General features: G+C 39.7%; 2 protein-coding genes across 2 annotated transcripts; both read right to left on the bottom strand.

Moving 5' to 3' along the window:
* Positions 1-34,764: 34,764 nt before the first annotated feature.
* Positions 34,765-40,067, bottom strand: LOC141642879 (uncharacterized). The gene is made up of 4 exons (XM_074451855.1): positions 39,434-40,067; positions 37,638-37,702; positions 36,568-37,009; positions 34,765-35,367 (listed from the first exon to the last, which is right to left on the bottom strand). Exons 1-4 carry the CDS (start codon positions 39,638-39,640, stop codon positions 35,077-35,079), a joined length of 1,005 nt encoding a protein of 334 aa, XP_074307956.1. The 5' UTR covers positions 39,641-40,067; the 3' UTR covers positions 34,765-35,076.
* A 13,975-nt stretch (positions 40,068-54,042) lies between these two features.
* Positions 54,043-59,322, bottom strand: LOC141642878 (farnesylcysteine lyase). Its single transcript, XM_074451853.1, has 5 exons — positions 58,713-59,322; positions 56,612-56,785; positions 55,650-56,009; positions 55,349-55,524; positions 54,043-54,509 (listed from the first exon to the last, which is right to left on the bottom strand). Exons 1-5 carry the CDS (start codon positions 59,229-59,231, stop codon positions 54,224-54,226), a joined length of 1,515 nt encoding a protein of 504 aa, XP_074307954.1. The 5' UTR covers positions 59,232-59,322; the 3' UTR covers positions 54,043-54,223.
* Between the last annotated feature and the right edge of the window lie 12,767 nt (positions 59,323-72,089).

Raw genomic sequence — 72,089 nt, 5'->3', positions numbered from 1 at the left:
AACTTTGCATCTTGTTTGTTTGTATTTTATTTAACTTTGAATCATTGGTTAGTTGAGTCCTAGCAACATCAAAGGACTCACACCTCGGTTCCTTTGAGGTGTTCTTTATTGTTCCCATTTTTGAAAATCCAAAATGACAATCTAGTCTCATGCATAGCATAGCATGTGCATGAACTCCCCCATGTCTCGACATTAGCAATAGTGTCTTACTTGGTTTGGGGAAGTTGATGCATACGCAACGGGAGGTAATCTAAATTATCCTCTCCGTCATAACAAAACAACATGCATCATGTAGAATAGCTTAGTGTAGAATTGCATTTAGCATAGAAATCATGCATCACTCTTGCATAATTTCCATCATTTTGGCCATTGAGGACAATGCCCATATTAGTGTGGGGATGGGAATTCTAACACTTAACTTCTATTCAAAAACCCATAAAAATTGAAAAATTTCAAAAATCATAAAAATTTGAAAATTGAAAAATCCAAAAACAAGTTCATTCTCCTTTGTATATATTGTCTTGTATATATTATGTTTGTTTCATCCTTGTTCACTTTGATTGACTACGCCACATCCGAGACATGAGGATATTGAAGACCGCATGGTATGATCTTTCCAATCTCCTTTTTCCTCTTTATGTTAATGACTATGTGGCTTTATTTTGATTGATGCGGTAAAACAATGTGAACTTAGGACTTGCATTTAGTTTATATGTCATATTAGTTGGTAGAATCATTTGCATTAGGATGTTTATATGTTAGTTGCATCATGGCATGTAGTTTGCATGTTAGAAAAATTTTGCGAAACCGTCTACTTCGGAAGCTTGACAAGTGTATATAGGCCCTAGTAGATGCTTTTTATTCTTAAGACTTTGCTTGTTAGAATGCTTGTAAAACACCCTAGGATGTGTCATGCTAGTATCCTTTGACCCATGGTTTAAGGCCGAGTCAAGAGTACCTTGTGGTGTGATAACTCCTTGGCTACCGTTTATTCCAAGGTGACCCTTGAAACCATGCATACTTCTATCCATCATCCATGTTCTACCACATTTTTGTCATCAAAGGGAATGGGCACAAAAAGAAATTGATTTGAGTTCAAAGAAATGAAAAGTGAAAGAAAGTTTGCAAAAATGCATCAAATGAAAAGAGGAGCAAAAATAGAACTCCTAAAGCTTCAAATACAAGGCACCCTCGTTACTAATTGGGGTGACTTTGGAAATGTTCAAAAATGCAAAAAGTTGTCAAGTATTGAAATGTCAAAAATCAAAAAGAAATGGCAAAGAAAGTGTTCTCAAATGTCAAATGCCAAAGAAATTTGGGGGGAAAACAAAAACAAAAGCAAACTCCCAAAGTGAAACTCAAATACTATCGATCCCTTTATCCATCATATCCATTTTTGTGCATGGTAGAGAGGGGACGACCCTTCTTCTTGTCTAGGCAAGAGGGGGAATTCGGCGATCCTCCAGTGTTTCTAACACCATAGGGAGTCTACTCTTGACAAAAGCATTTAACGATTGAGGACAAAGGTACCCTAGCTTGACACCTTTTGGAGGTGATTTATTGGTATCCTTCTAGGCTTAGTAGTTTGAACAAATTGCATCTATGAAGGATTGTGTACCCTCGAATTGCTTCCCTTGTAGATAATTTCCGCCACTTAGATGAGGAAAGTGGCTATTCTTTTGTAGATGCATCCATTACTTGATTTTGTGTGCTTAATGTTTGGATGTGTCGCCATTTTGGCAAGACCCACCTTGCCTTGCAAGAAGGCATCCTACCTCATGGTTGTCTTGTTGTGAGTTGAAGGGGCGGAGTGAGACCCGCTAATTGTCTCATATCGGCTATTATTATTAGGTTAGGTTAGTTTTGGTCCTAGTCTTTGTCACCTCTTTACTCGGGACGAGCAAAGGTTCGGTTTGGGGATATTTGATGCGACCATAATTGGCGCATATTTAGCCCCCGAATTACCATTGTTTCTATGCTTTTTAGTGCCTATTTGGGTCATTTCTTATCTTTAGATCTTTGTTTTGCATATTCTTTGAGATTTTGATCCCTTGGTAGGAAAGGAGTAAGAATCTTGCATTTTCATGGCAAAACGAGGCTAAATGGATCGTATTCAATGACCAAGCATCAAGGAGAGACAAGACTAGAAGGCCTTTGTACATAGCTAAGTAGAAGATCAATGTTGAGAAAGGATCCTTGAGTCCCCAAGGAAATCCCCAAGGATTCTATGAAGAAAAGGAAAGAAAAGAAGAAGGAATGACGCTGTAGAAGAATCCGAACGGATCATCCATGATCCGTCCGTCCGCCCCTGACTCAATCCGAGCGTCCTTACCCAGGATCCGCTCGGATCCCCCAGGCCCAATCCGAGCGTCTTCTGCCTTGATCCGCTCGGATCGTCCATGCCCCATCCGTCCGTCTCGACCTCCATCCGCTCGGATCACAGTACAGCATGGTTTCGTCCTTCAAGTTACAAAATGGAGACGCCCTTCTCTCATTGAATACCGGAGTCTCCTTGCTCAACTTAAAAAGTGTAATTACTAGTTTAACCCTTAGTTAACCCTAATGCATCCTCCCTAATTTTCACTATAAATACCCCATTAGTCTAATTAGAGGGGCATGTTCTTCTAATCAATAATTAGTGTAGTTAATATCAATCAAATCTCTCTTCAATATTGTAATCAAATATTAATCAAGTTTTAATCCAAGTTTTAGTTCCTTAATCTCTCTCTTGTTCTTACTTTATTTTGGGTAATTGAAGATCATTTGGGTTATTATTGGGAGATTGACAACCTCTCAATCTAGGATTCAAGTACTTCTATTATTCTTGCTTTATTATTGGAATCATTAGTAGGTATAATCTCTTAATCCCTTTTTAATTATTGCTAATTACTTTCATTTATTCATCATGTTTCATTATGTTAGTATGATTGACAACCTTTCTAGCATGATCAATATGATAATGAGTGAGTAGTCTCTTAGCTAGGGTTTAATGGGTGATTAGGGGAAACCAACATGGGGAATGATTCATGCTTAAATCAATATGCTTTCATATCTTATTTGCTTGCTTGTTTTGATCTTAATACATGCACATGTTATGTTTGATGAAATGCTAAGCCTATGAATCCTTGCATTTATTATCATCTACTATCTCTTCAACTTGACTTGTAAGACATAACCCAACTCGAGTCTTGTTAGATCATGCATGTGTTAAGTAGGAAAGATTAAGTCGACTTGTAGGTGTTGTACAATCTATGTGATCGGCCTCAGGGACCCAAACTTTCCTAGGATTGTAAGATATAACCCAACTCAATCCATCACAACAATAATTGCTTGCTTATAAATTGAGAACATGTTTGTATGATCATATCCCATGAATCCCCTATGAACCCATGACACCCTAGTGCTTTTAATCAATTGTTTACACCCTTATTCCATTTACCTTGTTAGTTTATTTTCATTGCTATTTTAGTTTAGTAACCTTCTACATCAACCCAACTTGTGACACCCCTAGACACCACTAGTAGCAATAGAAATCTTCGTTTTCAATACCCGTCCCTTGGGATCCGACCTTTACTTGCCTCTTTACTAATTTGTAGAGTTGTTTGTGAAGTATAAATTGTGTTTTGTATCGACCATTGACCAACGACCACAATTACTTAATTTGTGAACTAAATGGCTCCGATCACAAATACAATAATGCAAGATACCATACAATATGCCAATTACCGACTCATCCAATCGTTTTGGCCAATATCATGTTATAATGCATTGACCATTAAAATAAGACTCACATGACCATTTAAACATATATTAAAACTGAGTAGGATTAACCTACCTTTTAGCATACTCCGTAAGCAATCCAGCTAATAATAATCATCCACAAAAACCGTCACCTAAATATAATAATTACAATTAAATATATTTAAGTACTAACTAATCTAATTAACTTAAATTCAATTAATTAAATAAAACTCGTCTTAAGCTATTTAAATCCCGTCTTAATACACTACCCAAACACCCGACATATACCTACCAACCACCACCAAAGTAGCCACCACTAGCCGCTGCCACCATAGGCCACCACCACCGGCCATGGTTGTCCACTGCCAGCACCCCACGACCACCAACAACACCCGACACCAACAACACTAACACCCGCAAAAACACACAACACACGCCCAACCCCCTCCCTTTAACACCACCATCACGCCAGCACCACCGTGGGCTCCTCTGACCATGGTGGGCCCTACCACCAGCCCACAACCACCGGCAGCCACCACAAGTAGCCGACCTCAACAACAACAAACACAACAAATACACCCAACCCGTGTAGCCCCCATTTGACACCCTTTTTCGACCACCTAACACCACCGATTCCACCACCCATTACCACCACTACAACCCTCTCTCAACCCACGATAAGGATCGCCCAAGATCCTCCCAAGTAAGCCACGAAATAGGGATCAAAAATCCGTCTTAAGACGGTCACACAACAACAACAATAAACCAATAAAAGGCTCGGTCAAACACGGTTTTTGGTGGTCAACGGTGGTCAACTGGGTGGTCAATGACGGTCAGAGGTGAGTCGGGGTCAAGGCGGGTCAATGGTATAAATTAAATAATATATAAACAAGTTTTAGACGGTTTTACCTTACGATCTCGAGACGGAGGGACAAAATCTCCATTTTCTCTTCCTTTTTCTCTCTTCCCTCTTCCCGCATTTGTGTGGTGGATTTTGTTAGGATAGGATGAGGATTGTGTTGGGATAAGGTGGGTGGATAGGGTAGGTTAGATTATATAAGGTAGTATTATTAATATCATTACAATTTATTATTATTATTATTATTATTATTATTATTATTATTATTATTATTATTATTATTTTATTATTCCGTCTCATATATAATTCGCATAAACAATATAAAATATATAATTATAAAATACAGGGTATTACAATAATAATCACCCAAAATCACCCCAATCAACACCCCCTTACACGGCCAAACCGACGGTGGTCAACCCGTCGGTCAACGGCCCCTCGGCAGGTCAACGGCGGTCAAGGCAATGGGTCAACAGGTGGTAGAGAGTCACGGTGGTCAACGGCATTAAAATATGAACAACTAATTATAAGACGGTTTTATGAAATTCTTGCCTTAAGATCTTAATATGAAATGATGGATGAATAACTTGTTGTCTAATCTCCCTCTCTCTCTCTCTCTCTCTCTCTCTCTCTCTCTCTCTCTCTCTCTCTCTCTCTCTCTCTCTCTCTCTCTCTCAGATTTATATGAGTTTTGTGAAGCAAATAGGAGTTATGTTAGGGTAGATGGGAGTTTATATAGTAATTGCAGTTGCAGGAAGTTTCTAGGAAACCTTTATTATTATTTATTATTTAGTATTATTATTATTTAAAGTATGCAGTATCCGCTAGCCAGGCAACCCCGGCGACTAGCCGCACCAAAACAGTGGCTCCTGCCCACCAGTGGCAGCTCTCCACCGCCCCTTGGCTGCCCGTCTGGCTACTCGCCATAACCAGTGGCGGCTCGCCACCCACTGCTTCCTTCCACCAACACGCTTTCCTTCTTTTAATTATTACTGTTATTATTATCTTTTCTTTCCGTCTTACATTTAATTCCCGTAAATATTAGTTAATAAAATACATTTTATCGTTGACTCTCACCTTTGACTTGTCTAAAAGGCGAGATATTACAGTATTCCCTCCTTAAAAATAACTTCGTCCAGAAGTTCACCACACTTTACCACCCAACTAACACTGTAACTTCTAAGTAACCAAATTAAATTATTTACTCTTAGGACCAAAATAAACGCAGTATTATACGGGCTGTTCTGCCATATGTCGAATCGGAAAATATTTATTTACTCCTTGTTGAAGAAATATGGCGTTACACACTGTAGAGGATTGGCAAACTAGTGGATAAGTGGAGGTTTCCAACAGAGAATTGAAACAAATCTTGGAGAAGGTAGTGAGCAAGAATAGAAAAGATTGGAGTCGGAAGCTTGATGATACTTTATGGGCTTACCGTACTGCAAACATGATAGTAAGAAGCGAGTCGTTGTTCACTCCATCAAACACATTTATATTCACAACAAACAACTAGTTAGTGGTTAAGTCGAGGTCGATCCACGGGACGGTGTGCTTTGGGTTCTAAGTTTATCTATCTCAATTTATGCTAGTGTCACAATTGATTTGGGTTTGTAGTTGTGTTCTAAACTAATGCAAGCGACAAAGTAAAACAAGCAATAAATCAAGTAAAGGTGTAGACAAATAATAAAGGATACTAGGATGTCACGGGATCATAGGGGATTCATGGGAGTTGATCATACAAGCATGTTCTCATTTATATAGCAAGCATTTATTATTGTAATGGGATCGAGTTGGTGTATAAGCTTATAATCCCTAGGAAGGTTTGGGTTCTGGAGCCGAATCGATTGGACTGTACAACACCTACAAGTCGACTTAATCCTTCCTATCCAACTATATGCATGGTCTAATGAGACTCGAGTTGGTTTATATGCTTACAAGCCTCATTGAAGAGGTAGGTGATGGGTAAAAATGTAAGGATTCATAGGCTCATATTTCATCAAACATAACATGTGCATAAATTGAAATCACAACAAGCAAGAAAATTAATTATGATGACATATTAGATTAAGCATGAATCAATCCCCGTGTTGGTTTCCCTTAATTCCCCACTAATCCTAGTCAAAGAACTACTCACTCATTATCATGGGAAACATGTCATTAATGTTGTAAATCATCACAACAAGTATAAACATGATAAGAGAATGAGGAAATAAACAATAAAGAGTAAAGATTAAAGAAATTATACCAAACTTGAGATGAATAAATGGAAAGGAAAGAATAATAGAAGAGAACTTGATTGATTGATCAAGAATTGTCAATTCTCAATAATAACCCAATAATCTTCAATTACCTAATAATAATAAACTTGAACAATAATTAAGGAAAAATTAATGTGGAATGGTTGAGATTCATCTATTCTAATCTACTCCTAATCTAATCTAAGAGGGTTTTCTAGTATGGGAACCTCCTCTCCTCCTTTGATTATTACAAATGGAGTAAACATATAGTAGTACATCATTAGGTTAAGCAAGGGTGGATGAGTAAATAACAATGCAAAGTTTTAAATAGGGAATTGCAAGTCTCGAGGGAGATTCGCATATCACGTAGCTACTCCCACCACGATCCGCTCGGATCAGCTTGGAGCACGGCCGGATTGTGAAGGGGTCCGCTCGTCTTTCTAGGGAGACGCTCGGATCAAGAGTCAATGATCCGCTCGTCTCAATGCTCGGGCCGCTCGGATCTGGGTGGGGCAATCCGCCCGTCTTGTGCTTAAGACGCACGGATCCTGCAACAGTTTTCCACCGTCTTGCTTTAGGGCCTATGATCTACGTGTACTCTTTATTCCTACTTCGTCGGTCATCGTTCTTGCCTCCTCTTCATACTAGCCCATCTAAGATCGTCAACTAGCTTCCCAATGTGCGCGAGAGACGGAAATTCCGCCTCATTATCTTCTTTCCTATAAGACATATAAAATGCACTAGGAAAGCAAAATAGAAAGTATTTGACAGATAAAATGGCCATGAAATGTTATAATAGTATGCAAAATAGGCTAAATTAGGGGACTAAATGGGCACAATTAAGAGTCACATCAAACATCCCCAAACCGATCCTTTACTCGTCCCGAGTAAAGAGGTTATAAAAACTAGGACCCTTATTTAAACTAATCTACTAATATAGCCGATGTGAGACAATTAGCGGGTCTCACTCCGCCCCTTCAACTCACAACAAGTCAACAATGAGGTAGGATGCCTTCTTGCAAGGCAAGATGGGGCTTGCCAAAATAGCCAATTTCCTCATCTAAGTGGCGGAAATTATCTACAAGGGAAGCAATCTAAGGGTACACACTTCATTATAGATACGGTTTCTTCAAACTACTAAGCCTAGAAGGATACCAATAAATCACCTCCAAGTTGCGTCAAGCTAGGGTACCTTTGTCCTCAATTGTTAAATGCTTTCGTCAAGAGTAGACTCCCTATGGTGTTAGAAACACTGGAGGATCACAGAATTCCCCTTCTTGCCTACAAGAAGAAGGGTCGTCCCCTCTCTACCATGCACAAAAGTGAATTCGATGGAAAAAGGGATCAATATATTTTGAGTTTCATATGGGAGTTTTCTTTTGTTGGTTTTATTCCCCCCAATTTGTTGTGGCATTTGACATTTGAGAACACTTTCTTTTTGCCATTTCTTTTAATGTTTGGCATTTCAATACTTGGCAACTTTCAACTTTTTGCATTTTCTTTTGGACATTTTAAAGCTACCCCATTTGTAATGAGGGTGCTTATATTTGAAGCATAGGAGTTTTTATTTTTGTTACTCCTCTTTTCTTTTGATACAATTGCAAACTTTTTGTTTTTCATTTCAATTTTTGAACTCAAATTTGAAAAAATTTTGTGCCCATTCCCTTTTGTTGACAAAATGTGGTAGAATGTGGAAGATGGTTGCATGGCTTCAAAGGTCGCCTTAGAATAAACGGTAGCCAAGGAGTTATCACACCACAAGGTACTCTTGACTAGGCCTTAATCCATGGGTTAAAGGATACTAGCATGATACATCCTAGGGTGTTTTACAAGCATTCTAATGAGCAAAGTCTCAAGAAGAAAAAGTATCTACAAGGGCCTTATATACACTTCTCAAGTTTCCCAAATAGGCATTTTCACAAAATTTTCTAACCATGCAACTACATGCCATGATGCAACTAACATATATAGAACTCTAATGCATATGCTTCTATAAACTATTATGCCATATAAACTAAATGCAACTGCTAACAACACATAGGTACACACACCGCAACAACAAAATACAACACATCCTCCTTGACATGTAAGCCCATCCTCCTTATATGAGTAATGAAAAGAAATGGAAGGTAAATAGGGATTAGAGCGATCATACCAAGCGGTCTTCATTTTCCTTTGCTAATGCCTCAAATGTAGTGTTGTATCTATGTGAGAAGAGAACAAAAACACAGGTATATACAATTCTATACTACTAAATTAAAGAACATGTTTTTGGTTTTTTAAATTTTCAAATTTTTATAGATTTTGTTTTTATGAAATTAAAAGAACATATTTTTGGGATTTTTCGAAAAATTTTAATTTTTTGTATTTTGGAATATAAATTCCCATCCCCAACGTTATTTTGGACATTGTCCTCAATGTACATGTAGGAGTAGGAATGGAAATGAAATACATGTTTTTGGATTTTCAAAGTTTTATGGAAAATGAAGTACAAATGCAATGATATGATATGAATGCATGCTCTAACTAAATGCACTTCTATATGACTTATATAACAAATGAATGCAATCTAAACTACACTAAATGATGCATGCTCTCTATGTAAATACTTGGGTCACTTATGATCAAACCTCCCCAAACCGATTTAAGCATTATTTCTAGTGTAGAAAGGAATAGGTTGTGTCATTAGTGACTATGCATGAATTCTAGTCTATGTGCAACTAACTACATGAATCATATGAGACATATTACAATGCAAACTATACTATATGAACTAACTAATGTGAATGCAATATGAAGTATTTCACAAATGCAAGCTAAATGTATATGTATATAACTAAATGCATGTGTAAATGTAATGCAAAGTCAAAGGATAGGATATCTTACAAATAATGGTTTGAGGGAGGACTCCACCAAACTCATTCCTTGTTGCCATGGTTATTGATGTTGTCCATGTTGCTCAATGCTCTCAATAACCGGTCAAAGGCTTGGGCACAATCCTCAAATAAGCAAAGATAGAACCATGGCCACTTCAAAATGGAATAGAGCCAATCCTCCACAAGGGGCTTTTCATTGAAATTTCTCCCCTTCACTGATACCATTGTTTCAGTGCCAAAAATAAATACCTAAGTACTACTAACAGAAGTCAACGGTAAGTAGGTTCGATCTCCACAGGGAGGCGATCACTATCTACTTGTCAATTCGGTCTGTCTATGGTCACATGATGGGGGTTTTAAATGTATAAACTAAACTAAGGGAGATTAAGGCAAGAGAAAAGGATGAGAGGAATTAATAAGAGAGAGAGAAAACTAAGATTGTCGGGACATCAATGAATATCAGTTATTTGCAGCTAAGGTCACAGATCGATCAATTGTATCAGTCTAAGGGGCAACGAAAATCTCCTTCCGGTCGCAATTCGCCCTAAAATATTATTAGCTTAGCTTCCGCCCTCACTAAAGCATCCTATTGTTCACTGCGGGTCTCACCCCTTCCAACCTTCCGGTCTAGGTCAAGGCTTATCAAGGTTAAATAAGTTAAGTGCATCGATTCAAGTAGCTAGTTATTGTTAATTGCAGTGATTAATAACATAAATATGATAACAATGAAAGATTAGTAAACCTAATTAGCAATTAACAACAATCCATCGACTCCCCTAAACCCTAGCAGGATATTTAGCTAGACATAAATAAGAAAAGAGTGAGAGAATAGAGAAATAATAAGCATTGTAATTAAAATGAGAATAAAGAAAGAGAAAGAGTAAGGGAAGAATTACAGATAAAGAGATTCGGCAAAAGAATAGAGGAACAAAGTAGCAGCAGTAACCGGAGGTAAAAGTAACGTCTGATCCCCCTAAAACCTAATTACCCTTCTCCTATTTATAGGAGAGGGATTTTATTATTCGACCTAAAACACGTTATTAAGTCAAAAGTCCACGTCCAAGAGCTAATCACTCGATCGAGCCATTTAGAAATGCTCGATCGAACAAAAACCAGCAAAAACCTCTCGATCGAGTAAACAAACAACTCGATCGAGGAAACCCTAAATAACACATTTCGATCGAAAACAATAAGCATTTGATCGAGTCTTCTAATCCTCCAAAATACTCGATCGAGCAATAAAAGCTTTCGATCGAGGGACTTTAACTTTAGCCAGCTCATTAGGTCATCAGTTTCAGCATTGACTTGTTGTTTTGGCTCCCGAAATGACTTCACGCGTCCCAAGAAAGTAGCATTTCCACTCCAAATCCAATCATCCTCTAAATGCAAGCAAAGTGGATGATAAAAGGCTTGATTCTATCACTTTCGGGTCCATTCCTGCAAATAAAGCAAAACAAACCAAAGTAGAATATTCGGGGCATTTCGTAGCATAAAACTACGAGAATAGCATAGAAATACGTGCATAAAGAGGCTTAAAAAGTCTATATAATATGCACGTATCAAATCTCCCCAAACCAAACCTTTACTCGTCCTCGAGTAAACTAAATACAAACTAAGGAACGGATCAGAAAACTCAGAGCTAGCTACAAAGCCCACTTAAACCGATTTAATGCAGCAAACTAACACTTATAGCAAAAACTGTCAAATGCAAACGAGTTGTAAGATGTTTATAATAAAGCTGAACCATCGACCTTGCAAGACCTTTAAAATCGGACTCTCACGGGTCACTCTTCTCTCATGAAGCAAAGGGTAAGCATATAAATGTAAGAGAGAGAAAATAGTCGCTCACCTAAACTACGACCCACATAAACATGCACGCAGTTGATATGATAGACAATTCTAGCTACCATACATACATTCTTACCAAACAGGGTCCTGTCACAGCCGAGGCCTTACAAAATTTATGGTAAAGTGAGGCAATGGATAAGAAAAGGCAAAATATTTATAGGAATGTGGAGGTATAGGCGGCCAAGCTAGTACCTAAACAGAACCACATAACAACATTCGATTCTCACTCAATTATAGAATTAAGCACATATGCCCTTCATTTGGCATCAAAACTCACCAAACCGAACTGAACATACTCCTCAATAGATATAAGTAAAGCGTAGGAGTCAAACTGTCAACAAACATTTTTCCATTTTTTTCAAATTTTTTCTTCCTTCTTTTTTTTCGATTTCTTTTTCTTTCTTTTTTTTCTTTTTCTGTTTTTTTTTTCATTTTTCAATTCTTTTTCTATTTTTTTTTTTTTATCTCATCCTCCTTCTTTCCTTTCTACCAACTCCAAATCAATATAATACAAACCGATAAAATATATACCGCAAAAACATACACTAAACTAGCTTGACAAGGCAGGCTAAATTTGGATGTAGTTAAGGGTCAAAAGGCAAATTTGGCTAATGTGGAGTTAAATGGGTAAAAATGAAAGAAAGGGGAATGTAAGCACCTCCCTGCATGTGACACCAACCATTAACCCGAATGTATGCAGGCGAAAAGCAATTGAGTTTCATAAAAGTGCAAATTGATGAACATGTTATGCAAGGAGTAACTACTTACAATCCTATATGAAACCGGTCACAAATGACACCAGTTTATAAAGCTCTAAATCTTAGAAATTATAAGTAGGTTGCCAAAATTTCAGGTCAATTCTATTTGTTCAGCTAAATTTAAACATTAACTCGTAGATATGCAATAAGAGAAAGTTAATAAGATAATAGTTAATCACAAGGCTTAAGCAAAAGGACAAATTATAATGCAATTTCATCATCGAAAACTACTGTTCCGACTCACCCTATATGCTAAAATAAACGTGAATTTTTTTTGTATTTTTATGAAATTTTAATTTTTATGAGATTTTTGAATTTTATGAAAATAAACAACAATGCATACGGAAATTAATGTGACGACAGAAATGCAATAAAAACATGCAGACACAGATATGGATGCATAACCTCCCCAAACCAAACCGTACAATGCCCTCATTGTACCCAAAAATAGGGAAAGGAAAATGCAAACTAAAAAGGAGATAGATTGGAGATGCGGAAAACTCACAAGATTACACGAAGTATGGACCTCCCCAAACCAGCCAGCAACGTGGGAGGTCGCTAATAGCTCTGTAACAGCGTCATACGAAGCGAATCCAAGTCAAAAGCACTCGATCGACATGGAACAATGGTCGATCGAGAGAAAAGGGCACCTAAGCATTTCTATCGAGGAAGTAGGGCTCTCGATCGAAAGATCCTCCTTTGCAAGCACTCGATCGAGAAGATTATATATTCGATCGAGTGAAATCAGCAGCAAAATAATTCGATTGAGTATATAAAGTACTCGATCGACCCATCCACTATAGACTCCTGCAAATGCGTAATAAACAGCCCGCGAAACCAACAAAACAAGCTTAATTGTTCCAATCTATGGTTTAAAAACCAATTATTACACACACAGCTAAAATGTTTGAAAAACAGGTAAAAATTAAAACTCCGGGTTGCCTCCCGGGTAGCGCTAGTTTCAGACAGGTCCCAGCTCGACTTCTTCAGCCATTGTAATTGAGCCCGGTCAAAACAGCTCAAAGCACGCAACAACCGATCAAAAAGCTGTGCATGTGCTACACAAAACTGTAAGTAGCACCATAGTATAATAGTGACATAAGAAAATAGCATGTACAATCGTTTAAGCCTAACAAATTTCCTATGAAAGCTCCCAAATTTGTCCATAAAATAAAGGAGCTCAGGAGCACTTAAAAATAAACTAAGGTACCGTTTTAGCTTAACGAATTTCTGATGACAAATATGGTCAAAATTTAGTAACTTTTTCGTCCATCCGGAAGAGGGTCGAGCATCGGAGGAAAAAATATGATTCATATGAGATAACGTATTAGTAATACCAACAATAATGAAATTATTGTTAACTATCTTAGTTCGGTTGCTCTCAACGTCGGAATCATTGATAAAAGAGTGTATTACCTCTTCCGTGCTAGGAACAATCACTAACTCAGCTGTCTTCTCATTCCCCTCCGTCGTGGGTTCTATCCCGTAAATCGCAGCCTCCAAGGCATCCAGCTCGGCTTTAAAAAATGGGAGATTCACCATAACCATTGTCTTCGTCTATATCATCATCCAAAGCGGACCAAAGTGACATATCATTGCTCTCCATGGCCAAAGTACTCGATCGAGCAAAGATAGAACTCGATCAAGTGGATTTCTCTTGATTTTTACTCGATCGAACACAAGAACATGCTCGATCGAGATCTTCCTTATAGTTGTTGTTCGATCGAGTGAAATTTTCTGTTCGATCGAACATTTCCTCAGATATTTCACTCGATCGAACACTATTACTAGCTCGATCAAGTGATTGTTCTAGTGCAGCGCATAAATCTTCGTAGCTTGCTTCATTTTCAGATAGATAATCGCATTCCGAGTCATACAAATCATCAGCGTCGATAGGCAACTCGGGTCCTTCATGGGTAATACCACTCTCTGCGTGCCTAAAGGTCATCTCAGTGGCTAACTGAGCTATTTGAGACTCAAGCTCATCGACTTGAGCGTACATATATCTATCACACTCTTGCATTTTAAATGCAAGTGTCTTGATCAAAGATTTCAGTTCCGCAATCTCTTCTTTCTGTCTATCAGGAGGAGGAGCTTATAGTTGCGGTGGCCAAATGAATGGAGGATTTTGATAGCCCCGTTGATAAAGTGGATATGGCGGCACAATTGTAAAAGGTTGACTGGCTTGACTACGCTACTTAAACGCGCAAACTTCATCGTTCCCTGTCAAACAAACAGTGGCATTGTGCCCAGCAGCACCACATCTCTTACAGTAAACCACCTGCTGCGCCATAGGATGGAACATAGGTGGAGATCAAAGGTACTCAAGCCTTCCCTTTGACGATCTTTTACTTAGAATTGTCTAGGTAGGACCTATTGGACCTATCAAAATAACACTAGAGAAAAAGATGAGAACTGCCTCAAGGAATAAATCCCTTGAGGCTAAAGACGGATAAAAATAAACAAGCAAATAAAATAGTTTCCTCCCCGGCAACGGCGCCAAAATTTGATACCGTCGTTTCAGTACCAAAAATAAATACCTAAGTACTACTAACAGAAGTCAGCGGTAAGTAGGATCGATCTCCACAGGGAGGCGGTCACTATCTACTTGTCAATTCGATCTGTCTATGGTCACAGGATGGGGGTTTTAATTGTATAAACTAAACTAAGGGAGATTAAGGCAAGAGAAAAGGATGAGAGGAATTAATAAGAGAGAGAGAAAACTAGGATTATCGGGTCATCAATGAATATCAGTTATTTGCAGCTAAGGTCACAGATCGATCAATTGTATCAGTCTAAGGGGCAACGAAAATCTCCTTCCGGTCTCAATTCGCCCTAAAATACTATTAGCTTAGCTTCCGCCCTCACTAAATCATCATATAGTTCACTGCGGGTCTCACCCCTTCCAACCTTCCGGTCTAGGTCAAGGCTTACCAAGGTTAAATAAGCTAAGTGCATCAATTCAAGTAGCTAGTTATAGTTAATTGCAGTGATTAACAACATAAACATGATAACAATGAAAGATCAGTAAACCTAATTAGCAATTAACAACAATCCATCAACTCCCCTAAACCCTAGCAGGATATTTAGCTAGACATAAATAAGAAAAGAGCGAGAGAATAGAGAAATAATAAGCATTGTAATTAAAAAGGGAATAAAGAAAGAGAAAGAGTAAGGGAAGAATTACAGATAAAGAGATTCGGGAAAAGAATAGAGGAACAAAGTAGCAGCAGTAACCAGAGGTAAAAGTAACGTCTGATCCCCCTAAAACCTAATTACCCTTCTCCTATTTATAGGAGAGGGATTTTATTATTCGACCTAAAACACGTTATTAAGTAAAAAGCCCACGTCCAAGAGCTAATCACTCGATCGAGCCATTTAGAAATGCTCGATCGAACAAAAACCAGCAAAAACCTCTCGATCGAGTAAACAAACAACTCGATCGAGGAAACCCTAAATAACACATTTCGATCGAACACAATAAGCATTCGATCGAGTCTTCTAATCCTCCAAAATACTCGATCGAGCAATAAAAGCTTTCGATCGAGGGACTTTAACTTTAGCCAACTCATTAGGTCGTCAGTTTCAGCATTGACTTGTTGTTTTAGCTCCCGAAATGACTTCAGGCATCCCAATATAGTAGCATTTCCGCTCCAAATCTAATCATCCTCTAAATGCAAGCAAAGTGGACGATAAAAGGCTTGATTCTACCACTTTCGGGTCCATTCCTGCAAATAAAGCAAAACAAACCAAAGTAGAATATTCGGGGCATTTCGTAGCATAAAACTACGAGAATAGCATAGAAATACGTGCATAAAGAGGCTTAAAAAGACTATATAAAATGCACATATCATTCACCTTGGCCTTTTCATCATAGCCTTTTTGGCTCTCCAAATTAGCAAGCTTACAATTCTTGTTATCGGAAGGCTTCCATTCTCCCCCGTCTCCCTCAAATATGGTGATGATGATAGCATTTGGATTTATCAATCCTTCAAGAATAGAAGGAGAATTCTTATAGTATTGATGACGCGGTACCTTAGGAATTGAGATTGTGGGTGCTAAGTCTCCACAAGTAAGATCATTCATAGCTTTGTTCTTGAGCTTCTCCACCAAGTATCTTTTATATGACAATTTTACCGCTTGGATAAGGTTTACCATATCATCTCCAACAATCATAGGTTCCATGGTAGGTGAAAAAAGGTCTTCATAGTCAATAGGAAAGAGACATTCATCTTCTTCATGGAAGCATACCTCAAACTTCTCAAGGATGGGTTCCTCAAGTGAGGCAATATCATAACTCCTTTCCTCTTTTAAATTCCATAAGTCATTGCAAGACACATATTCCACATAAGCTTCTTCCATAGTCTTGTCATCATCGCTATCTCCATATGAATCATAAATGGGGGCTTTACTCCTCCTCATCAACTCTTTCTCCAACACCTCAACATCCACATCAAATGACACGCCCTCATATTCACAAAGGCTAAGAGTACTTGGCTTACTCAACCTCATATCTTCTTCATCAAATACCACACTTTCATACTCAAAAGAGCTCAAAGAGATTGGCTCTTCCCACTTCACATCTTCTTCACCAAAGGTCATTAACTCAAATTCACATTCATGGTCAATGCTCAAGGATTAGTGGGCGGTGGTTGGTTGGGTGGTCTCTTGGGTTGCCTCCATTTGGGCAACTCGAATTGCCAACTTCTCACCATAGGTAACGTTGCTTTGGAGAACATTATTCTTATTTTGGCTCTCTTCTAGCATTTGTTTGAAGAAATTTTGTTGGTCTTCCATCATTTGGAGAACCACATTTTGAATGTCAAAGTTTGGCTCATCTTCTTGTTGTGTGTGGGTGTGAAAGTGGTCATATTGTGGTATTTGGCATTTGTTGTAATATGGGTCTTGGGTGGGTGATTGTTATGGGTATTGGATGTGGTGATTTTGGTGGGGAAAGTTGGGGTAGTAGTTAGGATTTTCATTGTATGAGTAGTAGGGTAGGTTTGTGTTGACTTGCTCCTCAAACTCCCCATACCCATTGTAGTCATTCTCAAAAAATCCACCATATACTCCATGTACCAAGTCTTGGGTCATCATCATAGCCAAGATAAAAATACAACTACAAACATAGAAACTACAATAAAACGGTAAAAACGACCTTGAGGAACAAGTTCCTCAAGGTTAAAGAACAATTAAAATAGATAAACAAGTAAGAACTTAATCACATAACACCGCCCCCGGTAACGGCGCCATTTTGATGGTAAGAAGCGAGTCGTTGTTCACTCCATCAAACACATTTATATTCTCAACAAACAACTAGTTAGTGGTTAAGTCGAGGTCGATCCACGGGACGGTGTGCTTTGGGTTCTAAGTCTATCTATCTCAATTTATGCTAGTGTCACAATTGATTTGGGTTTGTAGTTGTGTTTTAAACTAATGCAAGCGAGAAAGTAAAATAAGCAATAAAGCAAGTAAAGGTGTAGACAAATAATAAAGGATATTAGGATGTCATGGGATCATAGGGGATTCATGGGAGTTGATCATACAAACATGTTCTCAATTATATAGCAAGCATTTATTATTGTGATGGGATCGAGTTGGTGTATAAGCTTACAATCCCTAGGAAGGTTTGGGTCCCAGAGCCTAATTGATTGGATTGTACAACACCTACAAGTCGACTTAATCTTTCCTATCCAACTATATGCATAGTCTAATGAGGCTCGAGTTGGTTTATATGCTTACAAGCCTCATTGAAGAGGTAGGTGATGGGTAAAAATTTAAGGATTCATAGGCTCGCATTTCATCAAACATAACATGTGCATGAGTTGAAATCACAACAAGCAAGCAAATTAATTATGAAGACATATTAGATTAAGCATGAATCAATCCCCATGTTGGTTTCCCTTAATTCCCCACTAATCCTAGTCAAATAACTACTCACTCATTATCATGGGAAACATGTCATTAATGTTGTCAATCATCACAACAAGTATAAATATGATAAGAGAATGAGGAAATAAACAATAAAGAGTAAAGAGTAAAAAAATTATACCAAACTTGAGATGAATAAATAGAAAGGAAAGAATAATAGAAGAGAACTTGATTGATTGATGAAGAGTTGTCAATTCTCCAATAATAACCCAATAATCTTCAATTACCCAATAATAATAAACTTGAACAATAATTAAGGAAAGATTAATGTGGAATGGTTGAGATTCATCTATTCTAATCTACTCCTAATCTAATCTAAGAGGATTTTCTAGTATGGGAACCTCCTCTCCTCCTTTGATTATTACAAATGGAGTAAATATATAGTATTACATCATTAGGTTAAGCAAGGGTGGATTAGTAAATAACAATGCTAAGTTTTAAATAAGGAATTACAAGTCTCGAGGGAGATGCGCATATCACGTAGCTACTCCCACCACGATCCGCTCGGATCAGCTTGGAGCACGGCCAGATTGTGAAGGGGTCTGCTCGTCTTGCTAGGGAGACGCTCAGATCAAGAGTCAATGATCCCCTTGTCTCAATGCTCGGGCCGCTCGGATCTGGATAGGGCAATCCGCCCGTCTTGTTCTTAAGACGCACGGATCCTGCAGCAGTTTTCCACCGTCTTGCTTTAGGGCCTATGATCTACGTGTACTCTTTATTCCTACTTCGTCGGTCATCGTTTTTGCTTCCTCTTCATACTAGTCCATCTAAGATCGTCAACAAGCTTCCGAATGTGCGCGAGAGACGGGAATTCCGCGTCATTATCTCCTTTCCTATAAGACATATAAAATGCACTAGGAAAGCAAAATAGAAAGTATTTAACGGATAAAATGGCCATAAAATGTTATATTAGTATGCCAAATAGGCTAAATTAGGGGACTAAATGGGCGCAATTAAGAGTCACATCAATACAAGACACCGATTGGAGCATCACCTTACTGATTAGTCCATGGCAAATCTTGCCATTTACCTATGGAGCTTGAGTACAAGGCTATGTGTGCCATAAAAGATCTAAATATGGATCTCTCACTGGCGGGTGAGAAAAGATTAATGCAGTTGAATGAGCTTGATGAGTTTCGACTGCATGCGTATGATAGTGCTCAAATGTACAAGGAACGAACAAAGAAGTGGCATGACAAGCATATTGTAATACTACGGTTTTATGAGTCTATGGGTACTCTATCGAGTGGGACTTACTCTGTCGAGTAAGTAGTTTTTGACGCAAAACAGTATTCTGCCTGTAGGGTACTCGATCGAGTAAGTTGGGTACTCGATCGAGTAGGGGGCACTTGATCGAGTAAGTGAGTTCACGGGCTGAGTTTTGACGGGTTTTTTTAATGATGCGAGATTAATATATAATGAATTCCGTCACTTTTCTTAAATCTTTTATCATTATAAAAACCTAAATTGAGAGAAGGAAGTTACGTAAGTTTTCATCGCATCATTAGCAAATCCTCAAGGCTAGGAGAGTCGGATCATCTTGTTCTTTACGCCGTTGTGATCATCGTGTCAAGGGTAAGTTCCTTGTATAATTATTATAGCTTTTGGTTGAGTTTCTTTAAAACCCTAATTGGGTGATTTTGAGGATTTTGGGTGATTTGTATGTGTGTGGTAGTAATTGAATGTATACATGTTATAGGAGGAGGATTCGCAGAGGAGAATTCTGATTAGCTGCTAGATCGTCTGTGGTGGTTGCTTCTTCAGGTAGGGTTTTCCCTACTCGGTATTAGTTACATGATATGTGTGGTGAATTGTGATGTAGTTAGTGTTGTTGATTGTTTCAGACGATTGTTGAGTTGTATTGTGATTGCTGATTGTCTATCTGTGTTCTTCGGGGCGTGTCCCTGGCTGAGTGGAGTCACTTGCGGGAGTGGCTTCACGCCCATGATTCGCCTTCTATGGAACCCGCCACAGAAGGGATGTGCACATTAATGGACGTGGGTTTATCACTCGATGGAGATGAGCGGGGATTTGGTGGGTACGGCTGCGGTCCCCCACTAGCGATGTGGAGTATCTGTTGCGATGGGTACTCTGGCAGGGCTACACACTTTAGTGTGTAGTCAGTTACGTGGTAATTGTTCATGGAGACCGGGGTTTGATGTGACGATTGTGCTGTTTGGTATTTGTTGCATTGTATCTTGTTTTCGTTTAATTAGTACTGAGCCCGTTTAAATGTTTTAAAAACTGTGGTGATCCATTCGGGGGTGGTGAGCAGTTATTGAGCAGGTATGAGCTGATGCGTATGGGATAACTGGGAGGAGTCACCACGATGCAGTTTAGAAGTCTTCCGCTGTGTCTGGTAGTTTTATAGTCTTTTGATAGTAGACAGTTTTGGAGAACTTGTATCTCTTTATCAGTTTTGGTTTTTGGCATGTAATCACGTTAAACGTTATTTACTATTTAAGTATGTTTCTTTATTGTCTGATGATTATCATTGCCTCGGGTAACCGAGATGGTGACGTTCCTATACCTGAGTGGTCCTGATAAGGCACTTGGAGTATGGGGGTGTCACAAAGTGGTATCAGAGAGACGATCTTGGAACCTGTAACCAAAGAACCTAATGAATATAGAGAGTCAAAATAAAATGAACCCAGGTAGAAGTTGTAGGAGCTAATGCAAAGACTTGGGAGACGTCCTAAAGTCGCGAACTTGCCCTACAATTTTGAATCGGTCACCATGGGATATGAGTCGGGACCACTATGTGTTTATCTTGTGAATTGTGTACCTATATAGTGATGTGTGGCATGAATCAGTGGATGTATGTATGTGGAGAATGAGGAATGTGTAGAAAAAGATGGTGATGATGTGATTTCGTAAGTTATTGATTGAAAGCATGATAGTTGTTTTACGATATGGCATTATAGAAATACGGAAAGAAAATTTGTTTGGTTTGAGTTATACATAGAGTTGTGTGTGTGTGTGTGTGTGTGTGTGTGTGTGTGTGTGTGTGTGTGTGTGTGTGTGTGTGTGTGTGTGTGTGTGTGTGTGTGTGTGTGTGTGTGTGTGTGTGTGTGTGTGTGTGTGTGTGTGTGTATATATATATATATATATATGTTGTTGGTAGTGTTGTACGAGTTTATATAGCTGAAAGTTTGAGTAAGAGCATGAATAATTGGTGGAAAAAGATGAACAATTGTTGCATGATAATATGATTTCGGATAAAGCATGTTGTATGATGGAAGAGATTTTATAATGTTGATATGCTAGTAACATGTGAATAGGAGACTTGATGTTATATATTTGTGATTTTGGTTGAGTAAAGTTATAGAATAAAAACATGTAAGTAATACATGCTTGGTAAGTTGAATGATGTATGTGCATAATAGATGTTGTTGCTTGGCTTTTGAAGATAGTAACATGTGGTTAGGGATACTGATTTTATGAGTATTGAGTTGTTTTTTTCTACCTTGTTGTTGTTTAAGTTGTTTGGAAGTAAAAGTCAAATAGTTATGTCGTCGGTTTTCAACAAAGTTGTCTTTAAACTGTTATAACTTTAGATTCATAAATTATTTTGAGGTGATTCCAATTGGAGGTGATAGCTTGTTCTTTTACAATTCTAACGATAGGTCACACGCCCAAAACGACCGAGAAACGAGTGAGTTATGACCTTTTTACGAAAACTGGACAGTGCTGAGAAATGCATAGGGTACTCGATCGAGTGGCCCTCACTCGATCGAGTGTGCCTCTTGTTACTCGATCGAGTAACCCTTACTCGATCGAGTAACCCTGGTAATTTGTTATACGTGTCTCTGACTTTCACCTACTCGATCGAGTAGGTTATTCACTCGGTCGAGTAGCCTGTACTCGAACTAGTGACCCCTGTTTTGAGTCATGTGATTACCTTTTTACTTCGTTGCAAATTATGTTTAATTCAAAGGTGTTATATTGTTTCTTTATGCATTGTTTTACGTATGTATTGGTCCTGATACGTAAGTTACCCAACCTTATGATGTAAGGAGTGGCACCTGTGGTGAGTATGAATCCGGTGGGAGGACATGAGTTATATGTGGTTGTGATAGATAGTGAAAAAAAAAAGGAAGGTCGTTATGGCTTAATTGAGGCATAGAGCATGTTTTCTGAGATGAGATGAGTGATATGATTGTGTGTTGAGTAACGTAAAAGTAAGTGAATATGAGCAAGGGATGATGTGAGTCTAAGGAACGTGAGAATAAAAAGGTTGAAAGGAAGGATGTGGATAGTGGCAATTTGAGATGTATAACGAATTATGGAGGGAGATGGTTAGAAATCGTGTGGGTTAAGAATATATGTAATGAAAGGACGTTTTAGAGGGATTGAGAAGAGTGGTATATAGTGAACTTTATGGAGACCTGTCGCGACGTGGATTTGCAGATAGTGAGTGAGTTTGGGAATTTGTGTTATCAAGAGGTGAAACTAATGTGTGATTTCCTTGGGCAATTAACGGTATGAAATGAGTTTTGGAATTCAAAAAAAAATGATTGGGGATGAGTGTGAGTGATAGCATGATAAGAAAAGATCCATGGTAAGAAAGATTGAGATGGTACTAATATAAAATAATGGAATTTGAGTTTTGGAGCAACGAAAGGGTAACTGGATTACTGAAGAGTTAGGTAGAAGTAATAAGGAGTTGAGCTATTAATTGGTATCGTTGAGTGTAAAGAGAAAAGAAGGATAAAAGTAAGCTGAGAAAAATGTTGACCGGAGTTATGTGATATAGAAGTAAGGAATCGTCGAGATGTATGATACTATCATGAGGATGTTAGTTAATGGTTATATAGGAGTTTCAGGACAACATGATTAGTCATGAGTTTCGGGGAATTAAGGAAAGTAAGAAGCCGGGTAAAGAATTTACCCGATATGAGACCTTGGTGGTGAGTTGGGTGACGATGCAATTAAGGATGGAATTGGGAATAGTGTTGAGTTAATTTTGTTGATGGATTTGATGTTTGTTATTTGGGGATATTAACCAAAGGTAGGAAAGAAACCGTGATGTTTAGAGATGAGTGTAAAAGGGTTGTTATACGAGTAGTGGGGGTATTGTGGTGTTGTCACTAGTGGTTAAGGGTGATGATAGATTAGAAAGATAGCAATCCTGAAGATGTTGATTTGGTAGAGGCCGGATTGATATGTACGTTTGTGGGGAAGTATAAGATGTGGTCTTAGGAGGCGGTTGCTAGTGGTTGAGTATTAGCTGTATGGTTATATTTGGCGGGGGATGATGGTTATGCGAATGGAGGAATGTGTTATGGGCGAGAGGTAACATTTATCAGGTGGTAACTTACGTGATCAGGATTGACTGGTTGGATGTCATTACGGGTCTAATATGTATATAAATGTTTGTGTGAGGTTCTGACCTCACGGGAAGTGGTATGGTGTGATAGTTATAAAGTTGTTATCTGAATGTTCTGTAATATATGTTGGATACGGTAACCTAGTGGAATGATGATTAAAAAGGTAATAATTTGAGTGATCTGGCATGACTGGTTATACTTGTATGTATTCATGATATATGTTATTTCGTGATATGGTAAGGGAATGATATTCATGAGGTTATTACCTGTTTAATTCATATAATATGTTGCGTTGTGATTTAGTAAAGTGGATTTGAGTAAGTTTTTCTTGTCCGGAAAGTTATACTGAGTCAGTGTTTATGGGCATTGTATGTGGTTGTGATGTCTATCGACGTGGTTGTTGTGCCTCGGAGGTGATCCGGGCACGGTACTTCGTGTTGTGATGCGGGTATTTTCGCACTACGGTGTGGCTGTTGGTGGCGGTGTTGCGATGCCGTCACCGGTTGTGGTGGAGTAGGCGAGATGATTATGATATGAGTTTTCGAAAGTACATACCAATTATACATAGATTGTTGTTTTGTTTACTGTTGTTCCTTGTGAGTTTTTTGTTAAACATGTAGACTGTTGTTTTGTTTATTGATGTTTCTTACCAGTTTAAGTTTGGAAATGAGGGTAGAATATGGTATGGAAGAGAGTTGTGTATGTTTCCATTTTTGTCATGGTATAGTGATATTCTGTTGATGGGACACAGTTGTGAGAGGTTGTTACAGTAATTTTGACCTTGTTTTAGGTGAGGCTTAGGTAGACATAGCAATGGCAAGTGAGTTGTGGAACATGCGTTGTCCTAATCTGGAAGTTGCAGATAGTTCATGATCTTTTTTTGGGACAGTGAGTATAGGGTGTTGAGAATTAGTTTCATGTTAGGTTGTGGATGAGTTTGGCGGTAATGAAAGAAAAGAACTTGAGGATCTAGCTGAGTGTGTGTAATGATTGTGGATCGTGCGTTCTGAGTCTGGAGATAGGTGCATGTATAAAGGTGTTGAGATTCTTTTATTCCTAAAATTCTGGCCATTCCGTTAAGTAAAGAAAACAAAGAAAATTTTGCTTTTTATAAGGTGTCAAATAATGATAATTACTATGTCAAGAAAGGTTATTTTGACGTTTGGCAAAATTATTGGAATTTGAAGGCAAGTGTTAAGGATTGTCTCGTATTTCGTCAGGGTGTAGGGCTTTTATAAAAAAAATGGTTGTGGCATCTCTCAGGACCTAAAAGATGGATTATTCTGCTCTGGAAAATTCTTACACAAACTTTATCGGTTGGGCGTGAATTCGAAAAGAAAGGTATTGGTGATGGCTTGGTTTGTTTTATTTATGACAGGCAATGTGTTAAATCTTTGAAACATTTGTTCCGGGATTGCGAACTTGTGTCGAGACTGTAACACCCTCATCTACTAAAGTGCCTTACCAAGGCCTACCTTAGCAAGTGGAGGTGCTACCATCTCGGTTGCCCAAGGTAGTAAGCATCACAGTTACCTTAATGAAATAGAAATGTAATAAAATATAGTTTAATCAAACTTACGAATTCCAAAACTTCAACTCAAAGATAAAGTACCACTCAAACTGCTAATGTGTAAATTCTATTAAATGAACAGCGGAAGCTAAAAGCATATGCTAAACTTAGCGGCGTCCTATCCATCCCGAAAGTAAGCTCAATCATCCAAACCTATTATACATACAGTCAATGAAGGGGTCAGCCAACCATATAGTCAATCATAAGATAACCATATAATATAAATCAATCCAATAACTTTGTAACAATTAACCATTTCCAACTCCAAGAACTAGTTTTTGAACCGCATCTCGGATACGACTACACCCCGCAGTGAGTAGTCCTGCCAGATTACCCATCGCAACAGGTATTCCACTCCAGCCAGTGGTAGACCGCAGCCTTGCTACCTAAAGCCCCGCTCATCGCAACGAGCGAACCCAGATCATTAATATGCACATCCCACTTGTGACGAGAGCCACAACGGGCGAATTATGGAGGTGAAGACCATCTCCCGACAATGGCTTCACAACTCAATACCAATAATACTAGTAACGCCACAATAATACCATAACAACAATAATCATGGAAAAACCTCTCTCGTAATCAACCATATAGTTGACTGAGTATGGAACCCTACTTGACTAGCAATTCCAAGCAAGCACAACAATCAAAGGCTAGAACGGCTCTACGAAATCCTCACCTAAACAATGGTAATCAAGTAACCCTACATCATAATCCATCACTAAACAAATAATTACCCTCAAATCTTAACCCAAATTAGGGTTACAACGAATATTAACTAATCGAAAAAAAAACGAGAAATAATGCATACAATTCAATTGACACAAAAATACGAAATCCGGCAACCGAAAGCTAGATCCTTGCTTGCCCGATGATTAGAGTAATTAGGGAGGGTTTAGAGAAATGTTTTAGGTTTTAGAAACTGTTTAAGGAAATAATTATCGAAATATATCTCCCTTATCATTCTAATCAGACCGCGAAAAATTCCCGAAACAGACTGGGCACTCGGTCGAGTACCAACGACACTTGACCGAGTACACTCTACTCGACCGAGTGTCCCCTAAACTCGGTCGAGTGCCACCAAGTCAGAAGTCTGACTCAAAACACCCAACAACGTACTCGGTCGAGTACAGCCTACTCGACCGAGTATTCTATACTCAGAAATGAGTAGTATTACATAGACTATGGAGTGCGAATCATCTTGGCATTAATGCTAATAGTGGCTCAAATATTAGCATTCAAGAATGGATTATTAATTAACTTAGCTTATTATTAAGAAAGGAAAATAGTATTTATGGGGTTATTTCTTTCATGTGCACTATTTGTACTATATGGGCCACTTGGAATTCGCACGTTTTCAGTAATGAACCCTTGTCTCCTTTCACCTCGATTCGTTTGTATGAGCATGAATTGAGTTTGATGATATCTGCAGAAAAGGAGAGAGCGTATTTAAGGAAAGACGTGAACATAACTTGTCTTTTGGATGATGATGATCTTAATTTGAAGGTTCTTCATAATGGTAATACCTTTTCTCTTATTGGCCCTGATTTGTGTGAAAATAACTATCTTATCTATACAAAGGCTGCTTGGCGATCGAATTTTTCTTCGGGTTTAGGATGGGTTGTCAAGGATAGTAATGATATTGGACATTGCTTTCCCGAGAACATGAAATCCAATTGATGTGCGCAATCTGCTCTCAGGCTGAAGCCTTAGCTATCCTGGAAGCTCTTAACTGGGCTAAAAGACGCCAACTTCTCCACGTGTGTGTCTATATAGATTGTCTGCAGGTTGTTGCCCAATCACTGGGTTTTACTCCAGTTAACATTGACACTAAGGTCATTGTTAGTGACATTCTGAGGGTAGGCTGTTATTTTCATTGTCTTTCATTTTGCTATGCTCGTAGAAGTTATAATAAAATGTCTCATAGTTTAGCTCAGAGAGCTATTAATATGTAATTCTATTACTTGCCTATCTGTCAAAAAAAAACTCATTTGACGCAATTCTCCACACAACCTGCATTTTTGACATTCGGTAACAACTACAACAAAACGTTAGAGTCTTAATCTCAAAATGATTTGGGGTTCGCTGACGTGAATCATCCTTTAGAAACGTTCATGGGCAATCACACCTTAAAATGCAAAAATATAGAAAAAGAAAAAGTGAATGGGGAGTGAAACATAATAGAAAGTCAACGTAAACTTAGATGTTTGAAAATCGAAGTCGAGATTTCTTTTACAAAAACTTAGAATTTAAATCAAGAATAAAGATTAAAAAGATTTTTAAAATCCGAAGTAAAACTTAATGCTATAGAATACTTTAAAAGTAAAGCACCGTCGGTCCCAAGCCCGGAGAAAGGAGGAGGGTTGCGGTAGGTCTGTGGCAACCGGTGTAAAAACTTGAGTCACATTTTATGGACATTTGCTAACAAAAAAAAAAAAAAAAAAAAAAAAAAAAAAAAAAAGCATCATGGATTAGAGCAACGGTGAGGCTTACATGAGCTAGTCCCATTTTTGTGCAAAAAAATGCTGGCAACCGGCAAGACTTCAAAAAGAGCTATGAGCCTAATATTGAGAATAATATCGTAAATATTTCTAACAATATTTGTTAAAAATTTTTAGGTCAAAATTATCCTACAATATCAACTAAATATTCTTTAGTTGATCTCATGTTGTACCATAAGCTATGCATTACGGCTAACATAAGTTGTTAGGGTAGATTGCCTCTTAATTGTAATTAGTATATAAACAAAGTCTTGTACTCTTTGTAATCTATGCAATTCTAATACAATTCAAACCTCTCTCTCTATTCTATCATGGTATCAGGGCCTCGTGCTCTAGATAGAGGTTAACCCCTCAGTGTAGATCCTACTTTTAGGCGCTAGCAAAACCACCCTCCAAAACCCGACTTTGCTACGTCCAAAATATGCTAACCCTCTTCCACTGCCACCACCCCCAGGATTGCATCAAACCCATTATCGATATTTCAACCACCACTCTCTTGGTCACCACTTAATTTTGGCCATAACCGTTCCGGTCAGCACTGATATTTAGCCACCGTCAAAATCTGGCTAAAACTCATCTACCCATGGCACAACTCACAAGCCTCTTGACCACTAAAATCACAAAAACTCATCGCCCTTTTAGGCACAAACTTCCCAATCACCATAACAACCACTCAAATGTGATTTTTACAACACGATATCCAAAATTTTTATCTTCAATTTGTGATATGTCTACAACCCTTGTGGCCTTGTATTACAGCAAGAAATCACATCACCACCTAAAAGTTCAAATCTGAAACCCTCCTTATACCCTAGGCTCTTCACTCTTTTCATAATTAGCTCATGTTTTTTCCTTCATGGCTAGGACATCAACAACAGATCTCGTGCACTAACGCAGCCATACATGCTCCACCTTATCAACGCCATTGAGACACCGCTAACCATAATCGAGCCTCACGACTCAAAAACCTCTATACCAAATCCTTGGCCTTTCATTCTCACGGCCTTCAATTTCTCTACCATGACAACAACCTGAATTGTCATGAGACCTCTCACCAAACCCAACCTTTTTTTTAATACATCAAAAAAAAAAAAAAAATTGATTCTCAACAAAACAAATAATCCCATGCATCTTCCCATTATGGCAAATCCATACTCGGCTCCTTCATGGTTTACAAACCTTTACCCGTTGGACCAACCATATGAAAATTAATCCTTAAAACCAATTATCACCTGTGTTCCAACCCCGCAAAAATACAGAATGTCGTGGACCCACCCACAAGCATTCCTGCACCACCGTTGTTAGATCTGGTGGTACGATAACCAGTGAACCCTATGCTTCACCACCTTTCCCGTTACATATTTGTCGCTGCCAGCTTCGGACCAGTCACTGTCATGCTTTGCTCGGACGCACCAAAACCCACCCCATGGTGCGTGCAAGTCACGCAAACCAGACAAACCTGTCAAAACAACCCCACCATTACCTTTTCGGCCACTACCGACTTGGCCACCATACCCTGTTAACCAAAACAAATATTTTACCCCCCATCATATGAAAAAGAAAATAACTTTCTTGATAAAACCTGGCTCATGGCCAACCCAGCCTTGGCAAACCATATTCAGCGGCTCATCTCCGGCCGCCAAAACCATGCACCTCTTTATTCGCAAGTCTAAGCCCTACGACAATTTCTAAAACTCAAGGATTACCATCCACTTTCCAACCCTGCAAAATAACCCACTGTCGGCAACCACCCGATTTGCACTGCCGCCTGGGTAATAAGATCATCTCGTTTTCACCACGGCAGCCTCCTAGAAGCACAGCCGAATTGAGCTACCATGGCTCGTTCACCACCAAACTAGCCAAACCATGGCTCCTAAACTTTGAACCACTCTTCTATACTCTCCACGTCACACCAAGCCACACCACGTAAACCAAACACCATGAATTTGTTGTAACCTCAGCCTCCACCGTTTCTAGGTCGCCTATCCACCGTCTCGTCTCGTTTCTACCAGTGTACCACCATCCTTTCTCCAAGATTGGACTTTCCGTACCGACGTCCATCTTGCGGGGGCATATTGAAAATAATATCGTAAATATTTCTAACCATATTTGTTAATATTCTTTAGGTCAAAATTATCCTACAATATCAACTAAATATTCTTTATTTGATCTCATGCTTGTACCATAAGCTATGCATTACGGCTAACATAAGTTGTTTAGGGTAGATTGCCTCTTAATTGTAATCAATACTATATATTAAATCCAGAAATCAAGGGACTTCAATGTAATTAAAGAAAGTTATGCAAATTAATTATACTATATAGTTTTAAATCACTAGCACCGTGTGATGGACCCGATTAAGGGATCTCAATGCAAATATTATATAGTTTGGGTTAAAATTAAATTATATAGAAGCTAGCTAATTTTCCTAAACATTTGTAAAAGACTAAAACATGGCCAATTTCCTTAAAATAAAATAATTAATTAAGATGGTCAATTTCAAGAAGACTAAAAGAAAGAAGATGTTTGGTAATTTTCCTAAATATTTATAGAAGACTAGAATATGGTCAATTTCCTTAAAATAAAATAATTAATTAATATAAACATGCACACTTATGGTATTAATTATTATCATCATAAAATCAATACATATATATAAAGTAGAAACTTTTCGAGCGATATTAGAGAGTCCAACTTTTTTAGAATTCCTAACAAGAGTAGATTTCGAAACAAATTTAATAAAATTATCCTAATAAAAGTAGATTTATTAATATTTTAATAAAGTTATCCTAATATAAGTACATTAAATTTATTTTAATAAGATTATTCGAGTAGGTGATAGTCAAAATACGCAATGTAATTAATTATATGGTATATATTAATTATAATATAAACATTATTCATATACTATATCGAGTTAATTAGATTTTACTCCCTTTTGAAATTCACACTTTTAAAATTACTCCCTTTTGATTTTTTTGCTAAATTACTCACAAGTTGCATTTCTTCCTAAAATTACTTCAAAACTCCAATTTAAGTGACCTATTTCGTCTGTTTTTGAACTTATTCTGTTTGCGCCTTGGCCAATTTATATACTTTGAAGGTATAACTATGTAGACAAATGGATGGAGAGTTCAAAAACAGAGAAAATAAGTCACTTAAATTGAAGTTTGGAGCAATTTTAGAAAAAAAAATGCAACTTAAGGGAGTGATTTTAGCCAAAAAAATTCAAAAGAGAGTAATTTTTAAAATGTGGATTTCAAAAGGGAGTAAAATATAATTAACTCTACTATATCTTAAATTTCGTTTGTCATACTAACTGAAAATTTAAGTGGAACCTAAAAATGTAGCTTAAAAGGTAATTGAAAATTAAGAGGTGATAATTTAACTGATTAAGCCAAAAATGTTTGGCAAACTAACCGAAAGGTAGCTGTTTTTTTGGTAAAATGATATAAAAGAACATAATAAGTTCTCTATATTTAATATTATAAATTGAATGAATAAAAAAAACAGGTAACTTATTTCTCACATGCTACTCATATTTTGGTAAATAATTTATCTATCAAATATTTACAAAAAAATTAAAATAAATGAAATTTTGCTCAATAGCTAATTTCTTGGAAATAAAGCCTAAATATGAGATTTTTCATGATCTTCCGACCTTCCTCATATCTAATTAATTAATTCTTGATGTTTTTTTTTTTTTGCTAATGTTTACGTATTTTTGACCCTATTGTTAGTAGTTGATCTTAAGTTCCATTTTTAATTTTATAATTTCTATTATAGTTATTGGTTCAGAATAAATATTAACAATTAGACATTGTAACACAAGGTACATATATACTCCAAAATCATGAGGAACATAATAAATAAGTAATTGGTTCAAAATAAATGTTAGCTTTCTACATAAGAATAAAAATTATTGTTAGCTCTACAATAAGAAAAAAGTAAATTAATTTGATGAAAAAGGAAAATCTATCACAAGTGTCCAACTATATCGCATTTGTCTTGGATGTAGCGAATATAAATAAAGTTTTAGACTCAAACTGAATTTTAAATCGTTCCAATTATGGGTGTTATATATGGATAAAATAATATCAGAATTATTTGAGAAAGTTATAGAATAGACGACTATATGACATTTAAATGGAACGAAACTATTTTAAGATCTCCCAAAGTTGAAGCAGTTATGGTTTTGAAATTTTTTACTTGCGACAAGTAAGGGCATGTAATTTTTCTATTAAATACGGGTATGAAAAGGCCTGACATTCATCATGTCTTATCTCCCATTTGACATCCTTACTTTTAGGCGTCGCTTTTGTTTTCATTATGCGAGATTTGGTCGGGTATTTTAGTTGGTGTAGACGTTGGGAGTAAGATTCATTATCTTTTATTAGGAATTTCACACTAAATGTATTTCATCCTCTTTGCAATGATCTTTCGTATTGCTTTTACACAATTGTTAATGCGGAAGTTTGATCATGATTTTTGACATATTAATGGTAAAAATTATAAAAGTTTGACCTCTAAGAAGCAAGGTGAAAGAGTTTAAGAAGGAGAGAGAGAGTATACATCATGAATTTTTTTAATATAACTCAGAATAGTATGCTAACCAAGTGTGGTATAACAGGACCTGTCTTATTATCAATCGCCCTCGAAAATTCATAGTAGAAGAGAAGATACTTACGGGTTCCAAAGTCGGCAAAAAGTCCTGAACCCGAGGATAGTAATGACTTCCTTAGTGTGTAAGTGTCGTGTTTTCGTGTCATGTTATATTTGGAGTGTAAGTATATTTATGTGAGTAGCAAGAAAATTTGTGATTAATTTAGTAAATAGGTTATTCGTGTCGGGTTCGTGTGTAGAGTGCCCAGCTCAAACCTAGCCCAATTAAATCTCGTGTCGTGTTTGTGTCGATCCACTTACATAAACGGGTCGTTAAATGTCAACCCAAACCCGTTAATTTCGTATCGGATTCATGCCGTATTTTCGTGTCGTGTCATTGCTTGCCCGCTCTAATGCTGCGCCATAACAATAAACTAGAGTTACGGACAGTCACTAAATCTTGTTAAAATTTACCTGCTGAAACTAATTTTTATTAATGGTCAGCTTTACGTAGTTTCAAGAACAACGTCATTCGAGAGATTAAGGTTCTACATCGATGATAGAGACCAAATGTATCAAGGCCACAAGAAGGACATTGTTCGCAAAGAAGTTTTCATAATTTACCAAATTAAGATGTCGTATTATATATTTTGCATGGAGTTTTTAAGGATAAGTAGTCAAAGACTATTTCGGTAAAAAAATAGATGGTGCTGAGACAATAAGAACGGTAACTCTATAATCCAATTATATCTCAGAATGTTAGTATACAACTGATACCAAATGTCACAACGCTTTCGTTGCTTTTTTGTAATAGGAACTGGTGATTAATCTGTCCTCATCTAAATCAACCCCCGAAATTTTGTTTGCTTCCATTTTTAGCATCATTTGACTTTTTGTTAAATTTAATAGTTTTCTATTAGCAGACCATGGTAACGTAAAATAACGTTTTCTGCTGTGCCATAAAATATACTCCCTCCGTCCCGGTCATTTGTTATCCTTTGGTTTTGGCACAAAGACCAAGGAAATGGGAGAGGACAATTACTAAATGACAAGTGGAATAAATTGAGTGTGAATTATCAAATTACTCATCAAATTCATTCTTAAAATAGAAAGGACAACAAATGACTGAGACACCCCAAAATGAAAAAGGACAACAAATGACCGGGACAGAGGGAGTATACTACTAACTGACATTATTAAACTAAATTGGTAATCCAACTATTATAAAAAATGACATAAACTACTAACTGATGTTGTCACATATAATACTACTAGGTGCCCGTGCATTCTATGTAATAGAACCAGAAATATTGCGTGATGTCTATAAGGAGCAAATACTCTTAATTGTAAATAATCAAGGTAAAATTATGTTATAAGAGATCTAACATTTTCTCTCAACGCACTAAATATATATAATTATGATACCTGCTGTTTTTTGTAACATCATTCAGTTTTACGTAGTTGTAAAATAATTTGCAAAACTCATAAAGATATGTCTTCGTTATTAAGGTTTCATATTGGTGAACTCCACCATGTTTATAGAGAAAGCGTTTTGTATCTAATTAAAAACCGGTTGTGCCTGTAACACTGAAAAAGCTAGCGACATACTATAACTATGTCACTTGATGTTATACTAATTGATGGCAAAAGTTTTATACTAAAAGCACAATAATTCATCGGTTATCATCTATACCAATCACGATTTTTTTCCATCGATGATAACATAGTAGAACTTTTTTATCAACTTAAGAATATATTTTTACAGATAATCCTAATGGGAGCCCCGTGCATCGCACGGGCTTTCCAACTAGTTATATATTAAATTTAAAAGCTATGCAATTTTATTAAACTTTATAGTTTATTAGATGTATAGAGATGTTAATTAACTAACATACCAAAATATAATATAAGTATGTTATAAATAATTCAAGTTAGATTCCATAATATATAATATTGCATAATTCTTTCGATTTGATTTAATGCATATATGTAATATATTTATATAAATATATAATCCTCTTAAAATTGCATACCTAAATAGTAAAGTAATTTCGTTAGTAAAAAAAGAATTGTAGTAACATTGGATATAGTTATATGATAGTAATCCCTCATTCGAATAGTAAAAGTAACAATATTATCAGCGAGATTAGTAAAAGTGGTAGAAACAACAACGGGAGTAGTGAAATAATCAAAATTAATGCGGCAATAGTGAAAGTAACAATAATTACGGCGGGAGTAGTAAAATATCAATATTAATGCGATAATAGTGACAGTAACAATAATTACGGCGGGAGTAATGAAAGTAACCATGATTACGGGCAATTAATAAAATGTTATTACTATTGTTTCATTAATAAGAGTAAAATATTAATAGTGGGAGTAGTGAATTTATCTCAAATTTATTTCAACGTAATTTTAGGATATGTCAAAGAAAAATATATTAATGATAAATTTATGAGTTATGCAACTTTTAAGTAATTTTATTAATGAAAAAAAAAATTTAATAGTAAGTAGAGGTAACTCGGGCGAAGCCGGACACCAATACTAGTTAGTATATAAACAAAGTCTTGTACTCTTTGTAATCTATGCAAATTCTAATACAATTCAAATCCCTCTCTCTATTCTATCACCTAAAACCATTATATCGGATTCAACAAAATTCCAAAGAAAGAACCTCGAAAGGGAGTGTTTAAGATGTACTCGTATACATTACACCCAAGACAACTTTTGTTAAACCTACATCTGATGATGTCATATACATATAAAGTATAAACATCATATTAGCTGGGTTGTTTGCCACTTAGCTTTCCGGGTTTCAAACTACGGTTTCAAATGAAACTTGATTCTTACATTTGTTTTCTCCGGAATTTCCGGTTTTGGCTCCGTCAAAAGAGGAGGTTGTCCTACATTGCTCCGGTTCCCTTTTGTTGACAACTCAACACTGTCAGTCTCGCTATAATGGGAACTCTTAGATATTGAAATTGGGCGTCCCGCTGCTACTTTGTTACTAGTGAGCTTCCTCTTTAGACACGGATTATTGTCGGGATTTCTGTAGACATAAGGCTCCATTGTGAGGCCGACTAGGTTTTCATTCTGAACCTTACCCTCAACCTGAAGTAGGGAACAAGAATAGTGTCAATACCCTGTGAAGAAAAAAGAATTTCTCCCTTGTCTATAGTATAGAACTCATGAATTCAAATAGAAAAGAGTATCTTATCTAAAAGAGGAAAAAAAGAAAAACTTTTAACACAATCGATAGGTTTACAAGTGTCCATCTAAAAATTTAAAGGAATTCAACCGATACCCTACTGTGAAAAACAAGAGACGTAAGGAATGATGGTGAAGCTTATTTTCTTATTGCTCAAGGGAAAGATACATCATACATATATACTACCATACACAAGATCATAATCTTTGACTATCCTAAACCAAACCCTACAAACAAGGTAACTAAAATATTCACATAACTAAAACGGAAGATTACATATCATACATAATATACCATACCCGAACAATATCTTAGATATTATTCTTTCACCTACTCAAGATATGTGAGGAGGTATTGGAAAGGAGCAAATGGAACAGAGGTACTATAGAACATACAAGTCGTGACCAAATTGGTTTAAAAGAGATCTGGCCAACTAACGGTAGGCGGAGACACAGAGGGGCCTAATTTTTTTGCTGAAGCTAAGAAAACTAAGCAGCCATATTGATTTCCACATCATATTTTCAACTTTTCATCATTGTCTTCTTGGGGCAAAAATGTGTTACATAACAGCTGTAACATATTTTACCATGACATTACATTGTTTCCTTTTATATGATGCCCCGTAAGAAAAACAGCCGTGTTCTGGCTATGATAAATGACAACTTAAATATATTATTCTGTTAAGTTATGTCAATGGGGTCAGCCGATATCGCGACTTCAAGACTATTAACATTTAACTCTATCGATTCATCATGTGACTTCAAGACCATTTATCGCTGCTGAGTGCTGATACTGCATTATTTTCTTCATGTGTCCTGTTTATGAATTTTTTTCACTGTATTTAGCCTTTCCAGTTTCCACACAATAACTACCCCCCACATTCCGACACACCTACCTCTGGTACTTCCGGCACAAACACAGAGTCTTATGTGCTCTTTATTCTTTGGTTTGGCAAAAAAAAAAAAAAACAAGTCACTAAACTTTGGGGAGTAGTTTTATCCCTCTGACACTTCAGAATTTAGTACTCCGTATAACAGTGCAGCCATTTAACTGACAAAATCGAAATCAAAACAATACTCCACAATTTGAGGAATGAAGGTTACCTTGCTTTTTCTACCATCCATTAAATTCCTTGATCTTTGGTACGTTTGCAAAGGAGTAAATTTTCGAGCAGAACTGTGGCTCATAATATCAGATAGGTCATTTGCAGCTTTCATGTTTATTCCACTCTTCTCGAAACAAAGTCGTTGATTTTTCTGTAGGATGTCATGCTTTGTTTTGAATGGAAACAAATATTTATCGTCAGCTATCTTCACATGCTTATTAAAAGTGGAATATTTCTTAGGATACATCACAGGGACATCATGCAGCCCTTCAAGTTGGTGATCTCTTATGACAGAAGATCTGTTAGAACAACTAAGATACTTTTGAAGCATAGAATTTCCATTTGCAACCGCTGATCTATACTCCCTTTCACAACCTTCGAGTTTACGTGTCGGACAATCATTCTTTTTACCTTCCATTAGTTGCTTGTTATCTGAGAATCTAGATTGAACACTCACAAAAAGACATTAGAATTTAGGCAGTAGATCATGATTAACATTTTAGCAAAATAATTTGCAAAATATGACAACAGATTGTGACACACCATAACAATCGCATTGCTGGTTGCATTTGTTTATTCGATAAAGTAGGAGAACAAAACCCTTGATTATGCCAACAGATTTGTAAATACGACAACAAATCATAATGGTTGTTTAGTTTTGTAAAACAACCTTCGTGTTATTGCTTGGAAGTTGGAACGCTAATAATGCACACAATGTCTAAAAAATAAATAAGGGTCCTCCTCATTGACGAACAAAACCCTTGATTATGCAGCAGCCATCCTTGCCTGTGATAACAAAGGGATAGCCTTTTTTATTGTTTCTCTTTATCGGGGTTTTACATTGAGCAAGCGGGCCCCTCGGTAGTAGTTGAGTGATGTGGTGGTGGTGGTGGTGGTGGTGGTGATGTATACAAACATGAAATCATCTAAATGGCAGCTCATGCACACATAACCGCTACACACAAGAACTTTACACTATCCAATAAAATCTAGTTTTAAACTTCTTATAGTTAACAAGTGTAAAAATCAATTGCTGGGAATCACCAGACTGCAAACAAAGTGAGTTACCTTCGTCCGAGTTTCTCATCGCTTAGAAAAGAATTATTCAGCTGGCCAACGTGGGAATTGTCATCCTGCAGCAAAAATATACGTTAACGTCACATGCTTGAAAAGTAATTATAAGAAAATTAGCTGATTTCCAGTGACTAGTTTTGAAAGGCCAGTCACAATTCTGCTGGGAATCCTCACTAATCACTATACACCCTAGAACTGAATGCCTAACCAAATTCATAGATTAACTATTAGACCAAAATTAGCGTTACCCTGCAACATTTCGTAACATAGAACCTATGCAAAGGTTTTCCAAATCAGCAGCATAAACGAAAAGCCAACCCTTTTATCAATAATATTTTTGTTTAATAAAGTACAATATGCTGATTTTATTAATCTAAACCATCAACCATTTCTTAACAGTACGTGTTAACACTATAATTTCGTTCTAAGCATCTCAGTAACAACATTATCTGTTCCTCAATGGATCCTATCAACGATGAGATAAGGAGCCCGGGTGTACAGAGTTATGTTGAAAACATAGAGAGCTGGTTTTTCTGTGACGAATTTTGCGTCAAGAATCGTCAGCTCCTACTTCGCTGTATAAGTAACCTACAAAGTTTGGTGAGCTAAACTTATTTTATTCTATCACACTAAAGAGCCAAAGAATAGTGAATCGCATGACTCCGTTGAGATTAATCCAGGCCCCACAATGTACGAAAATAACCACTATTTAGTGAAGAGGCAAGTGCATATTTAAAAATGAGGGAACAAGTACTAGTAAATTGTGACTTTTAGAACTAAACGCACTATGAACAACTCCATTTTCTAAAATGCCAAGCTGTAAACAGTAAACCCCCAAATTATCTAACTCTTCATTTCATCACGCGACTCTCAACAAAATACTGAAATTGTAGATTTCGTGAACCACATTGACAAATACATATTATCCTTAGAAACTTCCCAAATTGCAACACCGGGAGTCCATGACTACAAGCATCAAAACATCATTCAAATGAGATATCATATGAAATATGGCCATATATGAATCTACTTCGAATTGACTTAGCATCATCTAACCGATTACTCTTATAAAAATAGATGACTATCAACATCCCAACTTGCAGTAATTGCGATCCATATAACACAGTTACACACCAACATAGTCTCCTATATTCATCAAACATGCAAGCAGCATTACTTAGGCTTCACAATACACTAGCCAACAATTGGTTCTACGAGCACGCGTAAATGCAGGTACAAATCATTACAAATAACAAAGAGAAGGGATTTATATTTCACCACAATCTTAAGTTCTTAACCACTTAGCAAAAGTGCACTGCACTAATTCACAATACATTTCCAACAAAACAATGCAATTTCAATAAGACCATACTCTCTCCATACCGATCAATTCTTTACATTTGCTTTCATATACCAAGGAAAGAAGCAGGGAAAAAGAGATACTCCCTCCATCCCAATCATTTGTTTACCTTTTTTTCTATTTTGGGTGTCTCGGTCAATTGCTTACCTTTCTATTTTGGGAATGTTTTTGATGAACAATTAGATCATCAATAGTCAATTTGGTCCACTTGTCATCAAACAATCAGTCATTTCCGCTTTCCTTAGGTAAAGGAATATGAGTGGGACGGAGGGAGTTGAGTACTATGCTATATCCAAAACAGAAACGTAACGAAATGAGTAAGACACCCTGGTAAGAAAACTAAGGAAAAACGTAAAGAATTGACCGGCACAGAGGGAGTATATCCAATCCTCCAAATACCTACATATATCTACACATAAGCAAAGCTCACCAAAGTTTGATGTGCGGAAGAAGATTGAGCAATAAGATTGAGAAGAGGAGGGCATTGATCAATTTTTCTTGCATCTCTAAGTAGTTTCTTCCAAGAAATAATGACTGTTTCATCTTGTTTAAGCTCTACATTAAATCTCTGCCTTTTCCTTGATGATGAAGAACATGACCCCACTAAAACACCACTCTTTTCTTCTTCAAAATGCATTCTAATTCAAGGAAACCCCCAATTTAAGACACTAATAATAGTAACTTTTTGGCAACTAAAATTTACTGTTATCCCCAAAATTACATTGAAATATCACTGTTGGTAGTATTTAGCGCCTAAGTAAATTGATGGAGAAGATGGGGTAATTATTGCTTTTATCTTTTTTTAATCAAATTAAACGAGGGTGGTAATTGGTAAAAAAAATGTCTTTTAAGATTTTGGGGTAAATGAGAATTTTGTTAGAGCACCACCTGTTAAAAGATTAGCGCAACAGTATCGACAAGTGTCCGTTACTTGCTTCCTCTGTTTCGGCAACATGCAAGCTAATCTGGTTTGGGTAATGCCCAAATCACTGCTCCCTCCAAACAATTGTTTTCTTCACATTTCATTTCCCTAATATATGTTAAAAACTATTTTATTGAAATGGGAACAAAATAAGTAGATGGAGGAAGTGTTTTTTAACATCTCTATAGTCCCGGGTTAAATCAAATATCCGGTTTTTAGACACCAGAAAAGAAAACAATTCCAACTTGAATACCCGGATCTGGTTTTCTGAACCTTGCATTAACGTATCATTTCATATTAATGTTGTTTATTAATGGTTATAACCAAGCCACCATTAAACTTAAATATCATCTTGTTCAAAATTAAATTCATACTTTCTTCAACCTACACTTTTTCTTTTTTTTTTTTTTTTGTAAAACCCATAAAGGCCTTAAATTATATTACTAATATCATTGAGAGCTACAAAACCAAACTCAGCTGGCAAATCCGACGTCCAAAAACGACTACCATGAAACCATGGCATAACATGTGCTAACATATGTGCTAACTTATTAAAAGTCCTTCTAATATGCTTAAAAACAATCGACTCAAAACATAAACTAAGCTGTCTAATTTCCTCATAAATCACAAATAATTCACTTCTACCACGCCTATTCCTTGTCAAATCATCAACCACGATCAGGCAATCGCTTTTAATGACAACTTTTCTTGATTGCATCATGTTTGCTTCACGCAGGCCCAACAATATCGCTTCAGCTTCCGCCATATCTACTGCACACCTCGAGCCACGTTGCAACACCACAGCCCACTCAACCTCACCCTTCGAGTTCCGACTAACCGCTCCCAACCCCACTCCTACTCCCTCCACGACCCCTGCATCCGTGTTGATTTTGGACACTCCACTAACCGGCGGTTCCCAGCTCCCCAGCCGACTCCCTTCCACAACACTCGACTTCTTATCGTCTTGCACCGACTCCATCTCCCATACAATACCCCAAATTCTCCTCATGATCCCTCCCACATCCCACCTCTCCTCCTCAAAAACCATCCTATTCCTCCTTTCCCATAAAACCCAACATGTAACAAGGAACAACACCCTCACCTTCTCCCCCAAATCCCTCAAAGTCGCCTCCACCCAATCTCTCACCAATGTAACACCCCGCCAACCCCCCGTACCGATCCCCACCTCCTCCCAAATCTCCTCACCCCAACCACAACCCCGTATAGCATGAAAGCAAGACTCTCGCTCACTATGACAGCGAGGACACGCGACATCATCACTACCCAAACGACGAGCAATATTAACCTTCGTTGGAATCGCTTCATGGCACAATTGCCACATAAAAACCTTAATTCGCGGGAGAACGGGTACCTTCCAAATCGTCTTCCATAACCAACCTTCATTTGCAAAATCGGACTGCTCGACCTCGGACGCTCCATCTTCAACTAGTAACCTGTAACCCGTCTTCACAGAATACTCCCCATCACGTGTATGATCCCATACCCAACTATCCACAGCTCCCATCTCACCGAGTCGAATACTCCTAATTCTCTCTACTTCAAAAGGCATAAACAAATCTGATGGGGCATATTCTGCACCCTCTGACCAAGTCAACATATTGAGCAAGGTCAAAGATATCCAAAGTCAACGACTTAGACAGCCTAACCGACGCAACCTGTCGGCCTGTCTCTTGTGCCTCGGCTAGGACAACTAGCCAGCCGGGGCACATATCCGCGAACTTATATCCAAGACCTCTCGGCGGCGAGTCATCAGGGCCCACCGGCCTGCCATGGGTCCATCAGCCGAGGGTACATCAGTCTTTCCACCTGCTAGCCACTTGGCCACTACGTGACAAAAGGTGAAAGTCTATAAATACTCCTCAACCCTCATTGAGGAGAGGATCCACAATTTAACCTAAGAATCACTATTCATCTGGTAATATCTTCCTTATCTCTCTACAATACATACCTCGCCAAGTAACAACAACTTACCTCCCTAAGTTACTGACTTGAGCGTCGGAGTGAGTTCGCTCGGTCCAAAGCCGAGCCCTCAGTTTGTTCACTGTTTCAGGAGACCGAAAGGAGAAGCCAACCAAAGACGTCATTCTACAAGCACGGGTGGTAACAAATAACTGCTCTGGAATTACATCCGGAACAATTGGCGCCGTCTGTGGGAAAAGATACTAGAAGCTAGTCACATTCATTCCCAAACAAAAAAAAAAACCCACCCAAAAAGCTAAGAAGATGTCAAAACAACAAGAGGTATTCGTGACGGACGAAACCGAATTCTACCATGAGGATACCGTCCACAATTCTGGTGTTGCGCAGCCCTCCACCGGCCTAGTAATTCAGCCGGAGTACGGGATGCCAATAATACCAGATACGCCGCTGTCCGCCGACCAGGTCACCATCATGGGACATGTGGTCGAGGCAGCAAAACTGAAGCTACTCCTGGACCTAATTAGTAGTACGCCGGCTCACACTGTCACACCGACAAGAGCGGCGGAACCCGTCCAGGAGACCAGGGCCCATAATGTGACTCCAAGAGACTTGAACGGAGCACTGGAAGAAGCTGGTCCTGTCAAGACGCCGGGGGAGCCCAGAGCGCTAGTGGCAGACCTAAGTCCTTCCCGCACTCACGGGAGGACGGCGTCGCCGCAGCACCGACGAGGCATTCCCCAGAGGAGTGAAAGAAGTCCGACTTACCTGAGTCGGAGAAGAAGCCCGACTCACCAGAGTCGGGGAAGAAGCCCGACTCACCAGAGTCGGGGAAGAAGCCCGACTCACCAGAGTCGGAGAAGAAGCCCTTCCCGCCACGGGGAGAGGAGCCGGACTATGGGTGCGAGGAGCCGATCGCCGCGTGTCGTTCGACACGTGGTCAGACAGCCCCTCAGCACCTACGTCTTAGAGACCCCGGTGCCGACTAAGCTAAAGTTGCCACCCATAGCATACAAAGGAGAAGGCGACCCAACCGACCACGTTGAGGCTTACGAGTCTCACATGTCGGTATGGGAGCAACCCGACGAGGTCTGGTGCCGAGTCTTCCCAACAACACTGCAGGGGATGGCACAAAGTTGGTACAAGGGGCTACCCGATGGATCGGTATACTGCTACGCCGACCTAAAGGACATATTTTTAGCCCAGTATTCTTGCAATAAAAGGAGGGCCGTTGAGACATCGGACCTCCTGACTATCAGACAGGAGGGAGGCGAGTCTCTCCGGAGTTACGTGAAGAGGTTCGACGCCAAGGTTCAGCAGATTCGTGAGCTGAACAACGAACTAGCGGCCTTCGCGCTGATGAAAGGCCTCTCGAGAGGAGACCTAAAAAACGAGCTCATCAAGTGCGGCGGCCTGAACTTAGACTCCGCCAGGAAGAAGGCCGATCAAGCCATAAAGGTGGAGGACTACCACAAAACCTGGGTAGGCCCCAGCGAGGCCGAGCACTCAGAGAGTAAGAGCCGCCGGGAGGACAACCCGGATGAAAGACGCCGTGACAACAATAGGTCATGGTCTGACAGATCCGCCAGGAAACAGGACTCGGCGGGCGCCGGGGGGAGTTCAGGACCGAACTACCAGAAACGTTTCAATGGCCACACCCCCTTGGTCGTATCTGCCGCCGAGGTCTTCGCCCTGAGCAAGAACGAGGGTCAGAAGTGGGAAAGGCCTCCCAGGCCGAGGAGTGACGGTGACACGAGCCAGTACTGTGAGTACCATGGCCACACCGGCCACTTAACTGACGACTGCCGGCATCTGAAGAATGCCATCGAAGAGCTGATCCGGAAGGGGAGCCTCGGCAAATATGTCGCCAAAGGCCAAAAGACTGATGCCGGCGGCTCGAATAAAAAATCCGTCTTCGAACGGATAGGAGTAATCAATGTTGTCATCGGGGGCAACGAGAACGGGGGGTCCGCTCATGGGCACAAAAGGCACCTGAACGAGCTGTATCAGGCCATCAACTTTGTGCCCAAAACAGCGGCCACCGCTTCCAACATCCCCGATATAACTATTGGGAAGAAGGACTACGAGGGAGTCATCGCCCCTCACAGCGACCCACTTGTAGTCCACTTGGACATATCCAACCACCTGGTCAAGAGGTGCCTGATTGACACAGGCGCCTACACGAACATTATGTTCAGGGAGTGCTTTCTGGGGCTCGGCCTGAAGATTGAGGACTTGAGCCCCTGCACCAATCCGCTGTACAGTTTCTCTGGGGCCGGCCTGGTACCCCTGGGGTCAATCAGACTACCAGTGATGTTAGGCGAGGGGAACGCGGCTAGGAATGTCCTAGCTGAGTTCGTGGTCATTGACGGCTCGTCCTCCTACAACGTTCTCATAGGCCGAGTCACTCTGAGCGAGACCGACGCCGTGATGTCCGTCCGGGCCCTGACACTGATGTATGTCTCGGACCGGGGGGAAGCGCATAAGCTCGTCTCCAAGGACGAGAAGGACGAGGTGGTCAACGTCCGGATATCGCGGAGGATGCAACATGCAATCCCTCAAAGTGGCAAAGAAGTCGAGAAAGGGGAAGAGCCCATCCTTCAACGGGAGGGCGACTTCATGGATTCAACTGTCGGCATGGTCGAGGGGGCCGAGACCGAAGAGGTGGAAATTGACCCAGGGCGCACCGTGACTATCGGTGTCAACCTGGAGCCAAAATTCGTGGCCGATCTCCTAGACCTGGCCGAGGAAGAACAAAGACGTCTTCGCCTACTCAGCGGCCGAGATGCCAGGCGTGAGCCGGGAGGTAATTGTTCACAAGCTGAACGTACTCCCCACCGCTCGCCCTGTCAAGCAAAGGATGAGGAACTCCTCAGCCGAGAAGGATGAGGCCATCAAAGCCGAGGTAGATAAATTTCGGCGGCGGGCTTTATCATGCCCTGTACTTATCCTGAATGGTTAGCTAATGTTGTAATGGTGAAGAAGTCGTCGGGGGCGTGGAGGATGTGTGTAGATTTTACCAATCTTAATAAAGCGTGCCCCAAAGATTGCTATCCCTTGCCTCGGATAGATAGTCTAATCGACGCGACGGCAGCTACACTATCCGAGCCCGCCGGACGCCTTCTCGGGTATCATCGGTATTCATGGCCGAGGAAGACATGCCCAAATGCGCATTCATCACTGCTAACGGCACATACATGTATAAAATGATGCCGTTTGGTTTAAAGAACGCCGGCGCAACTTACACAAGACTAGTGGACAAAGTGTTCCAAAATCAAAAAGGGCGAAACATTGAGGCTTACGTCGACGATGCTATTGTAAAAAGCAAGTCCGACAGCGAGCACTTGGCCGATTTACACGAGACATTTTGTTCACTAAGAAAATACAAGATGAAGCTCAACTCAATGAAATGCAACTTCGGTGTCCGGGCAGGTAAGTTCCTCGGCGTACTTGTCAGCGCCAGGGGAATTGATGCCAATCCAGACAAAGTCCAAGCAATCCTGGATCTGCCGGAGCCGAGGAATCGAAAAGAGGTTATGATGCTGACCGGGAGGATGGCGGCTCTAGCCCGTTTCATCTCTCGGTCAGCCGACAAGAGCACCCCATTCTTCAAAGTGTTGAAGGGGAATAAGGACTTCACTGGGGGAGGAACGAGCACGCTTTCAAGCAACCGAAAGCTCATCTTCGACTCTCCCAACCCCGTCCTGCACCGATGTTGGGGGAGACGCTATATTTGTACATAGCGATTACCTCGGCCACGGTCGGTCGTAATCGTCGAGAAGAGGACAAACAAGCAGCACCAATCTACTTTGTCACCATACGTTGTTGCCCGCCGAGAGAAATTACCCGCCGATTGAAAAAGCGCCTTTCTTTGTCGTCGTCGCGGCAAGGAAACTGAAACCCTACTTCGACGCACATCCCGTGACGGTCTTAACCGACCAACCATTGGAGAAAGCATTGGAAAAATTTGAGCAATCCGGCAGGATCATCAAATGGGCAGTAGAGTTATCCGGCTTCGGCATTCAGTACAAGCCGAGGCCCTCGATAAAGGGACAGGCACTGGCAGATTTCCTGGCCGAGTGCACATACCAAGAAGAGCAAAACCCCGGAGTATGGGAGGTATACACCGACGGGTCCTCCACGACGAACAGCTCAGGAGCCGGCATACTTATCATCAGCCCAAACGGGGACGAGTTTGAGTACGCCTTGAAATTTACCTTCTCGGCCTCAAACAACGAGTCCGAATACGAGGCGGTGATAACCGGAGTCGAGCTAGCTAGGGCTGCCGGGGCAGAGCACATCATTTTGAAAACAGATTCACTCTTAGTGGCTAATCAAATCAGAGGAGAGTACGAGACTCGGGACGACGGGATGGTAAGATACCTGGAAAGGGTAAAAGCCGACACTTCGAAGTTGAAATCCTTCCGGATACAATGCATTCCCAGGTCTGAGAACAACCGAGCCGACGCTCTCTCAAAGCTTGCCAGTTCAACCATCAAGAATATCGGTCGAACCGTCTTTGGTGGACATCGGGAATGCCAAAAGCATTACCGAGACCGTCGGCATGGTGGGCGACATAGAGGCCGAGACGACGTGGATGACTCCGATAATGAAGTACAAACCGATGAATGAGTTACGGAGGACCGCAGTCTCTCGAGAAGATAAAGAGGATCGCAAAGCAAGATACTTGGTGTTTGAAGGAGAATTATACGGGAGGTCCGTGACAAGGCCACTCTTGAAGTGTGTCGGTCCAACCGACGCGGAGCTAATATCGTGAGAAATTCACGAAGGCATCTGCGGCCATCACATGGGGGCAAGAACACTAGCCCACAAAGCTCTCCGAGCCGGGCTACTCGGCCCACCATGCTTGCGGATTCAGAGCCAAAACCAAAAAGTGCAACAATGTCAAATGCATGCTCCGATGATACATGCGCCATCCCGAGACCTGCAGCCGGTACTTAGTCCCCTTCCTTTTGCACAGTGGGGGATGGATCTCTTAGGGCCATTTCCAACGGCATCCGGCGGAAGAAAGTTCTTGATTGTCGCCGTTGACTACTTCACCAAATGGGTTGAAGCGTAGCAAGACTGCGAAGACGACGACGGCCGTAAGAAAGGTAATCTGGGAAAATGTCATAACTCGTTTTGGGTTACCCCAGGTCATGGTATTCGACCACGGCCGAGAGTTTTGGAGTGACACAATAATGAGCTGGCTGGAGGAACTTGGTATCAAATTTGCATACTCCTCCGTCTGTCACCCACAGAGCAACGGACAGGCGGAGGCAGCCAATAAAACAATCCTCAACGGTTTGAAGAAGAACGTTGAAGACCTAAGGGGAATATGGGCCGATGAACTACCCGGGGTCCTGTGGTCCCTGCGAACCACGGAGAAAGAAGCAACGGGGTACAGTCCATTCCACCTAGTCTATGGGTCCGGCGATCCCCGCTAATGAAGCAACGGTGCCAACCTACGTAACGGCCACCTTTAACCCGGTTGAAAATGAGGAAGGTTTAAGAACCTCCCTAGACCTGGTCGAAGAAAGCCGAGATACAAAGACGCCTCAACTTGGCAAAGATACCGTAACCGAATGAAAAGAGCCTACAACCGAAGAGTCCACAAAAGGGACTTAAAAGTAGGAGACCTAGTCCTAAGAAAGTCAGCCACCACCAACAAAGGGAACATTCATGGCAAACTGACGGCTAACTGGGAAGGTCCCTACAAAGTGGTTGAAGAAATGAGGTCGGGTACATACCGGCTGACAGACATGGAGGGTGCCCAAAGACAACTGTGGGCACCCCGACGCGTGTTTAAATCTAATGAAGAACCATCCAAGTTTTCCGCCAGTGTTCATTTTCCCCCATAGTCACCATCAAGAAGTAGACACCACGGAAGTCGTCCCGAGAGGTGCATACGCTGTCGCGTCGTAACCCCTAGCCGCCTCGGCCAACCAAAGGCCTGGCAGGGGACACAACGATCGATACGCTAACATACGCTGTCGCGTCGTAACCCCTAGTCGCCTCGGCCAACCGAAGGCCTGGCAGGGGACACAACGATCGATACGCTAACGTACGCTGTCGCGCCGTAACCCCTAGTCGCCTCGGTCCGCCGAAGGCCTGGCAGGGGACACAACGGTCGACACGCTAAAGAACGCTGTCGCGCCGTAACCCCTAGTCGCCTCGGTCAACCGAGGGCCTGGCAGGGGACACAACGGTCGATACGCCAATATACGCTGTCGCGCCGTAACCTCTAGTCGCCTCGGCCCACCGAAGGCCTGGCAGAGGACACAACGGTCGATACGCTAACATGTTCACAACGGCGGTTGGGAAGCGCAAATCCGACGCCTCGGCCAGACCGAGAGTGAAAGAGGAAGCGACCAACACGCTAACATGTTCAAGAAAAAGATGTTAAACGCAGTTGAGATACGCATTCTGGCTGCCTCGGCTAAGCCGAAGGTAAAAATGAAGAAGCGCTCAATTAATAACGCAAGAAGACAAGAAAAGACCTCGGCCAAACCAGAGGCAAAACAAGCAAACTCTTACTAAAAGTGATAACAGTTTACAAATGAGAAGGATACAGACGACGGTCGTCCCCATAGGGATAAGCCAAAACGCAACCTACCAAAGTTTTACAAAAACAAGGAAAAGAAAAGCAAAAGGTTACAGACATGACATTTGAAGCGCCAAAAGATGGCAGGGAGGAAAGGCTCGTAGTTGGCCCCGAACACTAAAGCTATCCGAGACGCCGGTGAGTCCGGTGACGACCGCCCGTCTCCCTACGCTGATCCGCCCACCATCAGCAGCAGCGTCAACCGGTGGCCGCCCGGAGGAAAGCTTGTCATTTCCACGTGCCTTGACCTTTCGACCTCCTCTTCGGCCTCCTTCACCTCGCATCGAGGCCGCCTTGGCCTCGGCTATCCGAGCCGCCTTCGCCGCCTCCGCCTTTTCTCGCAGCCGCCTTTTCGCGGCATCGGCCATCTCATCCGAAGGTTGTTCAAATTTTTCCCACGGGAAGGAGCCTTCAGAATGAGCTTCTTGATTGCCTCCTGGTCGCTTCCTCGGCCGATCCCGGAATTGAGCGCACATGTCAGGGAGGATCTTAGTTTGAAGCACCTCAATATCTTTCTCCCTCTGGGCAAGGACAGCCCTAGTGTCCATGAGTGCCTCCGACTGAGCCAAATACATCTCCCTCCATTCTTCCCTCTTGGCAACAACGGCGTCGTAGCCGCCTTTATACCTGTCCCGCTCCTCCAGCAACTTGGCAGAGGTGGCATCAGCAGCCTCAACTTTGGCCCTCTCGGCCGATAGCCGCTTCTCGCCTTCCTCTCGCTTTCGCACGCAAAGAAGGAGATCCAGCTTAGCCTTCCCAGCTTCCCCCTTTGCAGCGGAAAGATCAAGATTAAGCCGTTCGATCAATGGCCCAGCTTGGGCCATGACTTTCTCTTGCTCCATAATGTGGGAGCCGGCTAGTTGAGTCCACTTCGCCAACCTCTTGTATATTCTTGTACCCTCTGCCACAAGCTCGGCGGGGGAAACCTTCTGGAGTAAGGAGTCAACGGTGACATTTCGATCACCCACCTTCTCAGGCTGCTTCTCTAATTGTCGTTCAGTAAGAGCGACGGCTGCCGACGGCGGATCTACAAAAAATTCACACAGCGCATCCATGTCAACATTCATTGACACATCAGAGAGTCTGTCATCGGGAATGCATAATGAACCAGCTAAGTCTGAACCGCAGGTTAGGTCCGTACCAGTCTGGACCCTCTTAGATGGAGGACCGGGTGAAGCATTCTTCTCCCCAGCAACGGTAGAAGCCGGCAGTGGATCTTTTCTCTTCTTTGGCGGAGGAGGGCCCTTCGCAACGGTCACCACCTCCTCGGAGACATCGATGACCTCCACATGCTCCTTCTGGACCGTTGGGGTTGAAGAGGGAGTTGGGATTGACGCCGTCGCCGACCTGGACGCTGCCTTTGGTTTTCTCTTCGGCACGCCCCCGAGAACCCGTGCTTGAGCCGCCGCCGGATCCAGTGCCTTCAGCTGCTTGTCCATAAGTTCGTTGGGAGCCAGTCTACGATCACGCGCGTCAGCCTGAGGGTGCCGCTCAACGACGTTCCCGTCCTTATCAAGCCCTAACCTCTTCAAGGTCCCCTCAGACAGATCCTGGCCAAACCGGTCTGCAAAAAAACCAGACAAGGGTTACATAAAAGAAGTAAAACAAAGCTCTAAAAACAGGAGCGTAACAGGCAAAGATGGGCCTCACACCGACCCTACTCACCCTGGTTGAGGGCCGGTATGAGGCCGACGCGGCAAAGCAGCTCATCCTGAAGAATAATCTGAGTCGGGGGCACCCATCCCTTCTCAAAGATCAAACACACCGCATCGCCGCTCCTCATCGCACCAAGAGGAACCCTACTGGCATCCATCTTGAGCTTACTCTGGGAGACCCATTTTTCACGCTCCCTCTTACTCTCGCACCGCAAGTTGACTTGGTGCTGGAAGGACCGGGGCAGCGGATAGTCATCCGGCACTTCGACATACACCCACCGCCCCTTCCAGTCCTTGCAGGAAGAAAGCTTATCAACGGAGAGGACACCCGGCTCCATCTGCACGCTGTACCACCCCGCTGCACGGGGTCGATGCCCGAAGATGATGAAGCCGGCGGAATAAGTTAACTGTAGGTACCTCCCCCTTAAAAAGACAGAGCCACACGAAGCCAACTATCGTCCTAATGGCCAACGGATGCAGTTGAGCCACGGCGACGTTCATAGCTTTGATGATGGCCGTGACGTATTTATTCAAAGGAAACCGGAGGCCATACTCCAGGTGCCTGATATATACGCCGATATGACCCGGAGGAGGGCAACAGACCGCCTGACCCTCCCCAGGGATAACGATATTGTACCCCTCACCGAAGAAGAAATGACCCTCGAAAAGAGTTCCGCCGGAACAACTGGCGAATTTATTGGTCCAGGCACGGTCAGGACCAGTCGTGCAGGCCTCGCCGTGATCCAGGATATGCGGCCTCTCTTCACCAGAAGGAATCCTTTCCTCACCGTCATCATCAAAGTCATCATCAACATCATCATCCCCCCAACCCTCCAAAGCTTTTGGATCGACTTCGGGAGACGGAGACCTAGGACCCCCAGACCTTATCGGGATGGCGTCTAGTATCTCCTCCTCATCAAGATGCGACGGGGAACCCCCCGGCGCAGATTTACTAGGTCCGGCACCAGCAGAAGACATGTTTACAACGAAACTTACAAGTTAAAAAGAGAGAAATTTGGTTGTTTACCTTGAAGAAAAGTGCTAGCCGAAGTAACGACTCTGAAGAATAGAAGAGAAAGAAGCCCTTGAAAGTTTAGAGAGAAGAAAATTTTAGAGAAAATGAAATTGGTGCCCAATTTCAAGGACTAACTGCCCTATTTATAGGAGAAGGCCCGTGAAGAAGGACCAATCAAGGCACAGCCCATGAAACATCAGCCAATCAGCGAACAGACACGTGTCAGACATGCAACCACGGAATGTCAATCGTTGCAACAGTTGAACGTCAATCAATGCAACAGTGACCAAGCGTCTTCAACACGCCCCTTCAAATCTCTCTGCCCATTCATCTTCCTCAACAAACTCCTAAGTATCTGTTCTCCGCCGGCCACATGATCAACCAAGCTTGTCGACCGGCCGGGGCAATCAAAAGCACACGGCGCTCACAACCTCGGTCTCGGCCAACACCACTTTCTTTTCCACATCGGATGTCCATTACACATCCATGTGGAGGGGGATATGGTACGGCCTAAGCAGAGCCATGCCGGGGAAGAAGAAGCCGGGCGGTAATTATTTTGTCTTACGCAGAATATACGCTCAACATACATCGGAGCCCATACCACGGCATAGACTACGCTGGGGGCAAATTGATGGGGCATATTCGCACCCCTCGACCAGTCAACATATTGAGCAAGGTCAAAGATATCCAAAGTCAACGACTTAGACAGCCTAACCGACGCAACCTGTCGGTCTGTCTCTTGTGCCTCGGCTAGGACAACTAGCCAACCGGGGCACATATCCGCGAACTTATATCCAAGACCCCTCGGCGGCGAGTCATCAGGGCCCGCCGGCCTGCCATGGGTCCATCAGCCGAGGGTACATCAGTCTTTCCACCTGCTAGCCACTTGGCCACTTGGCCACTACGTGACAAAAGGTGAAAGTCTATAAATACTCCTCAACCCTCATTGAGGAGAGGATCCACAATTTAACCTAAGAATCACTATTCATCTGGTAATATCTTCCTTATCTCTCTACAATACATACCTCGCCAAGTAACAACAACTTACCTCCCTAAGTTACTGACTTGAGCGTCGGAGTGAGTTCGCTCGGTCCAAAGCCGAGCCCTCAGTTTGTTCACTGTTTCAGGAGACCGAAAGGAGAAGCCAACCAAAGACGTCATTCTACAAGCACGGGTGGTAACAAATAACTGCTCTGGAATTACACCCGGAACAAAATCATTAATCTTTGCTTCATCCCACCGGTTCTCCCCATCTACCAGCAATTCTGCGACCCTCATATCAATATTTGCATCAGCCCGTGGAGAAATAACACACCGTGATCGCGTCCCCGGAACCCATGGGTCCGTCCACACCCTGACATCAACCCCCGACCCCACACGACGCCGAACCCCAAGCCCCATAACCTCCTTTGTTCCAAAAATACTCCTCCACGTATAACTCGGATTAACTCCAATTTCAGCATCCATAAAAGAACAATCAGGAAAATACTTACCTTTCAAAACCCGACCCATTAAACTTCCATCCTCACATATTAATCTCCAAGCTTGTTTAGCTAATAAAGCCTTATTAAAATTCTCAAAATCCCGAAATCCGAGCCCTCCCCTCGCCTTAGACCGACACAAAGTACTCCAAGCAACCCACGACATTTTCCTCCTTCCATTATCCGAACCCCACCAAAATCTCGATACCATAGAGCGTAACTCATCACAAAAATTGGCCGGTAGTCTAAAGACACTCATTGCATAAGTAGGAATAGATTGGGCAACTGCCTTTATCAGAGTTTCCCTATCTGCTCGGCTAAATAGCATACCTCGCCACCCTTGTAACTTGTTATTCAGCTTATCACGCACCACCCTAGTGAGAACCTGCTTCGAATGCCCAATCACCGTAGGCAAACCCAAATACTTGTCATGCTCAGCAACAACACGCACTCCAAGAACTGCTTCAACAGCTAGCCGTCTGCACTCCTCAGTACCCTTACTAAAAGACACAGTCATCTTCTCCTTACTTACTAATTGACCCGATGCCAACTCATACATATTCAGAATCTCCATCACACGCTTAGCTTCCCTAACATTAGCTTTGACAAAGATAATACTATCGTCTGCAAAGAACAGATGCGAAACCACCGGTGCTTGGGGCGCAACCCGAATCCCATGTATGCCCCCTCTCTCAGACTCACGCCGTAACAAACTAGATAGAACCTCAGCACAAAGAATAAACAAATACGGCGAGATAGGATCTCCTTGACGAAGCCCACGTTCTGGCACAACCTCACGCGACGGGACCCCATTAACCAACATTCCATACGTGACAGTACGAACACATCGCATCACATTATCAACCCAACAATTATCAAAACCCATAGCCAAAAGGACCTTATGCAAAAACACTCACTCCACACGATCATACGCTTTGGCCATATCAAGTTTTAGAGCTAAATGCCCTCCACTTGTCCTAGAATTCTTCATATAGTGAAACAGCTCAAAAGCAACCAAAATATTATCAGAAATCAATCTCCCTGGAATAAAAGCACTTTGATTCTCCGACACAAGCATAACAAGAAATAACTTAAGCCTATTAGCTAAAACTTTAGAAATAAGTTTATATAATACATTACTCAACCTACACTTTTCAATTTAAAGTGTATCAGTCAATAATTTACACTTTTCTTTTCTAGTAAATAAACCAATCCATTTGGGAAAGACCATTACATTTCCTTTTTATTTTATGTTGCTTTTGATTGTTTAATAATTATAAACTCACCTTTCTCTCCTTACCCTAACAATCGTATATAAAGTAATTGTAAACCATTGACTTGGACGGAGAAGTAATATAGCCTTCTTTGGGAAGTAAAGAGGGTACTCCTATTACCTGGAGTGGTGTCAGCACACACAGAGTGAGTTAAGAGTAAATTTGTGTTCTTTTATAGACTCCCAACTTATTACATAACAGTAATTACACTACAAACGTAAGTTAGTTACATAAGGTGTCTCCTGAAAATCGTCAACTACAAAATGGAGCGCCAATAACAATATTTACGGTGTCATAGACCAAAAGGACCATTACTTCATCAGGCAATAAGTTACAAATCAGAGTGCAGATCAGTGAGGCCAGCACCACTGCCAAAAACAGAGGTCTTCGTGTTCGACAGACTTGAAATATAGGCAGAGTTATTAGAGAGTCTTGATAGTATAAGACGTGCTATATTCTCGGCTGAAACAGCCCCGGTTTCCATTGCACTTGCTGCACTCTCAAAAGCATTAATATAATACAAATGTTGATCATCCAATACAAAGGGTGCAAACACCTCAGGTGCATGGTAATGAGGGTATGCTGCCCAGTCTATCCGAATAATCTCCTTTTTTAAGCTGCATTTCATAGCAATAGAAGCATTTTGTGAGCTGAGAAATGTCAAAAACTGAGCCACCAGAAAAGGAACCAGATAGCAGTTTCTGATATTGAACAACATAATTTTCCTACAACAGGATGTCAATAACGGGATACTCCCTCTTACCTGGTCATTTGTTCACCGTTACTTTTGGCACAAAGATAAAGAAGTGAAAAGGGGACCATTTGTACTATTGTTATTGGATGACAATTGGACCAAAATGCAAGCAGCCGATCAAATTACATATTGAAAGCATTCTTAGTATAGAAAGGTAAGCAAATGACTTGACATCCAAAATGGAATAGGTGAACAAATGACCGTTATGGTAGGCCTATGCTACTACAAGTCTCCATTTACCATCATGTACCCGTGTTTGACACATGGACACGGGTATATGAGTGTATGACATTATCATATTTTTTTTAAGCCAAAAACGCAAGTACTCCTTTCATCTCAATCATTTCTTTACCTCTTTTAATCTTTATAAGGGGTATTTTAGGAGGGACTATTTCCTTCACTTAAGATGATGAGTTAATGACACAACAGAAAAAGTTGTGGAGTGCCAAAGTAAACTGTAATAAGCAAGCTAATCTGATAGAATGTATACTGCAGATTATAAGTTAATTGATTGAAATCCAAGGGAAAGTGGGATTCTCTGGGGTATGACAACAGGGCATGTCAGAAACTACACAAGTCGCCACAAATTCAAACTCAAATTATAGAGCAACATTAAGGATTCATCATTATGCAATGTGCACATGTTACATTGCAAACCCTCTTACTTTTATGAATAATCGTGAATAGCATAAAATGTCATACCTGAATATTTGATCGAGCATTGTATCATCTAGAGGCTTCCGGGAGAACATCTTGTAAGTCATCTCGCCATCTTCATGTTTCTTTAGGACAGATACACATGAGAAAGGGATATTGGGATCCTCGAGTGTGCCAACCAGGTCTGGAATGTCCACAACTTCTCTCAAGCCAAAATATGCCTTTACAAGTGGAATATCAAGTAAATATCAGATCTCAGAAAAGAGAAAGAACCTATGAAAAATAAATCCAATAGAATTACAAGGAGTTTGATGAACAAAATTGTTGACGGGAGAAAGGTACTCACAGGATTCAACAAGCCCTTAATAAAGGTGGTGTGAGTGTGCTGCATCTTCCTTTCTGGAACCGATATTGGTGGGTCAAATTTAACATCTGATTCATCCAAAGGTGTAGCAAAAACCGTCACTTGACACTCATAGCTATTTCCCTTGCGTGAGTTAAGCTCATAATGAGTTCCGACATGAGAGACAGAAAGTATCTCCTCATTCAGATGCAATTCAACATCTGAACCGTTAATAAGTCCTGCAGCCATTTGCCAATTGCCACCTTCAACTGCCCATAAACCACCACCAGAACCAGCTAAGGAAACACCTCCAGCCAGTCCACTCATTCTAGTACTTTGACCGTAATTGATTCGTGTGATAACCTGAACAATACCCGCAACTGCTAATGAAATTTATCAATGCATATCTGCCAACATTCAGTTTTTACCTAACAAGTTCAACTCGTCAAAATTTATCACATCAGTCACCAGTGGTCTAACTCAACATGTATATTATTACATATATCAGCTTGTATACACGGGTTAACTACACCAATAAATGTCCATCTTCATCCACGTTCTCAAAAAGTCTCTCCCCCTCTTCTTCAAATTCCAGTCAATATTGAACATCAAAGATGATGGTTTCAACATCAATTATTTTAATGGTTCTAGAAGGGATTATATGTAAGACGAAGTAAACTCTACTATGGAGAGGGCGAGAGCTGAGAGGCATCTCTCATGTAACAGTGAAAAACTGAAAATGGAGTATGTAGTAACAAGCATGTACCCAATAAAACATCATAAACAACACAAGAAAACATACTGATACCAAGACGAAGAAAAAAAAAACGGTAAAATTAAATTAAAAAGGGGAAATAATGAGCAACTTAACTTAAACACTGGACTGATTTTTTTAACATGTCAAAAAGCCACAGTAGATCAGAATTGATTCAACAGATTATTAATAAAAAGCTGTTGCGTCTCACCGTGACAAGCTCTTTTATAAGTAAAGGAGACAAGCCAGCATCGACCAATTCCTCTTCTAAAGTCCGGGTGGTGAGGTCATATAAACCAGACCATTTAAGCATGTCCTCCGCTCTGTGAAAGACGGGCCTAGTATCATGGCCCTCATAGTACTTCAAGAACTTACTTAATGTATCCTGCACATTGTATCATCAAACAATGCAAAAAATTTCATCAAATGACTATCAAAACATGGAAAAGATTTCAACGACTTCTAGCAGATAACGACATTCATAAAACTGAAACTTGTTCATCCAATCACGCCTCAACTACTTTTTCAACACAAATTAGATAATATGTCATCTGTGGCATACCATAGATAACAAACAAACAAAAAAAAAAAAAAACAAAAAAAAAAAAAAAAATGATTATTCCTCCAAACAATGATTAAGTGACCCTCTAGAGTACCAATTAGACAGTCACCGACTCTAAAATTATGTTAAGACAGTCAAAGCTTCACACGTCTAATAACTGCAACTGATCTATTATGCATCAACAACATTCGCAATGTCCATACCACGGAGTCTCAAGTAAGATGGTCCTAACTCCTATTATCAAATGGGGTGAGCTTTCAAGGATTAAGGCGAGGGTTTACACTTCACACCCTCAAAACGGTTAGTTTTCACCCATCCAACCGTAACATATACTTACCAAAAACTATTCCTTCGCCTACACACACACACACACACACACACACACACACACACTTACAAAACTTGAGTAAAGCATCCAACCGCAACACTTACCGAATTTTAACCTGAATTCTAAAATCATGTCCCACGACAAGTCCGATATTTTCAATATGAAAACTAAATCACATCCAATAGGATTATAAGAAGCTTGCCCCTGGGTCGGATCAAGATCAATTCATTGAACTTTTTCCCCCTTCCAAACGAACTCATCAATTTAACTTAATGCACATAATTTAACATTTAACACTACAACAAATTATGAAAAAGAATTAATAATAAAAACGAGATCTTCCAATCCGAGCTTTGCTGAGCTTAAGCAACATTGTTAGGGTGTAAACCCATGTCCCACATGGGGTAGAATAAAGATGGAAGATCATCTTTATAAGTGTCTACAAAATATAATAATACGAAGCCTTTTGGAAGGAGCCCAAGAGTAAATCTGTGAGGGCTTCGCCCAAAGCAGACAATATCGTACTATTATGGGTTGATACAGCAGTCCAACACAGAAGGATATTCACGCTTCCGCACAACAAGTGGTATAAGAGCCCAAGGTTCGACTTGGGCTAGACACGAGGATGCATCAGTAGGTACGCTGTAAGGCATGGAACTCCTAGCTCAGGGTGAGTCCTTGAGTAAGCCCGGTTCAGGGTTAAATGGATGAAAGGCGTCATAGGTCTTGTGGGGACAAAGACCATTTGTGTACTAGAACTGTTGATCAGGTGGGTTTGGTGGGTCCTTTGGATGCCAGAGACCGTTTGTGTTCTAGTACTTCTGAAGTGGCGGACCCGGTCCAGGGTATATTGGATGGATGCACAGGATGTTCGATATGCATCTGTAGCAAATCCCAAGAAGGGCACATGGACACATGGACGAGCACTCACTTGACCAGGCCGTGACATGTGGTCCAAGACATGCTCGTGGTAGCATGGTGTGTCCGCTAAGGGGAGATTATCAAGACTTGTGATGTTTCGGGTGTCTAGAAGTTGGGGTTGTACGTGTGGGAAATTCTCCGTAGAGGTCAAGACCGGAATCAAGATAATGGTCCTTGGTTTGAGGGAAGGATTGTTAGGATGTAAACCCATATCCCGCATCGGTAGAATAACGATGGAAGATCATCTTTATAAGTGTCTACAAAATATAACAATATACGAGGCCTTTTGGGAAGGAGCCCAAGAGTAAATCCGTGAGGGCTTAGCTCAAAGCGGACAATATCATACTAGGGTTGTGTGATACAACAGAACACAGAAGGATATTCACGCTTCCGCACAACAAACATTAATCAAATATCTTATCTATATATAATCACACAAATCAACCACACCTTCGGAAACTTAAAACGCTTAAAAATCGTATTAAAATAAATCAAAATTACCTCAACAAAAGCCTGCATTTTAAACAAAGAAACGCCATAGCGCCAAAAAACCTTAGCTTGATTAACCAACGAAATAAGCTTATTAACAAACCAAAACCTAGAACCCAAACGCATCGTTTTAAACACAAACCTCTGACCATCCCAAACCCCTAACGAATCATCGTCATCATCATCGCCATTACCAAACCGTTTCTTGAGGTTTAAGAAATGGGTGAAATTGGAGGTATGGTAGTTTCTAGGGTGAATAATAGAAGCACCGGCTTCGAAGGTATCACCGGCAATGGTGACCGTGGACATGCGACCACCAACGACATCGTTTTTGTCGAAGATTCGGATAGTGTTGATTAGTGGAGGAGATTGGGAGGGGGAGTATTTACGGAGGAAGTGAGAGAGGAATGCGCCGGAGATTCCGGTTCCGATGATGCAAACGGTGGACAGAGACGGTGGTGGTTCGGAGTGTGCGGCGAGGATGAAAATGAGAAGGAAAAGGAGAGAGAGTAGAGATGGTGGTTTCGGCATGGCTATGGACTCGGGGTAGTAGAGTAGACTTTGTTGAATACTTGAATGTTTGTTGATTTTCGTGCTCTCTCGATATTCCTAATCCCTGATAATAGATAAACTAGTTTATTATTCAAATCTCGGGTTTTGAGATACTTCTATTTTGTTGTCGTCGGGTTTTATTTATTATGTTACGATAAAACGTAAATATTTCCTAATAATATGTTATTATCATCATATCATATCATTTATATATCATTCATATATTTTTCTAATGTAGCTGCCAAAAAACTGATTTGGCATCCTAATTCTACATTACAATCTGACGTGGCAGTCAAGGAAGAAGTTAAAGAAAAATCATAAAAATGGCAACATGTCAAATTAATGCCATCAAATAAGGAATGATTAATCAATGGGAAATGACATGAATAAAATCATAAAAACAAAAACACGGCAACATGCTAAATTAGTGGCATATGATGGAATGTGCATTGGAATATTCCATATATTATCTCGTACTCATTATGCGTTTGGTCGGACTATATTTTTCGGTTACTTGTCGTTAGGAGCACCTATACCAAAACAATATTTATAACTTCACAAACTACTCTACTATTAGTAAAGAGGTAAGTAAAGGTCGGATCCCAAGGGACGGATATTAATGTAGAATTTTCGATTGCAAGTAGTGATGTCTAAGGGTGTCACAATTTGGATTGAGATAAGAAGATCACTAAACTAAATAACAATGTAAATGAACAAGCAAGATGATTAAGATGAGATGTAAACAATTGATTAAAAGCACTAGGGTGTCATGGGTTTATAGGAGATTCATGGGAATTGATTATACAAACATATTCTCAAATTATAAGCAAGCAATTATTATTGTGATAGGATCGAGTTGGTTTATATCTTGCAATCCTAGGGAGGTTTGGGTCCCGGAGCCGAATCGATTAGATTGTACAACACCTACAAGTTGACTTAATCCTCCCTACTCAACTATATGCATGGTCTAATGAGACTCGAGTTGGTTTATGTCTTACAAGTCTCATTGAAAAGGTAAGTGATGGGTAAAAAATGCAAGGATTCATAGGTTCGCATTTCATCAAACATAACATGTGCATAAGTTGAGATCACAACAAGCAAGCAAATAAATCATGTGAACATATTAGATTAAGCATGAATCATCCCCCATGTTGGTTTCCCCTAATTCCCCATTAACCCTAGCTAAGGGAACTACTCACTCATTATCAAGTTTAACATGCTAACAAGGTTGTCAATCATATTAACAAAGCAAAACATAATGAATAAATGAAGATGATTAACAATAATTAAAAAGGGATTAAGAAAATTATACCTAATGATGATTCCAAAATAATAAGTAAAGAATAATAGAAGTACTTGATGAATGATTGGAAGGTTGTCAATCCTCCAAATAAACCCCAAATAATCTTCAATTACCCAAAATAAATGATGAACAATAGAGAAATTAAAGAAATGAGATTTGTATTAATGCCTAATTAAAAGTTGATTACAAGATTAAAGAGAGATTAGAATAATATAAAGTATATTAAGGATTGATGCTAATCTAGTTAGTACAATGGGGTATTTATAGTGGGGATTAGGTACATAAATTAAGGTTACTAAGGGCTTAAATGACGATTAAGACCCTCAAGAAAAGTTGAGGAAATGCTCCTCTCGAAGAAAGATGCGAGTCTCCTTTTTGCTAGTCTTTCAGAAATATGCGCATCCCGAGTAGAACAAGGAGAAGGCGTACTGCACTGGATGACAATCCGAGCGGCCAAGGGGTCGGGACGAGCGGATTGTGGGAGTTGGACGAGCGGACTGGAGGGTTGGACGCTCGGATTGCGGAGATGTTGGGCGAGCGGATTGGCTGGAGGGACGCTCGGATTGTGGAGGTTGGACGAGCGTCCCGATGCTGCGACGGCCGGATTCTAGTCCAGCAAGCTTTTTCTTCTTTTCTTCTTTTCTTCTTTTCTTCTTGCAACAATCCTGAAGGATTTTGTCGGAGATGTAAGGATCGTCTTCATCATTGCCCATTATTTACAAAGGCCTTCTAGTCTTGTCTTCACTTTGATGCTTAGTCATTAGATTCGATCAATTTAGCTTCATTTTGTCATTAAAATGCAAGGTTTGCACACCTCTCCTACCAAGGGAACAAAACCTCAAAGAATATGCAAAACAAAGGACTAAAAATAGTAAACGACCCAATTATGCACTAAAAAGCATAGGAACGAGGCTAATTCGGGAACTAAATATGCTCAAATATTGGTCACATCAAATATCCCCAAACCGAACCTTTGCTCGTCCCGAGTAAAGAGGTGACAAAACTAGGACCCTTATTTAAACTATCCTACTAATATAACCAATATGAGACAATTAGCGGGTCTCACTCCGCCCCTTCAACTCACAACAAGACAACCATGAGGTAGGATGCCTTCTTGAAAGGCAAGGTGGGTCTTGCCAAAATGGCGACACATCCAAGCATTAAAGCACACAAAATCAAGTAATGGATGCATCAACAAAAGAATAGTCACTTTCCTCATCTAAGTGGCGGAAATTATCTAAAGGGGAAGCAATTCAAGGGTACACACTCCATTATTGATATGGTTTCTTCAAACTACTAAGCCTAGAAGGATATCAATAAATCACCTCCAAGTTGTGTCAAGCTAGGGTACCTTTGTCCTCAATTGTTAAATGCTTCCGTCAAGAGTAGACTACCTATGGTGTTAGAAACACTGGAGGATCGCGGAATTCCCCTTCTTGCCTAGACAAGAAGAAGGGTCGTCCCCTCTCTACCATGCACAAAAGTGGATACGATGGAAAAGGGATCAATAGTATTTGAGTTTCATATGGGAGTTTGCTTTTTGTTGTTGTTTTTCCCTCCAATTTCTTGTGGCATTTGATATTTGAGAATACTTTCTTGCCATTTCTTTGATGTTTGGCATTTCAATACTTGACAATTTCAACTTTTCTTTGCATTTTATTTTGAACATTTTCAAAGTTACCCCATTTGTAGGGAGGGTGCTTATATTTGAAGCATATGAGTTTATTTTTGTTACTCCTCTTTTTCATTTGATGCAATTTGTGCAAATTTTTTCTTTTCTTTTCATTTCTTGAACTCAAATTTTGAACAATTTTTGTGCCCATTTCCTTTGATGACAAAATGTGGTAAAACATGGATGAAGGATGGTTGCATGGTTTCAAGGTCACCTTGGAATAAACGGTAGCCAAGGAGTTATCACACCACAATGTAATCTTGACTAGGCCTTAATCCATGGGTCAAAGGATACTAGCATGACACATCCTAAGGTGTTTTACAAGCATTCTAACAAGCAAAGTTTTAAGAAGAAAAAGTATCTACCAGGGCCTATATACACTTGTCAAGCTTCCCAAATAGACGGTTTCACAAAATTTTCCTAAATGCAACTATATGCCATGATGCAACTAATATTTATACATCCTAATGCATATGCTTCTACCAACTAATATGTCAAATAATCTAAATGCAATCCTAAATTCACATTGTTTATACCGCATCAATCAAAATAAAGCCACATAGTCATTAACATAAAGAGGAAAAAGGAGATTGGAAAGATCATACCATGCGGTCTTCAATATCCTCATGTCTCGGATGTGGCGTAGTCAATCAATGTGAAAAAGGATGAACAAACGCAATATATACAATATATATACAAGACTACACTACAAAGGAAATGAACTTGTTTTTGGATTTTTCAATTTTTATGTATTTTGTTTTAATGAAATTAAAGGACATATTTTTGTATTTTTCAAAATTTTTAATTTTTATCATTTTTGTTTTAAAAAGGTCAAGTTAGAATTTTCCATCCCCACACTAGTATGGGCATTGTCCTCAATGGCCAATACGATAGGAAATTATGCAATTTATATGAATATGCATGATTTCTAAGCTAAATGCAAATGATATATAAACAAGAGTAAATGCAAACTAAGCTATGCTATATGATGCATGGTTTTTGTTATGGTGGAGAGCATAATTTAGATTAGCTCCCAATGCATATGCATAAACTTCCCCAAACCAAAATAGACACTATTTCTAATGTCAAAAATTTTGGGGGAGTTCTTGCACATAAAATGCAATGCATGAAACTACATTGTCATTTTGGATTTTGAAAGTTGGGAACAATAAAAATGAACACCTTAATGAAGCCAAGGTGTTAGTCCTCTAATGTTGCTAGGACTCCACAAAATGATCAAGATAAAAATAAAAACAAGAGAAGTAGACAAACCATAAAGGAGGTGTAAGAATGTAGGAGCCTCCAAAAGTTTGCTAGTCCTCACCCATCGTGTCACCATCATCTTTTTCACTTGAGGCATCATCAACCTCCATGGATGTGGAGTCATGTCCACTCTCACTTTCACTTTATTGTTCTTCCTCACTTTCCTCTTCTTCTTGAACTTCTTCATCTTCACCTTCTTGGTCATCACTCTCATCAACAACCATCTCCTCTCCACCCGGTCTACCACCACTAGAAGTGTTAGGAAAGAATACCTCCCTATCTGTCCAACTAGGCAAAGGACAAGATGGATCGAGAAGTCCTTACCTAGCAAGATATAGGAGGGGCAGATATTGGGCCTTGTAAGCATCAACTCTATCATTATGAGCTTGTTTATGCATTTCCTTCATTAGTAGAGTCAAGTAATTATTTCCCGCCTTGACATTTTCGGGATTGAACTTGTGGTATTCAAATGGATAAGGTGGGGTAATAATAGAGGAGGAGGGCTCGACAACTTCTTCCCCTTGGTGTTGAATGATGTACTCGGTCTCTTCGGAGAGTGGGAGAAGGTAGTTCGGTCTATGAACATTCAATCGGCAAATTTTGCTAGGCAAAGTGTGTGACACCCTTATATATAGCGTTAAATAAATACGTAAATTCTACAGAAAAACTGACAGGATATGTTTGTAATTGGTTCAACTAGATAAAACTTGTAATTTTTAAAACTTTCCTAAACCCTTCACAAACATTTCCAACTTAAGAGTGCCCAAAACCTGCAAATGCTAACAAACTAATTTACATAACATAACTAAAGACGCGGGGATATAGTGATACAAACCAAAATAGAAGAGGGAGACATATGTCCCTTCAAAATATATACACAACCAAAAGTTTAAAGGGTTCTACAAAATATAACTAAACTAAGTCCAAGGTTCTTTTGCTCACTAGCTCGCCTGTGTACCCCATTTAATCATCTTCAACCTGTCAATCGCATTTTATACAAACACGAAAGCCAAAATTCAGTGGGGAGTAACTTCGAGTCCTCCCAGCCACGAAATGTCATATTTAATGTAACATGTAATGTAACATGTAACCAACACCATAAATAATCTAGTTATCAAGTATTCTAACATATGAACACTAAACTGACCAAATTAAACTATCATGTGAAACATATAACAAGCGATAATCAAACTTTATCAATTGTAACCGGCTTACATCTCACCTATTACAATTCATAAAATCACCATACAAGAAAGGGCAATATATCAAAGACAGGCATAAGTTCTTAGTACGGTCAATAGTCACTCAGAACCCGAGTCTATACCACGAGGTAGGGAAGGTAATCGAACCGGTATCTTGGCTCGAGGTTCTATCAAAACATGGCCAAGACACAACACAACCCTAGCCTAAAATCACTTGAGACCTAGACATGCGGATACACACCACCGCACCCAAGACCCACAATTTTTCTAAAACAAAGTGAGTACCCTAAGGAGTCCACCAAAGGGTTGGCTAGTACTTAAGCTTACCACTTACTATCAAAATAAGTAACGAGGTCATGCCCCAACTTGGATATAATCCCACCAAGTCAGGAACACAGAGGCTATTAAGCAGTGAACATATACTCGTCAAAGACTATAAAGACCTATCTATGACAAACACAACAACCTGCAAAAAGTATTTAATATCAATACCATTTCTAGCAATATTAACAATATTAAAGGTTTCAGGGAATCTAGGGCCGTTTCTACAATATAAGAAACTATTAAATTCAACCAACAACACATGTGAACTAAGACTTAATAAATGGCCTAAAACAAGAAAAAGGCCGATTATCCAATTCATATAAAATTTCATCCAACCGAATTTTTACCCGCAACCCTGACTCTGCGGACAGTGCGGGTTAAATTGCGGTGACCAATCACACAATTGATCGACATCGATTGATCAAAGGGACCAAGGCTCGATTTTTCGGCATAATCATCCAAACATTACAATTATCGCTATAAAATTCATTTTGAGCCTATTCATTACAATTTCATTTTATAACCTATTCTAACATGTGTCAACTACCAAAATAAACATAATTTTTACCATCAACATAATTTTTACTACTAATATGATTCATTTCAAAAGATTACCCATTTGTTACTTATACTAATTATAACATTATTAAACCCGAAATGACAAATAATGCATGAAAAATCGCGAAACAAGCAACGGGCTGACCCGGGCCAGCCGTGGGCCTGCACGGGCCTGCCGGGCCTGCTGGGCATGCTGGCCGCCACTCCCAACCCTCCATTTCTCCATTTTTGTTCAGTTTAACATCGTCTGAAGCATCAATTAATCATTCCTATACTAATATGTTAACTTAATCTAACAAAAGACATGCATTTAACCCATATTATCATGTGACATAAACTACTCAAATAAAAATCACCAAAATCATACAAAAAGCAAAGAATGTGACGATTATTCGTCGAGTAACTCGAAATATGTTACCTTTAACAACAAAATTAGCAACTAGCACCTTGAACCCAAACCCTAATCTGCCAACTAACCACTATCTTCAACAATATACGAGTCCCCAAACTCGTCTTCCAAATCTTCACCTAAATAAACAATAAAAACACAATAATAAGTACAAAAACCGAAATTATGCCAAAATCGTCTTAAATTGACTTAATGAAAACTGAAATTAAAACATACAAGGATGTAGATCTCGAAGAGAGGATTCCGAAAATATAAATTTTGTGAAAATCGGACTAGAAACGAGTGAGTTATGGTGAAATTAGCTTGGATTTTGTATAAAAATGGTGGTTTTTGGCTTAGAACAATTTAGAATGTTCAAGGAGATGGAGTTTGGTAAGAAAAATCAGAAAGAAAGGAAGGGGGAGAGGGGTGCCGCGGAAAAGGAAAAGAAGGGAGCGGGATGACGGGATTTTATGAGTCGGTTTTGGCTCGTTTCGACAATAATTAAAACCGTTTGTCAAATGCAAATTCCGACAAGTCCAAAGTTCTTAAACACGAGATTACAAGAAAATTGAGTATTCATATGACCCATTTCCAAAATCGTTTGCCCAATTTTCAAAAGAGTTGTCATTTTTCCCCGATATGCCCTTATTTCGAAATAAAAAGTTTTTACACGGTTTAAACTATTTTTAAACGTTTCGAAACTATCAAAATAAATACTTTTCTTCAAAATATAATAAAATTATATTTCTTTGAATTATTATTACTTCAAATACATTAATATCAAATTTTACTTGATTAATAAATTACTTCCGCAAAATAATAATGGTTCGAAATTACGGGGTGTTACAATCACCCCTCCTTTTAAAAAGTTTCGTCCTCGAAACTTAGAAGGAGAAATTATAGTATACAACATCTTAATAATATAATCATAAGAAAAATATAGGTATCTTTTCAATGAAACGGTGATACTCTTGTTGATCAGACAAGAACATCCACATTTCATATCAAAGATAAGGTAAAAAGGCAAATCATTTGTATAAATCAAAAACCAAAATACCTTCAAAACATTAATGAAGAGTTTTCAAGAATGTAAGTCTCATTCATGGAACGGAATTGCTCTTGTCGTGCACACAAGAACGCTAACTTTCCAAGTCAGAGACAAATTTAAAACAAAAACTATTCGCCGACAAGCGTAGAACAAGTTATCAAACTTTTCCAATAACTAGTTCTAACATCCGATCAACGTTAAAATCAAAATAAGAGAAAGGTAATCTACTCAAATTTTCTTTTTCAAGTCTTCAAAAATAGGTTAGGTTGCAGAAGTGACATAAACCTTTATGAATGAATCGAAACTGGTAGCTTGAAAATTTAGAAGTTGTACAAAAAGGAAAGTAACTTAGATAGCATAAAAACAAAGCATGTTAAACGGATTCAAGCTTAACTAATCAAAAGAGCTATGATGAATTTCATGGGGTAGGAATTGAAGTCGAACCTAAAAGGGTGTCAAAGGTGGAGTTTCATAGGTTACCAACATCAAACTTATGAGAGGAGTATGATAAAGTAAGGAAGAGAGGTATGAGCGGTAACGCTCATGATCAAGGAAGAAGGGAAATTGGACAACAAGGAAACGCCAGACACCTTCATCTTAAACAACAACATCACTCAAAACGGTTCCAAAAACTTCCTAACAACAAAACTCATAACCACATCACTCCCAAGGGTTTCCTCAATCGCTTATGTTACCTCATCCTAATCTATTCCCTGAAACAAGGTACTCCACTATAAGTGTGATCTCATCGCTCCAAATCCTCAAACATCCAGAAACAACTTTCACAAGCCTAAGGTCAAGGCTTCCAACAAAGCTATATTCGTATCCAACTAGTTTAACCTATGGGTTCCTCAAAAAGTAAACCTTCAATCAAGAATCCCAATACCAAGCTCTAAACTCCAAGAGAAGGTTCCTCAAATATTCCACAAGGTTCTCATTTCAAAACAAGGTAGTAACATACCAACCCTAAAATCCAAAAAAAAAAAAAAAAAAAATCGATAGGATCTCAAGTTTCTCTATTCCTTTTACTTATTAAGGATTCCCAAAAGCGGAACTACACTCAGCTACAACATCATTCCATCATCACAAGTACTCAATGCGACCTCAATGTCTATAAAACTATAGGGTTAACAAATTCTTCTCAATACTAAGTCACTCTCAACTCAAGAACTCTCAAGAGCCAACTAATACCTAATCACATTACCAATCCATTTTGGTCATCAACATCTCAAGGAATATTCTTTCAAATTTGACACCCTAAAACTTACTTACCATCAAATTCCCAAGGAACAAGGTCTTAATAGTAACAACACTATATCACCTCAAAGTTCCTAAAACCATAAATTGAAACTATGTTCTTTAACCTAACAATTGGTGTCAACCATACCATTACCCTTTCTAGTTACCAACACAAGTGCTAAGACTTCCCAACAATGTAGCTTACTCTCACTCTCATACCATACTTCAAGTAGTAATCAATATCACTCACTAAAACCAACTAATAATCCCACATTTAACATTTCTCATGTGGTAACATATACATTATCAAACCCTCATATCCAAAGTGATTATGGAAGCCAATTACAAACTCGACTACTTAGTCAATCCTATATCCTCAAATCACATCTCACTAACTCTGTAAACATGGTCAACAAGGTACCAACTGTACTAAGGAGATAAGGAGTGATAACGGAATAGAGAAACGGTAAAACATTTCCGAAGGGTGCATGAATCTGACAAGTTAGGAAACTAAGGAGTCGGTCCGTAAAGATAACGGTTGACAAAAATAAGAGGTATTCGAGTTAAGAAGATATCTCGGGCAAGAAGAAGATACGTAAAATTTGGCATAAAAACAAGGTTCAACGAACGTTAAAGAGAAGGAAAGGAGAATAGAAGCGGCACAATGAAAGGGTTACCGCTTACCAAACACTCATCAAAGCTTATGATCGATATGATAAGGTTACATCACTAAGGTGCTCAACAAAGCCCCAAAAGTCTACCAAATTATAGGACTAACAAGGACTCCACAATGGTAGGTATTCCTCAACTCAATTGGTTCTAAGAGCCAAAATCAATTCACCACACAAATTCATTTGTTACCATCCAAGTCCCAAAGTATCTCCTTTACAATTCTCGTCATTGAACTTCACTTACTATGTCATCCCCAAGTACCATGGCTTGTTTACTCCATTATCTCACCACTTAATACTTCTTGTCTCCGATACCATAAATTAGAATCACATCTTTGAACTTACGAACTACATCGAACAACATTCCACCAAAATTCCCAAATTCAGATATGATTAATAAGGTCAACCACGTGTTCTCAAATTTCGAAAGGTCAACAAGGGCTACTCTATACTAGATTTGGTCAACTCAAAAGGTTTAACAAACTAACTAATTCCAAAGTACGATACCAATCCATTAAGCAACGTCAACGTCCTATTGTATTCCTTTCAAGGCCTACAAGGATTAGGGCTAACTATCATTCCTTTAATTCTCCACAAGAAATATCGAGACTCTCAAATGAAGTAGCTTAGGTTCATTCCATCTTATGTGCTAAGGTAGTATCCATGCTCAAACATCTATAACAAACAAGCTCTCAATAGACATAAATCCCAAGGTGTTTCTCAACTCACTAGGCTCTCATATCAAGCACAACTAACAAGACTAACCAAAGGATCCCAAGTTATATTCTCCTATACAACTCAAACCTTAAACAATCAATTTCTCAACTCGTTCACGCCCTCCAATGATACATTCTCTCAAAACCGGGTTCTCTTGAACAAGGGGACTATCCTGCGGAATAAAAGGAAAGTGTCCGCAAGGACTCTTATTATAAGAAGAAAACGAACCATGGATGAAACGGGAGAAAGAATAGAAGAGTAGTTACCAAGGCGAGAGAAGAGGAATTAGAAAGACGAATAAACAACGAGATTGGAAGATTAAGGTAAGATATACTAAATACGGAAAGAAATATCGAGAAAGTGGAAGCATTCTTCATTTGGCATAACCAATCTTTAACGGCACCAAAATTAATAACCAACCATCAACAAACCTAGCTTGTAAGATTGTATTATCTACATTTCTTGGAGAGCCATCTTGCAAAAGAGAACATTGGTTAGAACCTAACAAATAGCAATCACAAACAGACTACCACATAAAATCCTAAATCTACCCATCCTACCCATCTCTCAAGTTTATTATTTAAAGGTCAAGTGATTTTAAGTGGGGTGCACAAACGTGCGTCGGGAGCAACAAGCTCTGATACCAACTGTGACACCCTTATATATAGCGTTAAATAAATACGTAAATTCTACAGAAAAACTGACAGGATATGTTTGTAATTGGTTCAACTAGATAAAACTTGTAATTTTTAAAACTTTCCTAAACCCTTCACAAACATTTCCAACTTAAGAGTGCCCAAAACCTGCAAATGCTAACAAACTAATTTACATAACATAACTAAAGACGCGGGGATATAGTGATACAAACCAAAATAGAAGAGGGAGACATATGTCCCTTCAAAATATATACACAACCAAAAGTTTAAAGGGTTCTACAAAATATAACTAAACTAAGTCCAAGGTTCTTTTGCTCACTAGCTCGCCTGTGTACCCCATTTAATCATCTTCAACCTGTCAATCGCATTTTATACAAACACGAAAGCCAAAATTCAGTGGGGAGTAACTTCGAGTCCTCCCAGCCACGAAATGTCATATTTAATGTAACATGTAATGTAACATGTAACCAACACCATAAATAATCTAGTTATCAAGTATTCTAACATATGAACACTAAACTGACCAAATTAAACTATCATGTGAAACATATAACAAGCAGTAATCCAAACTTTATCAATTGTAACCGGCTTACATCTCACCTATTACAATTCATAAAATCACCATACAAGAAAGGGCAATATATCAAAGACAGGCATAAGTTCTTAGTACGGTCAATAGTCACTCTGTAACCCGAGTCTATACCACGAGGTAGGGAAGGTAATCGAACCGGTATCTTGGCTCAGAGGTTCTATCAAAACATGGCCAAGACACAACACAACCCTAGCCTAAAATCTGCGCAGACCTAGACATGCGGATACACACCACCGCACCCAAGACCCACAATTTTTCTAAAACAAAGTGAGTACCCTAAGGAGTCCACCAAAGGGTTGGCTAGTACTTAAGCTGACCACTTACTATCAAAATAAGTAACGAGGTCATGCCCCAACTTGGATATAATCCCACCAAGTCAGGAACACAGAGGCTATTAAGCAGTGAACATATACTCGTCAAAGACTATAAAGACCTATCTATGACAAACACAACAACCTGCAAAAAGTATTTAATATCAATACCATTTCTAGCAATATTAACAATATTAAAGGTTTCAGGGAATCTAGGGCCGTTTCTACAATATAAGAAACTATTAAATTCAACCAACAACACATGTGAACTAAGACTTAATAAATGGCCTAAAACAAGAAAAAGGCCGATTATCCAATTCATATAAAATTTCATCCAACCGAATTTTTACCCGCAACCTGACCTGCGGACAGTGCGGGTTAAATTGCGGTGACCAATCACACAATTGATCGACATCGATTGATCAAAGGGACCAAGGCTCGATTTTCGGCATAATCATCCAAACATTACAATTATCGCTATAAAATTCATTTTGAGCCTATTCATTACAATTTCATTTTATAACCTATTCTAACATGTGTCAACTACCAAAATAAACATAATTTTTACCATCAACATAATTTTTACTACTAATATGATTCATTTCAAAAGATTACCCATTTGTTACTTATACTAATTATAACATTATTAAACCCGAAATGACAAATAATGCATGAAAAATCGCGAAACAAGCAACGGGCCGACCGGGCCACCGTAGTGGGCTGCACGGAACTCTTTGGGCTCTATTGGCCGCCACTCCCAACCCTCCATTTCTCCATTTTTGTTCAGTTTAACATCGTCTGAAGCATCAATTAATCATTCCTATACTAATATGTTAACTTAATCTAACAAAAGACATGCATTTAACCCATATTATCATGTGACATAAACT

This window comes from Silene latifolia, chromosome 2 (genome assembly GCF_048544455.1).
Source record: "Silene latifolia isolate original U9 population chromosome 2, ASM4854445v1, whole genome shotgun sequence".
Lineage (NCBI taxonomy): Eukaryota > Viridiplantae > Streptophyta > Magnoliopsida > Caryophyllales > Caryophyllaceae > Silene > Silene latifolia.
The sequence above is the reverse complement of the archived record's forward strand: the minus strand, read 5'-3'. Positions and strand labels throughout refer to the sequence as shown.

Coding starts and splice junctions, on each gene's coding strand:
- LOC141642878 (XM_074451853.1), bottom strand. CDS start 59,231: ATGCCGAAACCACCATCTCTACTCTCTCTCCTTTTCCTTCTCATTTTC. Junction 56,786..58,712: donor AAATGCAGGCTTTTGTTGAG/GTAATTTTGATT, acceptor TACAATGTGCAG/GATACATTAAGTAAGTTCTT. Junction 56,010..56,611: donor TTATAAAAGAGCTTGTCACG/GTGAGACGCAAC, acceptor GGTATTGTTCAG/GTTATCACACGAATCAATTA.
- LOC141642879 (XM_074451855.1), bottom strand. CDS start 39,640: ATGCATTTTGAAGAAGAAAAGAGTGGTGTTTTAGTGGGGTCATGTTCT. Junction 37,703..39,433: donor CTTCCGCACATCAAACTTTG/GTGAGCTTTGCT, acceptor TTTTTGCTGCAG/GATGACAATTCCCACGTTGG. Junction 37,010..37,637: donor GATGAGAAACTCGGACGAAG/GTAACTCACTTT, acceptor TGTTCAATCTAG/ATTCTCAGATAACAAGCAAC.